Source organism: Podarcis vaucheri (genome assembly GCF_965113315.1).
Source record: "Podarcis vaucheri genome assembly, chromosome: 5".
NCBI classification, from domain to species: domain Eukaryota; kingdom Metazoa; phylum Chordata; class Lepidosauria; order Squamata; family Lacertidae; genus Podarcis; species Podarcis vaucheri.
Genome location: NC_138763.1, coordinates 66,507,651 through 66,579,739, shown reverse-complemented (window position 1 = coordinate 66,579,739; position 72,089 = coordinate 66,507,651). Strand labels below are relative to the sequence as shown.

The 72,089-nt window shown below is 44.8% G+C and overlaps 1 protein-coding gene across 3 annotated transcripts; it reads right to left on the bottom strand.

Moving 5' to 3' along the window:
- Window positions 1-25,591: 25,591 nt before the first annotated feature.
- On the bottom strand, window positions 25,592-67,944 carry HTR7 (5-hydroxytryptamine receptor 7). Of its 3 annotated transcripts, XM_082222052.1 has the most exons (4): window positions 65,960-67,944; window positions 36,451-37,200; window positions 31,125-31,149; window positions 25,592-28,048 (listed from the first exon to the last, which is right to left on the bottom strand). In XM_082222052.1, exons 1-3 carry the CDS (start codon window positions 67,396-67,398, stop codon window positions 31,134-31,136), a joined length of 2,205 nt encoding a protein of 734 aa, XP_082078178.1. In that variant the 5' UTR covers window positions 67,399-67,944; the 3' UTR covers window positions 25,592-28,048; window positions 31,125-31,133. The 3 variants fall into 3 exon arrangements, with proteins under 3 accessions (XP_082078178.1, XP_082078179.1, XP_082078177.1); XM_082222053.1 differs by lacking the exon at window positions 31,125-31,149 and having other exon boundaries at window positions 36,446-37,200; XM_082222051.1 differs by lacking the exon at window positions 31,125-31,149 and having other exon boundaries at window positions 65,960-67,413.
- Window positions 67,945-72,089: the final 4,145 nt, after the last annotated feature.

Sequence of the window (72,089 nt, the reverse complement as noted above, 5' to 3'; positions counted from 1 at the left end):
TCATGGGACTGTATATCCTGAGTGCTTTGTGCATTTCCACAAGGTTGAACTCTTTTGTTCTGTAAAGTAGATCTCTTTATTGTCTCGTTATAGGAGCATCATAAAACAGCTTTGCATGGTAGTAAAGAGAAGTCTGGCGGCATGCACCCTCACATCTTTTGTTATGTCAGTTGTGAACTGGTGTCAGAGGGAAATGGAAATATCTGGGTCTTGACGCTGACCCCAAATAACCTCCCGTGTAATCCTGGGGACACAGACTTGAGACTGAGCAGCCCAATCGCTTGCTTCAGGGGCACTTGTTCATCTGAAATACACACTTGTTCAGCAGTAATGTAATCTCTACAGTCCCTGTGAGATTCAAAGCTTCGAAATGTTACGCTGAAAATAAATTGGAGATTTAATAGCAGGGGTACTGCGTGACTGCATTTAAAACTTTCAAGGTGGATTTCAAATCTGAAGTATAACATCTAATTATGCTGAGGGGGCTCTGGAGTTGTAAAACTAAAATATTTGACAGATGAGGCATAGCTCAGGATTATGAGCAGGTGGTGTGACCTAATATGTCAGTATAGAGTGTACTTGGTTGGAAGGACCAACATCCACCTAGAACTGTCCAGGCCAAGGTTGAAGAACCTGTGGCTCTCCACTTGGTTTGGACTCTACATCCCATTAGCCCCAGCCAGCAGGTCCAAATGCCAGGCATGATGGGAGTTGAAGTCCAATAACATCTGGAGAGCCACAGGTTCCTCAGACCACAGAGTTGAGAGAGAAATTCATTCTCAGTGTGGTGTAGTGGTTAAGAGCGGTAGTCATGTAATCTGGGAAACCGGGTTCGCGTCTCCGCTCCTCCACATGCAGCTGCTGGGTGACCTTGGGCCAGTCACACTTCTCTGAAGTCTCTCAGCCCCACTCACCTCACAGAGTGTTTGTTGTGGGGGAGGAAGGGAAAGGAGAATGTTAGCCGCTTTGAGACTCCTTAAAGGGAGTGAAAGGCGGGATATCAAATCCAAACTCTTCTTCTTCTTCTTCTCATTTGAATGAGAATTGACAAAATTTGTACTTTCCAAGTCAATATGTGAGTCAAAATACAGCTCTCCTTTGAGGTTTACTCTTCTTTGCATTTTTACTATGTCGTTCTGCAGCCAATAAGTGCATGTACACATGTGTATATTAGTAAAAAGTCCATACAACAGTGGGTATATTCATTTTTTAAAAAGCATACAGAAGCTAATTCTAATACTAGGCACAATTGCATACAAAGATGTGTGTATTAGGAGACATGTGCACAAAACTGAATAAGATTTTCATGCAAATTTTCATAATTAACAAAAGACAAATGCATGAGGAAGTAGAATGAACCAAACTTAAGACTGTAAAAAAATGAGAAACTGAGAGAGACTGAAATTGGCAGCTCCATCCATCCCTAACATAGTATAAGGCAGCTTTATATGGTATATTAAATTTTATTTAAGAGCCAATGACATCATTGACAGAGGTACCCTTTATAGGATCTCCCTGCTACTTATTCAGGATCATATCCTACACAAAACACTGACATGACCAACCCAGTGGACTGCATGGGTCTGTTCCATGGAATCAGCAGTGGCCCAAATGTGGAACAGACCCATGTACTTAAGGTCCAAGCACATGACTGGATCATGTACAGATTCTCACAGCTGCACAGGAACTGGCCAGCAACCACTTGTGTGGTGTGAACACTGCAGAAAGACCTATTCAACCAAGCACCATCCAAGCGAGTGGGACATTTAGACAGAAGTGGCTCACACAGATGGAGAACGTTGAAAGGCTATCTGAAAGACTAGAGCAGCCTCTCCCTTTAACCACTCTGAGGTTGCTTCTGCACTAGCAGGTTAATCTACAACCGTCACCCTTTGTCTTTTTATAGAGAAGCCTGCACAAATCGTTGACATTTTTTCCACAGTATTTCCTGTCTTGCCCTCCTGTTTTTGTTGTTTTTGTTCTATGGAACTTGATTCCTAGCAAACTGTATTTTTTTAAAAAAAAAATCCTCTCGTCGTATCCCAGCAATGCAATGGGAAGGGAGAGGACTGCATCTTCTCTCCAGCGACTGGTCTCTGAAGAGTGGAGATGGTGTTTTCCTGTCACAGTGCTGGGCTGGGAGGAGAACTTCGTCCCAGCGCTGTGAGGAGCAAGAGAGCAGTTTTACATAAGGAAATAAGAAGAGCCTGTTGGTTCAGAGCAGCGGCATCCTGTTCTCTCAGTGGCCAGCCAGATGCCTATGGGAACCCACAAGCAGAGTCTGAGTGCAATACAGTAGAAGTAGTGTAACTATGGCACCACTGCTCTTCCAGCTTCCCAAACACAGTGGGTCATTGGCACTTACTGGAGCAGGAGGGGCAAAGCGCTGGGAGCTAGTTATGTGCAGGCGCATTTGGGCGTTCAATTGGCAGCAGTACCCAGGACCAAGTTCCCAGCTTGCCATTCCTGGTATGAAAGCCCACTATGCCCACATTTTGCCATTCCATTTGATGTGGGGCTTAAAGTTTAATTGGATGGATGTTGTCCAGGTATGGTCAAAGGTTCGTAACGTGACAACGTCAAGCAATTTCTACTATAGATAAATTACAAATGATGTGCTTGTTCTGAATAGATTCCCGATACTGAAATGCTGAAGAACAAGGCTTTTTATTAGAATCATCATCATCATGTCAAGGATAATGAATAAGTTGAGTGATTTATTGCTCGGAGATCTCTAATTTCATGTTGTAGGTCACAGTGAAGCATTTGAACCATTAACGCAGCTATGATTTACACAAGACAATTCAATGACAGCCATTTTGCAAGGACACTGAATGTGCCAGAAATAACCTTCTGTGTCTGAAATTTGGGTCCATTACTGGGGAAATTCAATCATATGCATGTATAAAATATGTGTGTATAATATCACAAACCAGGAATATTAATGTACCCCCTTGTTTCTTTTATTAGTCTGGTGTCTCAGGCATGGTCTATTGGTATGAGTAAACATTATCTAAATGAAACAAAGAAATGGTTATACTCACAAACAAACTGAGAGGACCACAGTCTCGATCCAACAGATGCACTACAACTCTAACAAACAGTTTATTGTGACAGCTTTAGGGGGTGGCTTCTTTTTCACTCTTGCAACACCACATTTGACAGGTGAAATGAATTCCCCCATGTACATTGCTCATCTCTGCTCCTAGCTTGTGTTACTACTGTCTGCATACCTTGGCCTATAGCTGTATTTTGATGAAGCAGAACAGAATGAGCAGGTATCTCTTGGGGATGCTAATCACACATCAAGCATCCCATTGTAAGGGTTGATTAGATGACCCAAAGGCTATTGTCCAGCTCTAAGGGCAGATTTGCTGGTATGTTAACTAGGGAAGCTTGAATATTTTGTTCAGCATTTTACGTGAACAGACGTGATTTGCAGTAACTAGAAGGTTTGAAATACAGTTATCCTACAGTTTCTGCACTTGTCTGAATTTTGTGGTGCATTTCTAAGCTCCTCCCCCCTGCATATTTTAGGATAAAATGCATACAAGAAAATTTGTATTTTAGGATGAAATGCAGTGAAAATAATGTGAATTTTTGTGTGTGTGTAAATTTGGGGAAAAAATTAAAAAGGGAAAGCATGAACATATGCAAAACTGCAGTGCTCTGGAAATAGACTGAGCTGGTGATCGCTAATGTTAACAGAGGCTGGATCCAGACACATAAAAATATATATATATTTCAGGAAAATGCATTGTAAACATCATAATGGGGAATTATATTGCCGAAAGATGGAACTCTACAGCACCACCTGGTGTCATAGTGTTGTAACGCATTTATAATGTGTGTGTGTGTGTGTGTGTGAGAGAGAGAGAGGGAGGGAGGGAGGGAGGGAGAGTTTTTCCCATGTATAAGACTAGGTCCCCCCCCCAAAAAAAAATGTCCAAAATTTGAGGGCGTCTCATACATGGATAGATCTTCCCCCATTTTCTTAAACTGGAGTCCACAAAAATAGGAGCTGTCTTATACATGGGGGCGTCTTATAGATGGAAAAATACTGTGTATGTGTACACACAATAATGTAGCTGAGTCCGGAGTATCATTATTTTCCTGGAGATTTGTATTGCTACATCTCTTCCTGTGGATATACATTTGAAACCACTAGGAGAACACTTCAATCTCCCAGGACATTCTATACAACAGCTACAAGTAACTGTCTTATTACAAAAGAATTTCAGAAATAGACTGGAATGAGAAGCTGCCGAATTGCAACTTATTACCAAACTTAAAACCATGGAGAGACCCGGTCTGAATAGAGACATTGGATTCTTATCTCATTATACATGATAAAGCTATTTTTAGCCATCTCACCCCTTGCTTTTTCTTGTAGGACCAATTGCAGTCGTCAACAGTCGTCAACAGGTTTACCACACCTATCAGCCAATCACCCATTCCCACCACCCTTCTGAGTAATATACCTCCCCACCCTTTCACTATATATAAGGGCCTGGTGACTTCTCTTTCAGTGTATCTGAAGAAGTATGTGTGCACACGAAAGCTCATACCAATAACAATACCAATAACAAACTTAATTGGTCTCTAAGGTGCTACTGGAAGGGGGGGGGGATTATTGTGAATATACAGTTCGACATTCCATCATATACATGGGGGATTCTAACATCTATCCATTTGTGTATTGTTTCTCCTCTTCTTGCGTAATTGCAGTTCTGCCTGCCATTCTGCATACATGTTTGTTCCTCTCCTCTCACCCCACAACGGAACATGATTGCCTGACTTCCTCACCTGCCTGTGAATGTTTTCAGGGAGATGTATTGTCCAGGGCATCTCCAGCACAGTGGGTGTTCCTGGTGCTTTCAGGTGTGCTGAAAAGTTGTCTTCCAGCAGGTATATGGAAAGACCCTGAACTGAAGGCAATGTTCCCCCAGTGTCAGGGTGTACCACAGCTCTGGTACTGTCAGGAATGAGCCAGCTCCTAGTGGAACTTTACAGCCGGCTACTGAACAGAGAGGTTTAGATCTGACGCAGACTGAACAGCAGGCAGAGGAGACTTCCCCGCCCCTTGGAATGCCAGTTACCAAGGGAACGACTGAGAGCGTGCTGGAACACAGCCAAAGCTCTCAAGAAGCTCCAATAGGCACAAACACACAAAGACACAGTCTGTTGGAAAAAGAAGAGGCTGGAGCTGATCCAATAAGTCTGAGGGATCCACGAATGGGAGGGCTGCTAGACAGGAAGCAAGAGACATAAAGGGCAATGGTTCAATATATTCTGTGGACACCGGAAGGAGTCTTCAGAAGGGTCATCTGGAGTGATAATGCCGGTGGCTGCGTTAGAGCTGCCTGGAGCTATCTGTTTGTTTTTGCAATGAATCCTCCTTGCAATGAAGCGTAGTAACCTACGCTTACTGTGTTATCAAGCCCGGAACCTGGACTCCTGACAGGTGCATTCTTCCAGTCTTGCCATCTCCTTCCGCACCTCACTCAAGGCTCAAAGGACACATCTCCTGGAGTTTTTTCTTCCAAGGTTACTCCCCCCTGGGCAATGTAAATCAGCTTTGGGCAGCTGCTTTTGAGTGGAGCTTGGGGAAGTGGAGAGAGGCCTCTTCATTCTTTCTTCTCCCACCATTCTTTAGCGTAGAACTGTCCGACACACTGGCTATATTCTCCTTCCACTGAATGTGCCTCTGAATGTCAGTTGCTGGGAATCTCAAGCGGGGAGAGTGTTGTTGCGCTTGGGTCCCGCTTTTGGGCTTTCCATAGGCATCCGGCTGGCCATTGTGAGAACAGGATGTTAGTTTCTGTTTGCCACTGAGCAGCTGCTTAGAGTCACAAGGCTCTGTTTACATTCCAGAGACAGTCCAGGCTATTGGAAGTCTCACGGGAGACTAGAGACAGGCGTGACAATACTGGTTTCCTGTTTCCTTTGTTCCTTTATTGTTCAGTTGCTCTCTGCTTTCATAGAGAGAGGATGCATATTTCTTTGCTGTCTGCGTAGTAAGAAATAAAGCATAGCGATGTAGCCATAAATCTCATCATTTCTGCTGCTTTGATACTCTGCTGAATGGGGGAACGTGCCTTGGAGTCTTATCAGAGGCTCAGGTCATTAATTATTCGTCGGAGGAGATTCCGAAGCCTCAGCCGGAAGATGAGCTTTATCCGCTTGACCGAGTGGAGATTCCGACACAGGATGCTAGACTAGATGGGCTCCTGGTCAGATCCAGCTGGGCCATTCTTATGTCCTTTCTCACTAACAGAGAGGAGAGGGAACTATGGGGACCCTCAGTTCTTGCTGTGCAGGTAGAAAAGCAGGATGATGTGAGGGTGGATTTTAAACTAAGAAAAGGACTGAGTAGGAAAGGATTAAGGATCACCTTTCTGCATGCGCTCCCTCTTCTCTGACTCATCGGCTGCCCCACAAAATAAACATGAAGAAAAGAGTAATGGAACTCCAAGTACTTTAAACTTTTAAGTTCTACTACAGCTGGAAATGCCACTCATATGTATGGGTAAGTATTCTGATTAAATGAGAACAATTTAGATCTAAGAGTCTTCCTGGGTATTGAACGATCCTTATTTGACTGTTCACTTTTGTGCACGTAGAAGGAAAGGTGGTTAAGAGGATGGGAAGCTCTATAATTCTGCTACAATCTTATTATGAGACCATTGACTTGTAGTACCCTGTTGATAACAAATTAGGAGGGGGAAAGCTCAATAAACTTTGCATCTTTAAAATGTAATTGAAACTGCAGAGGCTTAAAGTGATAAAACAGTTATCTGAAATCCCCAGAAGCAGAATAACAGGATAGAACTCAGCCCTGATCACTGACTTCAATATTCCTGTGTTTAGTTTCTCATCTCGTGGAGTTCGTTTCAGTTGCTTCACGATGGTCTACTTCACCAGGAAAGAAGGGATGCAGTCAATTCAAAGCAGCCCAGTTCTGTTCGCTTTGCATGTAGCACCAAAGGTACTTGCTGGTATCCATGGATACTTTGATATGTACCTGCAGCAGCCTGAGTTGAACTGACCTGGATGACAGCACAATATGGAAAGCACTGGAAAGATGATGATGATGACGATAATAATAATAATAATAATAATAATAATAATAATAATAATAATAATAATAATAATTTATTTATACCCCGCCCATCTGGCTGGGTTTCCCCAGCCACTCTGGGCGGCTTTCAACAGAATATTAAAATACAATAATCTATTAAACAGGGCTGCCTTCAGATGTCTTCTAAAAGTCTGGTAGTTGTTTTTCTCTTTGACATCTGGTGGAAGGGTGTTCCACAGGGCAGGTGCCACTACCAAGAAGGCCCTCTGCCTGGTTCCCTGTAACTTGGCTTCTTGTAGCGAGGGAACCGCCAGAAGGCCCTCGGCGCTGGATCTCAGTGTCTGGGCTGAACAATGGGGGTGGAGACGCTCCTTCAGGTATACTGGACCGAGGCCATTTAGGGCTTTAAAGGTCAGCACCAACACTTTGAATTGTGCTTGGAAACGTACTGGGAGTTACTTGAAGTTCTCCCAAGTAAATTGCAGCATTTGACAGTAGCTGACCCAGTCCATTGTATTAATATTATACGTTTAATGTGTGCTTGAATGCATTGTACTTAAAATGCTGTAAAGGTAAGTTTACCTTCGGCAAGAGGTTCCACTGTGGCAAAAGCGTCAGAAAAGGCTGGTATTTTCCCATTACAATGAGTTAAGCTACCTTATGACTCATCACTGGAAATATACCATAAGCTGCAAAAAGCTGCAGAGCTATCACAGCAGAAAGCTGAAACTTGAGAGGCCAGTGTGTGCTTCTTGGAGATGGCAGCGGTTGCTATCTTTTTCTCAGAACTAGGACTCAAGATGGCTCACCAAATTTAGAGCAAGCATGGATAAAACACAAAAAGTTCAAAACATATAAAACAGAATAGTTAAAAAGCAACTAAACTATAATTGAATTAAAACAATGTAGCAAGAAATTTAATGTGCAGATAGTAAAAACAGCAGTACTATTAAAAGCACTTTATTAAAATGCAGCCCTTCAGCTTTTTTTTTTTTTAAGATCCTCTTTGCTTTTAACGCTTTTTGCTGTAGGGCTATTTTGCTACTGATTTAAAAAACCTTAATTAACTTTTTAAAATTGACTGTTTTTAATATGTCTGCCTTTTACCAATTTGTTAAATGTCACCTTGGTGTGTGGGGGGGTTTTTTTTGGGGGGGAGAAGAATCTCATAAAATCTTGTAAATAAGACTTCACCTGGCTCAGAACTGAGACTGAACTAATCAGATTTGCCCACCGTGTCTTTTCCTTCCCATAAGTCAGAGCTACACTTTCCTTTAAAAAGTGCTAGAACAGGCAGGTGCAAGCTAGGAACAGGTGTGCGCGCGTGATCATTGACTTATAGGTGGGGTTGTTGCACAGAACAGCATTAGCAGCTGAATCGTTACTTTCTCTTTTCATAAGTTATTTGTTTTTAAAAAACCAAAAAACCAACCAACCAATATTTGGTGTTTTACAGATCATATGATCCATGCAAAGTGATCTTTGTTCCTAATGCTCAGTGGAGGAGATCTTTACAGAGTTTGCTGGGTCAGTAGCAGCACTCAGCATCCTCTGGCAGTTTCCAGGGCCCAGCAGTCTATCAGATCTCACCAGCACTGATGGAAGCCCTCGATTCAGGTTTACCGGGCAGCAGTTACATTGCCAATCAAGGGCTGCTGGGGCACAGCCCTTTACCTCTCATTGGCTAGAGAGGGAAGAATCCAAAACCTTGGCGTAGTTTATTTTGTATGGCCAAATGCAAGAATGGTAAAACTCTGGCCATCCAGAAATTGCTGGAGTGCAACTCTCTTCATCCCCGACTATTGGAAATGCTAGCTAAGGCTGATGAGAGTTGGGGTCCAGCACAGGTTCCCAATCCTTGCCCTACAGGCTAGTCTTAAGCATCATGCTGTTAATATATCTCTCTGTTTGACCGCATGTGTCCATATCATGCATGCAGCTACAAAGAAGTATGACTACAAGAAATGAGATGTAACATCCCTCAAAGAGCGGAAGCCCTCAGAATGATTTCCGTGTGTGTGTGTGTTAAATAAAGGCATGCAGCAGCCTGATATTATTGGCTGCCTATTTGCCAGTAAATCTCACGCTCATTCGTGTTATAATGAAAATGACAAGTTCATAATATAATGCCGAATGCACACGATTTAATAGACATTTATGAAAATGACACCATGGCTGTAAATTAATTGGTTGCTTTGAAGACCTCTTTAGTCAAATGCCATTTATTGTGCTGAGGGAAATAATTGCAACGGCTAGAAATTGCTTTGTTTTCTACAGCAAGGAGCCTGAACTTTCCTTGCCATAAAACACACTCCCCTGTCTCTAGGGCGGCTACTTTGTCCTACTTTGCAGATAACTACAGTCCTCTATTTATAGAGCTGTGAGGAGACAGCCCTCTCTTTGATGGACTGCCGGTCCAAATCTGTTTTAAATACTAAGAACCAAAGGAATGCAGAGCAGCAGTAGGTGGGGCTTGTCCATCAACAGAGCCAGGAGAGCAGACTAAGCAGGAACAAAATGCATCTGGCCCCACTGTGTGATTTATTTCTATTTAAATTACAGTACAGTAGCTATTTCCAAATTTGCATCTATCCCTATAAATTAGCATATGGTAATTTTATGCAAATCCAGGTCTCACCAAGTTTCTTTTTCAGGGAGGGGGTTGTGAATAAATCTTTGCCACCTCCACCCACGCAAGACACTTCCTTAATCGTTCCCACTAACTAGAATATAATGGTCTTAAAATACTTGCAACTGATTATTGGTCTATGCAATGCAGAGGGTTGGACTAGATGACCCTTAAGGGTCCTTTAACTCTACAGTTCTGTGATCTAGCTTATTATCACCTACAATGACTGGCAGTGGCTCTTTAGGATCTCAGGCAAGAGTCTTTTCTGGCCAAGGTTTGAATCTGGGACTTAATACGTACAAAACAGATGTGCTACAACTGAACTACGACCCATCCTGAAACCATTCCAGTAATGCAATGGCCAGGTAGAGACAAAATCTGAGGAAACGTACACCTCCCTATAAATGAAGTACATTTTTTTGCACACAGCTCCTGAAAGTGCAATGCAAACACGGTGACAATGTACGCAGTGCCAAATCCTCATGCGATTTTCTTTAGCGGGTCATTCAGAAGACAGGCCTGAAGTCTGGGCATGTTCTATATTGATTTAAACCAAGTGTTACCAGAGGTATAAAGCAGTCTTGAATCCAAAGTCTTAAATTCCAAGTTCCTCAATTTAACTGGTTTGTGCAATGGCTTATTTTTCCTGTTTAATGAACAAAAGTTCTAACCAGTGAAATATGAGAGTCAGGCTATCACACTGTCCTTTCGAGTTGTTGCAAAGATCCATTAGTTCATTAAGTCCCTGCCTCTCTTGCAGCAGGATATAGAGGAATTAAACTGAGGAATTAAACTGATTCTACTTCATTAGCTCTTAAGCATTCGTTGAAGGAAAGTAGGGAGAGAAGGGATTAACTGTTCTGCTACCCACAAGCACCCGTAAATTGTGAGGCAGGCACTCCAAAATTATAGGATTTTAAAAATTAATACCAGTTTATTAGGTTCTTAAGCTTTTAGGCTGATTTTGCCCCCTCTCCCCCAGACTTAGCTGCACCTCAAGGGTGCTAAGCTGAATTTCTAAAGGGATCGGAGGAGAATATTCTGCAGCAGTATCCTAATTTTAGGAGCTGGTGTTACAAGGGCTTTGTAATTCTGGGTTCATGAAAATTGGAGGAACATAATTTTAATGTACTTATTTAATATTTAATTTGAAACAGTATAATACCTACCTTTCCACTGCAAGGTGATCAAGGCAGCTTATGAGCTGAAATAAAATGGAGTCATAGACTAAAGCAAGTTTTAAAAACACAGGCACAAGCCAGGAACGAGATCCACCACTAGCAAAACAGGGAGGCAAGAAAAGGCATGAATATCAGGGGTCCTCTTAGTGGATAGACTTCTTCCTTTCCTCTCCCCATGTGGCCCTTGAAAACCTTCAATGTGTGTCAGAAACATAAGTAAAAACCCAGAACAGATTTATTGGGGGGGGGTGCAGGTAGGTGCCCACAGGCAGAGGGGAAGGAGAAGAAGTCCCATTGCATAAGCAGAAGTCCTTGCACTAACAATACAACTTCATTGGATATAACCCCATGTTATTATTGACCAAAAAAATGGTTTTGACTCAATGCCTAAAAGAGAGGGGCAACATCTCTCTGAGAACATTATGTAACTGGCGCACGCATTTGGTAGCTACCAACCTACAGTCGTCTCCAAATGTACCTGGCCTCAAAGAAGGGCCTCCATGAACTGGCAAGTTCACATGGAAGAAGGTAGCTCCTCAGATACCAGCCATGTCCAGACATTTGCCTGAATAGGCAAGTGTCAAAATGTGGGGGGACCACAAGCAATCCCAACCTCCAACACCTTTGTAAACGTTGTTGTCCTCCACTCTGTCCCCAACCTTCTCCATGTGATGTGAGGAGGGTCTATGTAGAACTACTTCTTGCATTTAGGGACCCTGCTCTATCACCCAGTTCTGGTCATCCAGTGAGATTAATAACTGAGTGGATCTCCTCAGTCCTAGCCTGGCACACAGTTGTTGTTGGCACCCATCTGTCTTGAGAGATAATACGCCTCTGGGGGTGAGGTCAAAGCACTGCGTTAGCAGTGCCAAAGTCGCTAGCCTGGGCAGTGTGTATGGAGGTCCTGTGCTGCCCAGTTGACAAGAACCCACCCCTCTCAGCCTTGTTGATGTGGTCCAAAGGAAAGCAGAGCAGCACATTTGGCACCAGCTTGAGTTGCCAGAAGGAGACCTTCGCCTTTTTTTCTCCTGAAGATATCCCACAAAGCAATGGAGGTTTAGGATCAGAGTTTTCCTTCTCCTAGGTGCACTAGGAGGTTGATGAGCCCCATCTACCTCTTCTAACTACTATGCAACTATTAGGCTACACACACACTCAGCATAACAATCTCCTCTGCATCACTGGCTAATGCATAGTAAGGTGGTCCAGAGGAACTGCTCTACATGTCTTAATTTCCCAATTACAATTTACAGTGCAGGTCACACCCTCGGTCCATCTCTCTCAATATTGTCTACACAGACTGGCAGCAGCTCTTTGGGGGTTTCAGGTAGTCATTTCCAGCCCTACCTGGATATATGCCGGGGATTGAACCTGGGACCTTTTGCATGCAAAGAAAAGGCTCTGCCATTCAGCCATAGCCCTTCCTGCTTCAATACAGAAGAAACTTGTGCCTGTTATAATGGAAGGAATCCCCCGCCCCTCGCAAGGTACCTGCTAGCAGACTGCTGTGTAAATATTAACTGGCTGATTAGCTGGGGTGAGTTGCTGAATCAAGGCTCGGTTCAGTCCTTCTATAACAGAGCCCCTTATACAGCTGTAATTTAAAAAGTTAAGTGGCATACCCGCATCCTGCCAAAAACCAGAGAGCTTTCAATGAGGACCTGTGGATAGGCCTCATCAATTTAAAAGGTCACCATGTTAATTTGTAACGACATAGCGGTTCAGAAGAAATATTGGGAGACCTGCTCTGGGATTTAATTTGAACAGACTCTTCACAAGAAGACAATTGGTTTCCACGGAGGAACATTTGAAGTCAAAAGCTCCACTGCTGATAAATGACTAGGAGGTTTTTAAGAAAATCTACTTTTGACAAATCGGTAGAAATGTATAAAATGTGAAGATGAGGGTGGGGGGAGGCTCTCATTCTAAGCATGGAATCACGCCAGTTGCTTTGGGAACACAGTTCTGCTTCGGTTTTCTGAGCACAATTCAACCAACGTAAGAAAAGAACTGTTGGATCAGGCCAAAGGTCCATCTCATTCCCACATCTTGTTCTCACAACAGCCAACCAGATGCCTATGGGAAGCCCACATATTGCCTCTGTCAGTGGAGGTGCAGCATAGACATCATGGCTAGCAGCCATTGGTAGTCTTATTCGCTGTGAATTTGCCTAATCCTCTTTTGAAGCTCCACAAGTTGGTAGGCAACACTACTTCTTATGGCGATCATTGCTTTAATGTCTTGGTACTTGCCTTTAAAGAGTTGCTTTATACTGAGCCAGACCGTTGGTCCACATAGCTGGCAGAGGCTCTGCAAGGTTTCAGGGAGGGGGTTTCTCCTAACCCTACTTGGAGATCTTGGTCCTTCTTTCATGTGAAGCAGATGCTCTACCACTGAGCAATGGGCCTTTTCCAGCCTTTGAAGGCCTATACATCTTGGGATCTGGGTACCTGAAGAAACACCTGTTCCCTCCTCTTCAGCACTAATTCAGAAAGAGAAGGAGGGAGGGAGGGAAGGAGGGAGGGAGGGAGAGAGAGAGAGAGAGAGAGAGAGAGAGAGAGCGCAGGGTGGAGGTTGTTCAGATTGTCATACATAATAAAAAATGGTGAAGGCAGATTATGTTAGCCAAAATGGAGCCACTGATTCAAGATACAAGTGTGTTATGTGGAAACGTTGGCATCTGTAGAAGTGCAAAAAGGAGGAGGGGGATAAGTACTACTCCAGCACAACTACCACAACCCAAAGTGCCTACAAAGAACTGAGCATGCACAGTAGCCACAGAACATTGCCTGGGGAAAAAATCTGGAAAACCAGGGAAGGCGAAGGGATGGAATGTCTTGCCTGAGCTCCTCAACAGTATCTGAGCAGAAGGCATTGCAGGCTTGCGGGGACCCTGATCAGATGCACTCCCGCAAGGATGTTTGGATACACTGCAACATTTCGTTGAAGGTCTAGCTTGTCTGTCACCAGAGGCAGGATGCCAGACATGACAGCAAACACAGACTTCCCTGCCAGCTGCCATAAATAGATATTAACTTTAGCATAACTATTGGATTAAAATCACAAGTGTCATCTCATTTCACAACCTTAATGAAGCAGTGTTGGAGAGCACTGCTTTGCTTGTCAGGCTTCCGTGTGACACAGCAACTTGATTTTATATGGTCATGGTCAAACTCTTGTGATTTGTTTATTCACATTTGGTCAGGGGACACTTTGGAGCAAAGCTCGGCCTGTGAAAGGCGCCCTTTACAAAACTGAACAGTCTAGTATTCAAGTGATGTCCTCGCCAGTCTCCCATGTCCCCATATGTTCAATGCAGCACCTTATTTTACTAGACCCATGACATCTTGCCTACTCTTACTATTAGATGGGGTGCCTGGTTTTTCTAAATTTTGCTTCTTTTTCAACCCAAAGGCAAGCTGGAGGCTCAGCTGCCACTGCCAGCCTTCTGCACTGTGCACACTGAAACCTCAAATGCCCTTGCAAAACAAAAGGGCATGATCATATACCCTTGTTTTCTTTGCCAGGGACACTGTGTCCTAAGAGCAACCACTTTCCCCCATACAAATGAGAACAGAAACAATGGTTCATCATACCATCATTTCTCAGAACAAGGATGAATGAAGAAGAAGTAGTAGACCATCTGGTCAGCCACCTCATCTCTTAGTAAGAGCCTCTCAGTGATGCACCTCCACCTGGGACCAAAATGTCAGAAACTGGCAGGGTGGGGTCACTAGAAGAAGATAGCCCAGGACTGAATGAGGCAGAGCTGCCTTGTTGTGAGCCATAATCCATTTGCTAGTAGCAGTTGTGTAGCAGCAGCTGAAAACACATGGGATTAGAGGAGTGATTCCATATCGTCCAACACGTTGAAGGGGAAAGCTGGGGCACCCCCTTCCAGGACACCTTCTTCCTATTTTTTTCTCACAAAGGCACAGAGGCCATTTTGGTTGCCATGATCCCATGTGATTTCATGCCACAATTTCCTCCTGAAAAAAGGGCTTTCTTCGGGCATGACATCCAAAAATGTGTGTTTTGGGGCGCCCCATGAGATCACAGCCCTGAAAAAAGTGCTTTTGTGGAGAAATCGTGGCATGAAATCATGTGTGATCGCAGCACCTAAAATGGTTGCTGTGCTCTCATGAGGAAAAAAAGGGATGTCCTGGTTTTTCCGGGACAGTTGAGGGGTATGAGATCCCACTCCCTTTTCTCATTTCCCATAAACTGTTATTCATATTTAGAAGAATGAGGCCAAGTGACCATTGAAATTAATTAGTTTTCTCCAAATGTTGTGCTGGAGGTCAAAACAGCCACTGGAATCCGTTCAAGCAAAGTTGCTGGTTTGCTTGGCACAGCAGTCTTTGGGAACAGGTTCAAATGGTCAACAAACTAAAGAGTGATTGCCTCTGCAAGCAGATTTGTTTGGAAAATAATATAAAAGGATGATGTGTTTCTAAGGGGTTGGGGTAACAAGCACTGAAGCAAACATGCTCCCTGCTTGTTCTCCAAGGCTGTTTGTGGCAGCTTAGTATTTCATACAGCGTTCAATCTTCCCAGATAACTCCATGCATCGTAAGGGGCATTCCTTTCTGCAGCTGACAAACTGGACTCCTACCCATGTAACCTGAAGCCATAATAAATTCCATCCAAATGCTTATCATCCTGTTTAAGAGGAATGTAATTTATTTAGGGGTGATTGTGGGGTGATGAGGCCTGAATGGGGTAATTAATTGAAGGGCAGTTGATTAGTTGATTTGAATCCACTTGGGGTAGGCTACGCAAAAAGAAACTGATCTGAGGTTCCAGGGTGAAGTGCAAATAGAATAATAGATCTGAAGATATTTGAGTGGGTAATGAATGGGAGGTATATTTATTGAAGGTGGGAGATTTGGATAGGAAGTGCATTAGCTTGCTTTCTGTGAAATTCAGCTTCAGATATATATATTTCTCACTTTGTGTCTATTATTGTGAATAAGCATATGCAAATTTGATGAGTTTGGAGAGAGATTAGACGGCGTAGGTTATCATATGCTCAGATTTGTGTGCAGGGAGACTAGTAGAAATGGATGGATGGAAAATTCAGTTCAGTTTGCATTTAAAGGTGAACCTGCTGAATTTGAACTTTCTGAAACAATATGGGATCTGAGACACAGCCATCCTTCAAAATTTGCACTTCTCCCATTTTTGCAGTGCAGTTCTCCAGCTTGTAATGTGTACCCAAAAAACCCCCCTATCAGTCTAAGTTCATAGTGCTGGTTTCAGTGTATAAAGCCATATGTACACAGCTTGGGACCAGAATACCTGAAAGATCATCTCATCCCTTATATACCTAATCAACCAGTGCACTCTGTAGGTCATAGGATCATAGGATCATAGGATCATAGGAATGTAAAGTTGGAAGGGACCCTGAGGATCATCTAATCCAACCCCCTGCAATGCAGAAACATGCAGCTGTCCCATCCAGGGATTGAACCTGCAGCCTTGGGATTATCGGCACCATACTCTAACCAACTGAGCCATTCAGCCAGTACAACTGGCTGTAGGTGAAGGCCTCCTGCAGAGACCATCTTATAAGGAGGTCCATTCTGCACAATGTAGGAATCAGGGCTTTAGGATTGTTCCACCTGCCCCTTGGAAGTGCCGTCCCCTTGAAGATGAGCAGGTGCTGTCTTTTCAGCACCCACTGAAGATTTTCCTCTTTCAATAAATCTTATAAGTTGAGATTTTTCACTGTGTGTATCTGTAATAGGGTTAATCTAAAGATGTCCTGAAGATATTTCTAAAATGCCATTTTATTGTTTTATCTCTCGTTGTTTGCTGCTCTGGGATCCTTTGGGAGGAAAAGTGGGATCTAAGTTTAATAAATGAATAAAAAGAACAACAACAAATGCATATACCGGAGTAAATTGTCCACAAAAATGCTTTTTCTTCCTGTGGTTCCAATTTCCATGCTTTTGAAAGGGACAAGATGGAAAGAGTAGACCCAGGCACCCTTCAAAGCTGATGAGGCCCATGTGTATCTTGTATTTACTGCAGGTCTACAGCCAAGGTTGAAATATCTGAACTCTGCTGAACTGAACTTCTTGGGAAGCTGTATCAGTGGGCGCAAAGTTGCTGGGAAAGAAACCTTTCTCAGTATTTTCAAATTCTCACTGGATCAAAACAATTTCCTGTATCTTGGATTCTGGCAAGTATGGGAGCTTTAAGCAAAGTGCACTCCATTCAGAACGCCTCGCCAATTAGAAGCCTTTCCCGTTCATCTAAATTAAAAATCACCCCAAGCCAGCATCCCCACACTTCCAAGTCACGTGCCAACCACAAGGAGAGAATTATCAAATGATAGGTTTGCATTGCCAAGTCTCCAAAGTAATTACCTTTTGTTCATTTTTCTAATTAATGCCGTGGCCTTTCCGTGAGTTCAAGCCCTGTAAGCATATGCCTGGTAGAGCTCAACATTAGCCATGCCTACATTGCCAACCTACTTACCACCTGCGATAGGAAGCTGGGACGTGCCAATTTAGTCCTTTGGTGTAGGTCCTGGAACGAAAGAATTTGACAGACAAGTCACTCCCAGCGAGGTCCTTCCCCTCACAGTGCCAGCCCTCCTGCCTCTCTCAGTGGGCTTACTGTCTCACCCCTAATTCCACCTGTTGCTCCTCTGTCTTCTCGCGGTTGTTGCCAGGGAGGCAGCCAGAGAGCAGGCAGGTGGCAGGAACAGCTGTTTCTTCTCCAACCCTTCACTGCACTGTTGCTCACTTGCTCGCTCCATCTGAGACCAAAGGGAAGTGCGGGTGAGAAATAATGATCAGTGGATCAATGTACATATTTTTCATGCCTGGAGAACTTTATTGCAAAATCCATAGAAATGTGTATTTCAGCGCATAGCTATATTTTGGTTTGCATATTGCCTGGGGAAGTGAAAACCAGTTAGATGCATGTTAAGAATGTCCTTGCCTCTAGTTGGAAATCATGTGCGATGCTGACAACTGAAAGGGAGGGTGTTTTCAACCGTGGGCGTGGGCCTCAGCAGGAGCCTAGCTACCCAATCTCTGGCAGTGGCCCTGGCTACTGTCTGCTGTGATTGGAGTGGCTTTCTCAACAAAGTCTTATGCCGAGGCCTTTCCCAGCCCAACTTCCTGTAACCTTTTTAACTGTAGCTGCTAAGAATGGAAGCAGTAACTTCTGGGTAGCTCAGTTGGTTAGAGCGTGGTGCTGGTAATGCCAAGGTTGCAGGTTCAATCCCCATCTGGGGTTGGACTAGATCAGGCACGTCCAACTTCCAAGAGACTGTGATCTGCTCCCAGTATAAAAAAAAAACCTGGCTGTGATCTACCCATTGTCATTGCCAGGAATTGTTGAGCTTTTTAAAAAAGTTGTTGAGCTGAGGACCACACAGGCGATCACTTTTCCTAATACTGCGATAGACCAGCAACACACCAGCAATCGACCTGTAGGACATGACTGGACCAGATGATTCTCAGGATCACTTCAAAGTGGATGCAGACCACCATGTGATCCACAAAAAATGGTTGCATCCCTCACCACAGGATCACTCCACTTTCCCAGTGGTAAGATAGACCCACAGTATATGGGAAACATGGACGGGACACAGAGTGCCAAGTTTGGTCCTTACAGAGGTGGTTGGAGTTTGCAGAACAGTTGTTCAGGGGGCACAACATCCCGAAAAGACAGCTGAGAGCTGTTGTTGCTTGTGGCCCTCAAGCTGCCTGGCACAATGGCAACAGAAAACAATGCACAGGCATGCGCCCTCAGCCAGACAGGGGAGGTCCCAGGGACCCCCAAAACTGCCATGGCTGCTCCACTAACACATTCTCTACCCACCCACCCCGGTCACTTATTCAGCCTCCTCCTTGCCCTTACCATTGCCAGGTAAATTCCATTTGTTTCACTGCCTGGCATAACCAAAGGCATTTTCTGCTGCTGGGAAATGAACAAAGGGCTCGTCCGTTCTGTGAGATGTGTTGCTGCAGCCTTTTCTCTTGAGCTGGGAGCGTCTCAGCTCCTTCAGAGGGACAGCTGGGGCAAGAAGTGACTGTCCCTTGAACTATCTCTGTGGTACAGGCAGAGACCATTTTAGGAGTGACCACACGCATTGCGCCGAACCTGGAAATGACCCAAAAACGGCACAGAAAGGGGCAGAATGGGGCAGGGACAGAGCAGAGGCAGAACAGGGTATTTGCAGGCCTTTTCAATAGTGTGTCAAATATACGTGATTTCACTTGAACATGTGGTGCCAGGGAATGTAACCGCTGCATAAATTAGGAGTTGCCTGTACTGGGAAACATGGGTGGTGGTCAAAGGCAGTGGCGTAGCGTGGGGGGTGCTGGGGGGGCCGGCCGCACCGGGAGTAACATCTGGGGGTTAGGGTTAGGGGGCACAAATCCGCGGGTTAGGGGGCGCAAATCCATGGGTTAGGGGGCGCAAATTACTTGCCTTGCCCCGGGTGCTGACAACCCACGCTACGCCACTGGTCAAGGTTGGGCCTTGCTTCCTCTATGAGGCATCTCCCTCTCTCTGCCTACCAACCTTAGGATGCCCCTGCCTTGCTGCATTGTTTTAAATGCCAGCTAGAAACTTTCCCATTTCGTCAATGCATATAATTTTGTTATCTGTATTAGTTTTTAAAAATGTATACTGATTTTTAACAATGTTTTAATTATTTGTGCATGTGTACTCACTCTCTCATACACATATCATGTAGTTTTTAAGTCATTCTAAATAAATAAATGTTGCTGAGGGTCTGCACTTGTATATGCTACTTCAAATGATGAGTTCGGTATTGTAGCCATGGGCATTTATTTAACACTTTTCACCACGTTTACTGAAGGATTTGGGAATTAATGCAATTCTTTTCTGTTGCAGGCTGATTATATTAAGCTGTTGCACTAATTAGGGATAAAACTAAATGTTTCATTTGAATTTCAGTCAGGAAAAAGGAATTTTTTATACAAACACACATACATATGCAAAGTCCCAAATCGGTTCTGTTTCTGCTCATTGCCTAATGCTCCAGCTCCCAAAGAAAATGGATCATGAATTCCATTATATCAATGTCTGCCCAGAGCTGAGTTCTTGTCAAATTATATCTAATTGAATCTCTTTTCTTTGATGAACCAGAACTTAACGTGTACAGATAATGCTGAAATAATCTCTTTTTAAAATATACTTTATTTTTCTTCAGCTCTGAACATAAGAAATATACAAATCACCCTGATGTTAAGGAAGAGTAGAAATAAATGTTTGTGTGATGACGAAGTGTACATTCTATGCAATAAAGCTCAGACAAGCCCCCCCCCATCTTCAATCTATAATATGATACTGAAATATTAGCTAGATACTCATACAAATTTAGAATCTAGACTGGATTGAATTGCAAGTGTGAGAGAGACTTTTATGTAGCTTTCTTCTTCGTTTTCATTACAAATTAAATGGGCCTGTTCAGAAAACTCAAGGGAGGCTTGAGATCAGAGGTGTGAAAGGAACAGAACACAGAATAAATAATCCACCGTTAGCAGAAATGTAAGCTCCACAGAGTGCACGGATGTTTTCTTCCCCCTCCAGGTAGGTTGATGTGAATTGGGTAACCATGTGTCAGGGAACTGACATCAGAGGAAAGGGAGGTGGTAGGGCTCCCAGAGGCTGGGAGAGAGTCAGCAGCTAAAGCAGGGACCAGCAGGGGGAGCGAGGGGTCTCTGGAGGAGGATCTCAGTAATGCTGAGAGAGACGCAGCAGCCAAGGCAGGAACTAGCAGGGGAGAGAAAGGGGTGAGAGACACGTCTAGCGAAAACAGCGGGGAGGTGTCAGAAGCAACCGTAGGGAGACCCATACTTCGCCGGAAGCTGCCACGTCGTGAGTCCAGGAGACGCGTTTCCGTTAAGGAGCTTCTTTGCTGGAAACGCTTCCGCAGGCAGCCACTGTCAGACTCTACTAGTGACTAGAGCAGACATGTCTGAGGAGCTCTGTCACACACAGAGGTTTGTGGAGCCGCACAAACTCTGAGGGGGCACAATTTTAAGCACAAGCAGCTAATCATCCCCTCACACCATGTATACAGCCGGCCACAATCCTGCAATCATAGCAACATGCTCCTGCCAGTGCCCACAATCATAGGAATTGCTGCTAGTTGTATTCAGGGTCAACTACGCAGGACAAAAAAATCCATAGCCAGGAATGGTGGGATTGGGGTTGAAAAAATCTTTCTCGTTTCCATTCCATGTCATTTCCCAATCTTCTGTGCTGTTCCTGCATTAATCTCAGAGTGCTTTGTTTTAGTGGTCTCAAGAAGGCATGTTCTAATTTACATCCAAGTGCATGTTTCAAAATAATATGTAAAATACAATACGATACTGAGAACTGTGTCACAACATTCGGAGTAGCACATCATCTGCCACCTTCTGATTTGAAAATTAGTCTGAGACGTGTGGATCAGTATTTTCATATATGGCATTCGCAAAGGTCGGATTCCTCAAGCGCTACTAGGTGGGTCTGCTCACATGGAAAAGAAAATGCCTTGTGTGAAGTAGCCCTAGGAGAAAGCAGAATTGCCTCCTTCAGCCACACCAGGGCAAAGGCCATCAGTTCCCAAGGCTACTCTGCTACATCAGGTGTGCATTGATAGGCGCCTATTGGCATCATTCATTGCAGTATGGCCAATTCATTGCAACAGTGAGAAAGACAGTGGTGAGAACTTTGACAGCTAGTGTGGCGCAGTGGTTAGAGTGCTGGACTAAGACCTGGAAGAGCAGAGTTCTGGTCCCCACTCAGCCAAGAAGTTCAGTAGGTGACCTGGGGCTTGCTGTGGTCTCTCAGCCTGACTTAACTCACAGGGTTGTTGTGAGGATAAAATGGGGAGATGGAAAACCTTGAGCTCCTTGGAGGAAAGGCAGGATAGAAATGTAATAAAGAAATAAAATATAAATCAATTGGTTTGTGAAACTGCCCAACTGAAGTAAAAGCGGAAGGATCACCACCAGTTATTGTTACTACTCAAGTTATGTGAACAGGCACACATCACTTTCCTGCCCAGAGTCCCTGGCATCCCAATCTCACTCTTCCCCTTTAAAACAGGAAACCAGATTTATTTAAAATTATTTACACTTAAATTTACAACCCCTCGTATGTCTAAACAGTGTTTTGTTTAAAAACTGGATATGTATTCATTCAATTTAAACGCTAATGGAATGTAGTGTTTCGTGGCTGCAAGTTGAAGCCCACGCTGGAATGCAAACTGCTTCCATTCAGTTGTTTATCCAATTTCATTTTCATCCAACTGGTAGCGAGCTCATTCTCCCCGTGCTGATCCTTATGCAGTCAGAATGGCACCACCCATGCACAAGAGGGCTGCCACGAGCGAGCTCAAGGGAATCCTATTCACCACCTTCGAGCATCTTCCTGACATGTTCCCCCATTCAGTGGAGGAGGCTCCTGTGGTGCTGTGGACCTTTCTGTTCAGCATCTGATCATCACTCTGCAAGGGCAGATCCACCAGACCAGTAGGCTGTCCTTGTCATGCAAGGCGGAATCACCAAGTTATGGTCAAGTCTAGATTGGGTTCTGACAATATGAACCACAATTTTCTCCTCCTTTCAACAAAGTATCATGATTTACTTCCTGCTCTGAAAACTTTCGTAGAATTTGGTGTACCTCTCTGGATGTAGATTTCAGAGTTTTAAAAAAACAACTTTGTGAAGGACTACTCTTTTGTGTGTGCTTTATTTATAATAAGATCCTAATCATTTCTTTAATAGAAGTGCTACATCAAGCTCAGGAATGGGGATTGTCCTCAAGGCAGTGTTGGACTCAAACTCCCATCATCCCTGACCATTGCCCATGCTGGCTGGGAGGCTGATGGGAGTTGGAGTCCAACAACATCTGGAGGGCTGCGCCTGAGCTGGATGTAGCACTTCTATTAAAGAAATTAATAAGACCCACCACAAGCGGTTGGCAAGGAGTAATCTTTCCGATTCCCTGTTTCCATGGCAATCTGTAAAAAAGCTAGAGTGGAGCCAAACCGGGCCACTGAGTTTTGAGAACGTTTTTTGTGCATCTTTCAAATGCTTGTTTTTGGCAAATTTTCAGAGGGTGCTTGAAAAGTTATGGAAGTGTTTAGGGAAGGGGAAGGGGAAAGTAGCCATGTTGCCTTGGCAACCGAGGCAATGAAATGAAGGTAATGCAGCAAAGCAAAGAGTATTAGCTTGGGGCACTCAAGTGCAGAGAAGTTGAGCTGATGTTTTAAGTGGGTAGCAGGAATGTGCCCACAAGTCACATCTCTCCCAAGCCATCCTGCACCCTGGCCACCCCCTGGCAGCCATGTATTTGGCAGAAGAAAGTGGCAAAAGGCTGTATATGCATCTGCCTCCTTTGCCCAGTCAGAACTGTTGGGCTGCATGCACAGCATATATTGATGGCACACTCCAGCTACAAAGAATCAGGGGAACTATCATTTCCACTCACAGAGGTACAATTCCTAGCAGTTCCCAGGATTCCTTGGGTGCTTTAAATGTAAGGTGTGTTGAGAGTTTGGTAAATATAGTGCAGCGGTGTACAGAAAGAGTCTGGTAAGAGCCAGTGTAGTGTAGTGGTTAAGAGCGGTAGTCTCGTAATCTGGTGAACCGGGTTCGCATCTCCGCTCCTCCACATGCAGCTGCTGGGTGACCTTGGGCTAGTCACACTTCTTTGAAGTCTCTTCAGGTAGTGATAAAGTGGGATATAAAATCCAAACTCCTCCTCCTCCTCCTCCTCCTCCTCCTCCTCCTCCTCCTCTTCTCCTTTTCCAGTTGGAAGGATAAAGAAACATGAGGTTTCTCGGCAAACAAAGCCATTCTGAGTACAGTGGTACCTTGGAAGTCGAACGGAATCCGTTCCGGAAGTCCGTTCGACTTCCAAAACATTTGGAAATCAAAAACATGGCTTTTGATTGGCTGCGGGAAACTCCTGCAGCCAATCAGAAGCCACACCAAATGTTCGGCTTCCGAAAATCGTTCGAAAACCGGAACACTTACTTCCAGTTTTCAGTCGTTTGGGAGCCGAAACGTAGGAGTTCCAAGGTGTTTGGCAACCAAGGTATAACTATATAGGCTTGTTCTGCTTGCAGCTGATATGGAGGCATGAGGACATACTATCACCTACTGTAACTGGCTGGAACTGACTGGGAGAAAAAGCAGGAAGGAAGTAAAAGCCAGAAAAGTAGTTACTATGAGAGAAGGGATCAGTGAGGAGGAAAAACAGGTTCTCTTTTTGTCTATTGCCCCGACTGGTTCAGGTAACTTACTGCAAGTGCTGTTGCTTTACTCCCAGCATGTTGTGTACAAAGTCTCGATCAGCTAGACCCCCCAGACTGGTAGAGGAGCTATGTGTGCATAAGACCCATTTCGCATTAACACTGAATGTGCGCAGCCACTGGTGGTATGGCCGGTAAGCACATTCCCCTTAGTCCCCCACATTAATTGACTGCAGGGGGCAATTTGGTGAACACCTCTATGGTCTCTCCATTGATCTCAGTGGGGTATATGCTTGAATGGACATTCTGATACACATCTAGTGTGCATTCTGGAACAACTAGAGCTACATCACAACTTAAGAACTAGGACAATATGTTGCCTTTTTTTGCCTTTACAGGTAAAATTCCATTGGCTATGAAACTTTGTGCATCGCCAGGTTCACTAAATGTGGCCCAATATTCTTAGGATCATGTAATAAAAGAGAAAGGAATGGCCCTGTTAAGTTTTTTAGTGTGTTTTTTTAAGCTTTCACCAAAGCTGCAGAATGAGGAATACAAGCTTTGAACAAGTAGTACAAGTTCATTTTGCACCCCTTGAAAGGACACTGTTTTGCCTTGGAAATGAGGCAGAAATCCAACACAGCCTGATGAAATTCTGCAATTACCTGCACTTCCTGAAAACAAACTGAATATTTTTGTTTGTTTGATCCAACAAGCTTTCTCAATTGAATGAATAGGTCTCTGCTGTGGGTGTCCATTTTGTATTGCTTTTAAAATTCCACTTCTGTTGTTTTTAACTATATTTGACCATTTTCACTATATTTTGTTCATCACCTTGTGATATAGGTGTAGAATGCAATTAACAACAACAACCAGATAGCTTTCCTTTTATTGGTTTTCTTTGAATGGTCAATGATAACCGTGACAGCTGTGCAAGGACCACTCTGTGCTGAATGGCCATGGCACAGATCATTCTAGCGGTGTAGCCTTTTGATTTCCTCTTTCATAATACAATAGGGTCCCCACATTTAATATTGAGTGTGGGAACCCATTGTAAGAAGACTATTCTGCTGTTGTTCTCAATCTGCCTGATCAGAGCTTTCCCATTCTCCTATATGGAAATATTAAGGCTGACAGACACTCATTCTATCACTCTCACATCATGGATTCCATTCAGATCTATCTGCAATGTAACCCATTCCTTTGAGGAAATCAGTTTGAATTAGCAAAAGGCATTCATTTATGTATGCAGGAACCAGTGCAATGAATGCTGATAATGAAGTATGGATTCATTCCTGGCAAACTTTGACAGAATGTTGTCTGGGTAATATTATTTATTGTTATCACTACAAAGGACAGATGTGACCCTCGGTCTCATGAAGTTCAAGGCAACAAACATGGTTCTCTGTGAAACATAAGAACAGGAAATACAGTACACAGAAAGCTGCTGAAATCATACCACCATTCATATAATTTATTAACACATTTTAGCACACCCTGAAATGACATTGAAATAGGATAACAGACACATAAATTAAGGGTTGCGTTGAATATATTGGGTTTTGCTTGTTGAATCATCTGAAACGAATTCACTGTAGCCCTATATTTTCCTAATATAGTCCAGTGATTCACTATCGCCATTTAAATTACCTTCTATGTCAAAGAGAAATGATTTCCTATTTTAGACCTGATGGCTGCTTTTGAGTAGATCTCATTTTTATCCTTTTGTCCCTTCTTCTTTAGCCAGACATTGGCCAAATACAGGGAACGAACCGATTCACACAGAACACAAACCTCCCTTGGTCCTCCTGTTGGCCACACAGCTTGCAGCTAAGCTATGGTGTGCCTTCCTAATTCAGGCTCATGGTACGTCTCCTCCAGACAAAGCATGAGCTGTAAACCCAAGAACAAACCTTGGTCACAGCTCATCCTTGTCTGGAACAAGACAAACCATGTGGAAAAATGCTAAGCCTAACCATGGCTTAGCTCACAGCAACACAGCAGCAAGAACTTCAGGAAGAGCGAAGTAGCCACAATATCCTTCCCAAGGAGTGTATGCGTTCAAGCTATGCCTTCGTTCTTTTAGCATTACATGTCAACCAGCTCAATATCAGTTGCACTAAAGCCCAAAGGAAATCAATGGGACATGTTAGCCAAGGGTCAAACTAGATACGATGTTAACTGCATCCAAGGAGTTAATGTGCATCTTTTAAACAATTTAAATAGCTGCCATGTCTTGGGTGGGTCATTGAGCTAGGTTCAGAACAGGATGCAAAGGGGGGGGGGTTGTTTCAATTCCACCCCAGGCCCACCACAGTTCTGACAAAAATCTTTAAATGGAAACTTCCATCCCAAGGAAGCACTGGGGATAATTTCTTCCAGGCCTGCGGTGTTGGTGAGTCCTAATTCTGTTCCCTCTGCAGCAGCTAATTAAATTTTTGAAGCATGCACTTTAATTTCTTTACACACAATTAAGATCTTTTTTCGCACTATGGTTGTAAGTCTAAGCATACTTACCTGGGAGTAAATCTGGACACCCTTTTGAGTAAACCATGGTTAGGGTTGTGCTGCATCTTCTCATCTGAGACAAGTTTGGCTAACCTTTTGTGCATTGGAGCCAGCCCAGAATATTTCGCACCTTGCAGTGGCAAGCATCTTCACAACCATAATCCTTTGCTTGGAAAACATTAACAACCCGGCAAAATACATTCTGTATCATAGTCCCTTCCTGAATATTCATAGCACTAGGAAACTGGTATATTTAAACCGCTGCAAGTTTATTTCCCATTTGTGCCTCCAAACCATGGACAGGTTGGCAAAGCATAGACTTCCAAGAAAGCTTATATAATATAAATCTAGTGGTGTCTACACTTCCCATGATTCTCAGCAACAGGAAGAGGAGCAAGTTGGAAAGGAAGTGAGCAAAAAAGGGGGCTGAGGTGGAATGTGCAAAAAATAAACTAAAGCTGTGTTGTTACCCTTCCTATTTTGGTCAGAAACAAGTTGTTAAAGAACTGTAACCAAGTGATCTTTATAATTTACATTGACTGATAAAGATGAAAGGTTGCACAGACTTATATCCAATGCAGCATTAAGAAACCGTCCCATCCCCACAAGGAGTTCTACTTGCATAATGGGACTTTCCCTGCTCTCCTCCCCCCTGTGCACCCCCTAAATCTGATCTGGGGTGTCCCTCAAATCTCCAGAGCAGATCTGAGGAAGGTGGGAGGGGAAGTCTAATTACACAAATGGAAATCCTCGTGCTGAGGGGGATGATGGCTACTTAGCATTGCATTGGATACAGGCCTCGGCCTCCAGTTCCCATCTACAGTTTCTTCTGTTGCCACAGCTTTTCAATTATTTCTCGTTGTGAGGGAAATATTGATACCCAGGGTGAAATTTTGCCTGCTCTTGTTGAAAGGTTTATAAAAGGGGGTGCAAGAACAACTAACAGGGACAGTTGGCAAAGTCATCGAGTTGGCAGGACAAGTAGAGCGAGCCCCTCACCATAAGGCACACCTGAGAGGGACCCCCTCGCCATTTCAGTCATGCATCAAACTGCTTATTGCCTATGCAATCTTGCCATCATCTCTTCCCCCCACCCCCAAACAAAGAAAATTGTTTATTTGTACACAATGGTCATCGGTTCAGCTGAATAAAAGAAAAGGCGATCAAAAGAGATGTCACTGTATTCCGCTGAAGTACATTTAATACAATATACCAAGCTCATTGACTTTCTTTACAGTATCCCCTTCCCAAGAAGACCCTGTGTGTTTCCTGAGCCCATCACATTCTCCTTGCAGGTTGGATCTTCAACGCTGTTCCTTGCGCAGCAGTGCCTTATTCATTATATGACTGTTTCATCTGCATCCAGTCATAAGTCATGGCTCTTTTTTCTTGAGTAATCAGAGCTCCTCCTGTTCAAAGAAATAAAAACCACAGAAATATATCAAGATGAATGTTCTTTAACTTATTATCATAGCGTACAGAAGAAGATTCCCTGTCCCTTCGGGGAGTCCTATGACATGTCAAGGGTGGGCATGACAGGTCATAGGAGACTTTTAGGAACCGGCCCTTTGAAAGATGGAGGTCAAGTAGGATACAGACAGAATTTGGTTGGTTCGGAAAGCAAGGTGGCATCAACAGGAAGCCTTCTCAGAATTGTTCAAGAACAAGTGAAGTGATCTAAAGGTTAAATGGATAGGTGAGAGACCAGTGCTTAGGAGACAGCTATCACTGCAGGTTCTGATCAGAAGTTCCCACTTGATGGATGCGTCCTTTCCTGATTGATTTCTGGGAGGCTGGGGACAATCACAACACAACACAAGTGGGGGTTATTTGTCTAAGGTGAAAATCAGTCAATAGGGGTTTTCTGAGTGATGACTGCAAGGGAAAAAGGGAGGAGGAAGGACAGAGGATAGAGCTGCGATGCTCCTAACTCACCCTGCCAAACATCAGCTCAGAAATGTTGCAGGCCTCTACTTATCAATGGTCTCAACCCCCATGCAAACGGGGAGTTCCCTGTATGTGTGTGTGTGTGTGTGTGTGTGTGTGTGTATTCTGGTCTCTTTGTCACATTTTTATGTGACCAAGACACAGAACTTAGTTGAGGGGCTAGGACGCTGATGAGGTAGGATTCTATAGGTGTCTTGGATAACAGTGGTTCCTAGGAAATTTTTGTAAAACGAAAACAAGAAAGCAGACTACAGACTGAGACAAAGTTATGGAGAAAGGAAGCAAAATTGCTTAGAAACAATCTCCCCAAATCAGGCTTAAATCCAAAATATGTTGACTTAATTGAATTTACAGATGTTTCCTAGTCCTCCTTCCCCCAGGACACACACACACAGAGAGAGAGAGAGAGAGAGAGAGAGAGAGAGAGAGAGAGAGAGAGAGTTATTATTCAGAAGGACTTTTCAGTGGCTGGGGGCAGGGCAAAATCAGATTCAGAGAGGAGAAGGAAATGGGAAAGTTTCTTTCTGTGAATTTCAAGTTAATTTGCCTTAAGATCCACACCTCTCATTGCTTCATAGCATGTCATTAATGATCAATAGATTAAGCCTTAACCTATTCAATGTGTCTTATTACGTGTCTTATTAGAAACACTCTCCTTCCATGAACTTCCTTAAATGTATCTTTGGATGCAACCCAGGAATTCCAATTGTGTGTTTGCCCTGTAACGGTAATGAAAGGATTACCTTTTTCAGAGTAAAATGAGTGGGATTCTCTACCTCTATATTCAACATTATAAGCAGAAATACAAAGAAATACATAAGTAAAACCAAAGAACACATGAATAAAACATTCTGTGAAATATCAATAAATAATAAAATAGAGCTATGTGATCAATCTTATGAGCCACAGAAACCTTCTGAAATAGATGGGTCTTCAGGAGATGTTTAATACTTTCCATTAAACCTGTTTTTCCTCCAACTGTACTCCAAGAATAGAAATACACTGATTTTTGGGTGGAATAAACATCCCAAGATGGGCATATATTTAGGGAAAACAGTGGTCCTGGAAGCACCTCCTCTTTGCTAATTGCCCTGCTCCTATGCTAAGCTCGACAGTCACACGTTTGGAAACATGGGTTTGCTTGTGGCAACATGGAGTTCAGCTTTCTGGAAGGTTCCTGTATGGAAAGATTTCTAGCTAGGTTGGCGAGAAGAAAGACTTCCTCCCACTGAAACTAAGTGCCAACACAGAGGTGTTGAAAATTATTCTTGTTCATCTAATAATAGCATGCAAATAGTGCCCAACAATTGTGGGTAGAGCTCAAAAGACATTTCAGGCTGTGGTCCAAAACATGTTTGCAAGGGATGGAGTAAGTCCCACCAGACACAGTGAAACTTTCTTCTGAGAAAATGAGCACTGAGGACTTATCCACACTTCTTGTCTCACTGCTTTTCCCCAGGGAAAACTGCTCTTTGCTGCTCAGTCAGAGCAAACAGCAATTCAGGTTTCCCCCAGATTGCCATTTGTTCTGCTCTATCACGAAAGAGCAGCTTTTCCTTTGGAAAGGTGTAGGGCAAGGGGGAAACCTCTTGGACAAGCCCTCAGTTGCACTGCAAGGCACTTAGGAACTGGAAGTACTTTTCTAGCTGTTTACTGACATACGTAAAGCAACACTGTCACAATAGTGAAAGAAGACAAAGGCCAAATCCTGCCACTTTCTCCAGCGCTGGTTAAAAAACAAACCCAAGATTGAACTGAGTCAATATGGAGGAGTATTCTCTCCCCCCCCCATATGCAACAGAGGGGTATTTGTCCTCAAGGCTACCAAGTATTCTGTCATTCAAGCCTACCAACGGTCCTTTGAAGGTGGAATTCATTTCCCTCTGCTTACTTTTCGAGGAAACAGAGGAGATGGCATGCATTGTCTGACAGAGGGCAAGTGTTTCGCTGCCCAACGCCCAGCCACTTGGATGTACAGAGATTCAGGATTTAGCCCTAAGGGTAGAACTACATGCTACACAGAAAATGGGGCTTCCTTTTCTCTCCATAAACATCTGGTTTAACATGTGCTGTGCCCATGAAGTCATTACAAAGTGCATTTTCCTTCCATCAGCAGGTACGTTTTGAGTGGGCTGGAGAAATGCACACTGCAATGATGTAGGGATATAGGTTGAGTGAAATGTTAAAGCCAGAGGATGGGGGATGGGGACAAGAGTCAACCCAGGGATGGTGCTCCATGTTCTTTGTAGTAGGGTGTAGTTTTGCCCTAAAGAACACAAACAAGCAGGCATATCAGCAGGGGGGAAACCCCATTACATACACACAATATGTTCTTTGGTACCCCATCAGTCTAAGCATCCTACTCTGGTGGGGAAGGGCAGGAGGTGATACACGACCAAGCACATTGAAGGGTGAAGATTTGCAACAGACGTCAGAATACGATGCACGCAGGGTTTGGCTTTCGTTTTATTAGAAAATAGACAAGCTTAAGTTTTGAAATCAAAACGAAAATAGGCATTAGAAATGAAATTAACTAACCATGTGGTTTTATCCAAGGTCAAAACTAGTTTCAGAAGGAAGGAATAATAAATAATAAAGGTCAATAAATGAAACAAGACAAAATGAACCAAAAAGTACTCTTTTTTTTTACTGTTTTATGTTAAGCATGACTGACCATCAGTAAGAACCATATGTTTGCCTGTTAGAAATTGAAATATGTTCTTATACAAAGCTTATCATTCCAGAAAGAACAAGCGGTGCAGTTAGGTAACTTTGCATTACTTTACTTACTACTGAAAGTGTGGTATAAGCCAGCCCTGCTGCCTTGGGAGCCTTGGAAATTTGCCCCAAAGTCTTCCCCTGCTGGCACCACTGGCTGGAACAGGTTTCCTGGCCTACTCTAGATCTCTTACAGCTCTACGCAAAGTCTCACGGAGGCTGCCAGCTTATGCAGGCTTACTTATTTTCCAAGTAAAACCTGCATAGGGTTGGGCTGCAAGTTCAATGGGGCTCACTCCCAAGTAATGCATGCAAATGACTGCAATCTTTTGCAAAGGACAGAAGCTGTCCCCTTGGGAAAGCCCTGGTCAGCGACTCAGGCCTGAGCCCGGCAGAATCAAACAGAGGAGGAGCCAAGGCTGTGACAGCCTCAGGAAGGCAACAGCTGTAGGTTACAAGCAGAACATTCTGGATGTAAGGCTGATAAATTTAAAAAGAGGCCACTGCAAATCTGGAAGAACGGGCCTTTCCCAAAACTACATGGGAAGCAGGGGAATCCCTCAGCTGCAGTTCTTCTGCACACCAGGATTGTCCACGTTTCCAAAAGAAATGATAGAAGGAGCTGCAATGTGGGCTGAAACAGATTCTTTTTCATACAACATAGGTTATTTAGTTTCCCTACTTTCCCCAAACTATCTTTGAAATAAACAGTTTGGCTTGTTTACCTAAAGAGCCAAAGCATGACTCTTTAGGTAAAAAACCTAAATAAAACCTCCACATAGAGGAGGGAGAAAGGTTGTTTTCTGCTGCTCCAGAGAAGCGGACACGGGGGAATGGATCCAAACTACAAGAAAGAAGATTCCACCTAAACATTAGGAAGAACTTCCTGACAGTAAGAGCTGTTTGACAGTGGAATTTGCTGCCAAGGAGTGTGGTGGAGTCTCCTTCTTTGGAGGTCTTTAAGCAGAGGCTTGACAACTATATGTCAGGAGTGCTCTGATGGTGTTTCCTGCTTGGCAGGGGGTTGGACTCGATGGCCCTTGTGGTCTCTTCCAACTCTTTGATTCTATGATTCTATGAACTCCGCAGGATAAATCCTGCCTTTAGGACCCACAATGAATTTTGAAGCTTGACAGGAGTCATTTAGCATTTTTAAAAAGAAAACAACCACCGCGGTCTTCCCCCTTTCCTGCCAACAAGTGCCTCTGATAAAGCAACGGCTTCATCCATTTAATAAGCAAATCCTCAGCTCAGCGACTGCCTGCAGCAGATTTATTTCAAATCATTTGGCACGTCTCTTACCCTGAACAAATATGGCACACCATCTGTGGAGTGGAAAATCAAAAGCTATGCTTGCATGTGGTCTAAACAGCAATGTAAACAAATAGGTGAAGATACTTTGAAAAATGAACCTTAAGAATTTCACCAGCATCCCCACTTGCGTCTACATACTTTCCAGGTGATCTTCCCCCATGATGCTAAGTTTTAGGGTGGTCTCAAATAACCCAGTGGCAGGGTGGAGGTTTTTTTTAAATCTTCAATTTTATGGCATGGGTAGGAAACCCTCAGCCTGTAGGGGCCTCTGTCTGGCACCCAGGACTCTCCCAAGGCCATTCCCTACTTCCTGGCCCTGCTCCACACCTTCCTCGATTGCTTTAGCCTGGTTGGAATGTTTTCCTGAACTGTGATAATGGTTCCTGCTTAACTGGAAGGAAATATGGAGGGGTGTGTGTGTAGAAACCTCTGGCTTTTGTACAGCTGGACTAGAGCCTACTGTGCGAGGGTAAGAGTCGCATCCATTGCTTCACTCCTCTCTGCCTCTGACCCTACCCGCCACTCACATACAGAGCCCGGATGGTTGCCCACAAGGAAATGTGGTCAATGCACTGGAAAAGGTCCCAGAACCCTAGTTTTATGGTGTACTTCTCCCTGGTATCACTACAGACGAAGGGTGGGCTAGAAACCCTTATTAATAATAAACGCACCAATAGATCACTGCTGAGGCGCACACCCAGGACTTTTGGTGACATCACAAAAGCACAAAGCAGGTGAGTGAATACAAAGGTGAGCCAAGTGAAAGGTCTGTTGATTTAAAGTCCTCTTCCTCACCAGGACACAGCAGGGACCCCGCTGTGGCATGCCTCATTGCCTGGTCTTCTTCCATGTGGAGGAAGCGAGTGGGCAAATGGAAGGTGGTGGTCATCTGGCTACAGAGTGCTATAATAAGGCAGATTTGCTAGCTGAGAGGGATTGCAAACAAGTGGGGGCATGGGAAGGTGGCTGATATCCATGGTAGGAAGCTGGCCGATGTCTGGTGAGGGACCCAGCAGAAGCTGGCATGTGTTGGTGGATGGAAGCCAATGGAGTTCACATTCAGAAGCTGCTAGGTGCCGTAAGGTGGAAGCAGGCTGATATTTGCTTGGTTGAAGCTCATCTTCAGAAGTCCGTTGACAGAAGCCAGTGGTTATTTGTGAGTCAAAGCCAGAGTACTAATGTGAATGAGTGGAGCATGAAAGATGAGTGCATGAGTCCGTTGGCATTCTTCATGAAGTCAGCTGGCATGTGTTTGTTTGTTTGTGTGTGTGTGTGTTGAGGCAAATCATGCGTGTATGTGCTCAAAGGTGATGTGTGGAAGGAAAGTGGTGGATATTCATGAACAGATGAAACCTGTGGACGTTGGCAGGCTGAGTTTAGTGGCTGAAATTGCCAGGCAGAAGGCAGCAGGAGTGCCTGGGGGATGCTGCTGGATGGTAGCCATGCCACTCATTGTCCCCGGGATCCCCCACCCGCACCCCGCTTTCTAGGGATGGCCAAAGCCAATGAGGTTTTCTGAAGACCACTCAAGAAAGCAATGCAGAGAAACTGCATGTCTTAAGGAAACCAACTTGTATTTCTAAATAGACATCCTTCTAAATACATATTAGTGTTTGAAATATTTATTAACCACCCTTCATCAAAATATTCCAGAGCAGTGCACAAAAGTATAAAATAAAATAAAACTAATGCAATAAAACGACAGTAAATAAATATATCAAAATACCACAATGCAAAAGCAAATCCCCCTGCCCCACACCCCCAAGAAACCCTATCTGGGCAAAACATAAAACAAAAATGATCTGAAAGCAACAACCCTGACATCACTCCTGCCATTGTTTATCATTGTTCTGGTGCCTAGTATTACTTTCACTTGATAGCTTTCATGCCCCCAATAAGGGAGAGAGGGAGAGCACAATAACTTCCTTTCTTCAGAATGATGGCTGAGCGAGAGAGCACACGGGGCCAATTTTCCTACAAAGAAGCAGATGCTCTCAGCAAAGTCCTGCCAATAGACCACCTGAGCAAACACCTGAACAGATCGCACAGGCCTCATTCCCACTAACAGCAGAGGAGGGAGACATCCTGTTCCTTATCTACGCAACGTGGACAGAGGGCTGCGCAGAGAAGTTGGTATGTGCAGTCAGGCTTTTGAGACCACTGTGCTACGGAACAGATTGTCCCCCAAATGCAGGGTAGCACCAGAAATAGCCCAGCAGAGTACCAAGTTCTGCTGCCAAAAGGAAAAGAAAGAGAGAGAAAATGATTTCCTGGTGCAGGGGTAAGCCAACGTCATAGCTTCAGATTTTTTGGACGACAACTCCCATCAGCCCTGAGTAGTATGGCCAGTAATCAAGGATGGTGGGAGTTGTAGTCAGCAGCACTGGCTATCTATGCACTACCGCAAGTGTGCATGTTTTTATACATGCCTAAAACGGCCCACTGGATCACATCATATACAATAGGACTGTGGAACCTGTGGCCCTCCTGCTGAACTCCAACTCCCACCATCGGTTACTATTGGCCAGTGGCGTAGCATGGGTTGTCAGCACCCGGGGCAAGGCAAGTAATTTGTGCCCCCTAACCGGTGGATTTGCGCCCCCTAACCCATGGATTTGCGCCCCCTAACCCCCAGATGTTGCGCCCGGTGCGGCCGGCCCCCCCTGCACCCCCCACGCTACGCCACTGCTATTGGCCATGCTGCCTGGGGCTGATGGGAGTTGGAGTCTATCGCCATCTGGCGGACCAAAAGTTCCTCACTCCAGTTATACAATTCACCCTGTTGTCTATGTTTGTCGTTCCAATGATTTCAAATAATAGTAACGTACCAAAGCTCTCAAGATAGCACTGCTTCTTTTTGTTAGTTTCTCAACTTCAATAGAGGATCAGCAAGGATTTTGGTCAAGGTCCCAGTGTTCAAAGATGCATTTTTTGCAACAGTTAGCCTCAGCGGACCCTGCAATCCCAAACCCACTTATTGTTCTATAAAAAGTCTTTGGGACTGACTCAAAGTAAATAATGTTGAGATTCTGCTCATAGGCTGTGATCAGCAAAACTATTGTTTATTTGGGGTCCATCTGTCCTACGAAACTCTTATGCTTTCTAAACGCATTGTCAAGCTAAACTTCAAGAAACAGTGAAAAAGAAGCCTAGAAGACATCAAGCAGGCATGCACCTAATCATTTGGACAAAATGCTCCATGGATCATTCACCAGATTTTGCTGGTAATCTGAGGAGTGCAGGAAATAACAATGGGAGCCAATCAATGGCAGCATCCAATCACAAAGCAGAGCTTTAAAAACTACAGCTATGTGCCCACAACTATTAGGCCTGATGGCTAGTTTGTGGTTATGCTCTCCTGCGGGAAAAAAGTATAAGCAGCTACCAAGTTTGGAGTAACACAGTTTTGTATAGGTACACACTAGATCTTTAGACAGAAATCCTAAATTAAGATGCTCACTATCTTTAAAAACAACAACAACAACCCACCCTCTTCACATACAACTGTTTTAATACAAAGAATTTTGGTACTTGGGTATCCAACTACTATGATAATGCTAAGCACTCACACATGAACTTATTTAGTTGTTATTCTGTCTTTCTGGGGCAACTGTAGTTGGTAGAAAAGGGAACTCTAATTCTTAGCATTCTCTCCAGATTCTTGAGGGGAAAGCCACAACAAACTGGGATAAGACTGACAGAAATCTTCAACTAAAAAAGAATAATCTACAATCAGACACAATCATTCTTATCTGTATTTGGTGTTACTTGGAAGAGAAAGCTTACACAAAGAACCAGCAAATAAGTGTAATAAAAGGCAAAATGACCTTACAGAACAAACTCTGGCTTTTCAGCAAGCTTCAGGGCCTCGTGCATGCCTGCGGCCGATAGCTTACGGTTGATATTCCTATATCTGCATTGCAGCAGATTGCGATAGGTTGTCCTCAGGTCCCGGTTGAAGAAGGCATATATAAAGGGGTTGATGAGAGAGTTTGCATAACCCAACCAGAGAAATGTCCTCTCAACCCACAGGGGGATACAACTGCAAGACGTCCCGCAGATAAAGGGTCTGGCGGTGGAAAGTATGAAAAACGGAAGCCAGCACACCGTAAATGCCCCGACAACAATCCCCAGGGTGGTGGCAGCTTTCTGCTCCCTCTTGAAGATGGAGATGTTCTTCCGCTCGTGCTTAAGCAGCCGCGAAAAATTTGTGCACTCTTCCGATTCCTTGTGCAGTTTCGCGATGCCGTTCGCCGAAACGATCCCTTCGTTTTCTTCAGGGCGGGGGAAACCGGCAAACTTATGTTTGGCCGCACTCTTCTTGGCGGCTTTGAAGATCTGGTAGTACATGAAAAGCATCACGGACATGGGAATGTAAAACGCCACCGCCGTGGAATAAATGGTGTAACCAAAGTCTTGGCTGATGAGGCAAACTTTGTTGTCGTTGATATTCTGAGCCCAGCCAAAGAGGGGTGGCAAAGTAATTGAAGCCGACAGCAGCCACACACTCAGGATCATTTTAGCCATACACTTCCCATTCTGCCTTACGGGATAGGTGAGAGGCCTTGTGATTCCAAGGTACCTAGAAAGCAGAGAGAAAGCAGAGTTAGTGTGCCTTTCGTTAGTTACAAAGTTTGCGGGCAAAACCGCTACTGTTGTAACTTGCAGCGGGGAGCCCCGCAGGCTAAACTGTAGCTAGTAATAAGAATTTGACCTGCAAACAAAAGATGAAACAAGGTGTTTGCATTTCATACAGGCATGGATCTTTAAAACACCCAATTTCTAAGGTAACTAGCAAGCAGGAGAGTAAAAGGTAATGCATGCACCAACCAGATTTTATTCTCTCTCACACACACAAACACACACATGAAAAAATTCCAGTTTTTGGTTTCTTTTGCGCAGCTTTTTAAGTGTGCTTTACAGCAACCCATCTTCAGGGGTTTGGCCTAATGGGAGTTGGGAGTTGCATGATGGGAAATGCCAAAATAGGACTGCAACTGTCCAGTTCTGTACACAGCTCCATACTGGTTGGCCTTTAGGTCAAAGGATCGAGAGAAAGGTTTCCACAATATAAAAACAGGCTGAACACTGTAGCAAGTGTGAGCATACATAAACACTCTTTTCTCATTTCTACTCAGAGGCTGATTGTCTTCATGGTCAGAGCCAAACTAGACATTCAATGGGCAGGTATTTTTTAAAAAAAAATGAAGATAGCATGCACTGGGAAGGATGATGATTACCAGATTCAAAGCAAACATGGACGAGAGGTGGGAAAATATAGACCTTTTCTTCCCTGCCTTTGTCCCGAGGATAATCCTCCTTTGAAATTGGCTTTGCCTTTGGGGGGAGGGGGAATCTGCATTGGCACCAATAACTTTTAGGCTCTACAGAGAGAGACTCTTGAGAGTCCCATGGACTGCAAGAAGATCAAACCTCTCCATTCTGAAGGAAATCAGCCCTGAGTGCTCACTGGAAGGACAGATCCTGAAGCTGAGGCTCCAATACTTTGGCCACCTCATGAGAAGAGAAGACTCCCTGGAAAAGACCCTGATGCTGGGAAAGATGGAGGGCACAAGGAGAAGGGGACGACAGAGGACGAGATGGTTGGACAGTGTTCTCAAAGCTACGAGCATGAGTTTGACCAAACTGCAGGAGGCAGTGGAAGACAGGAGTGCCTGGCGTGCTCTGGTCCATGGGGTCATGAAGAGTCGGACACGACTAAACGACTAAACAACAACACAGAGAGGGCTTCAGGATAGTGGTGGCCAGTAGTAGCCACTGGAACTGGTAAGATGATTGGGAGGGAGGCCAAGAGTAGGTGGAGCCAGAGTGACTGACAGGCAACATTTGTTCCCATCCTTCTTCCTGCTAAGATAGACAAGGACAAAGCTGAGATTAAGGACAGCCAAGTGCCACTCCTTAGAAAAGTTGAAAGTAAGAAGGAAGGCAGGCGGTTGGGGGCTGGCTGAGGCTGGTGGGGCAATGCCAGATTCTCCCTGATGGATCAGTCTCCACTGGTTTTGATTCGGGAACAAAGATTGGGTCCGGTTTTCATTCCAAGTTTGGTTTGAGTTCATTCTCCCTAATACTTCTGTGGGCTCCCCCCCCCCAAACATTTCAAACCTTGCCTTTAAAAATTTGCATGTGGGTGGAGTGGGGGTTGGGGTGTGATTCTTCAAAGCAGAATAAAGCAACAGCTTCAATGAAAATGCTAGTCTTTGGTATTTATAAATGTTCTAAATGCGGCAAAATCAATTTCAAAGAGAGTTAAATGTTTTCGTTCTGCTTAAATGAATAAAGGCATTTCGCAACATTATTGAGTCACGCTTCTTACAGGGACTATTTTGGAACGCGCAGATTTCTTCCACGGTTTGATTAGCTTACAATGACTTGAAACAAAGGAGCATTCCGTGGTCATTTCACTGCATGAAAGGGGCGCTTGCTTTAATTCTCATATCAATGGTTTCAATGTTAAATAAAATGCGTCCAAGTGTTTTTAGATTCCATCCCACCCACAGGATTAAAAAGAAGCTTTACAAGATGGAAGAATTCATGAAGCTAACACCATTTATAATGCTACTCAGCATCAGGTGGGTAACCTGGCATCTTCCATCTACAACTACAAATCCCATAATCTCTGGCTGTTGTTCATGTTGGCTGGCGCTGATGGGAGTTGGAGTCCAACAGTATCTGAAAAGCCACAGGTAAGCCCTTCCCTGCTGTTAAGGAACAGGCAGCTTTTGGAATAGGGTAAGAATAAAACAAATGCTTATGTTTCACCTGCAGTTCCACATGCTTCTCGACAGTTTTGCCAAGACAGACTGATGGGACAGTTCAACAGTTTGGAATTATGTTCAGAGGGAAAGCAGCACCCATCTGTCCCTGCAAAAACAACCAGGAATCTTGTGGCACTTTATAAGCTAAGCCAATGTGATGCCATCTAGATGTTTTTTGGGTTCCCATCCCAGCCAGTGGTCAGGAATGATGGAAATTGGGAGTCCAACAGCATTAGAAAATCACCAGGCGCCAGGCACATTTTGCACCTGGCTGAGCCTAGAGCTTGCCGATTGGAAGGTCGGCGGTTCAAATGCCCGTGACGGGGAGAGCTCCTGTTGTTCGGTCCTAGCTCTTGCCAACCTAGCAGTTCGAAAGCATGTCAAGTGCAAGTAGATAAATAGGTACCACTCTGGCAGGAAGGTAAACAGCATTTCCATGCGCTGCTCTGGTTTTGCCAGAAGCGGCTTAGTCATGCTGGCCATGTGACCTGAAAGCTGTATGCCGGCTCCCTCAGCCAGTATAGCGAGATGAGCGCCACAACCCCAGAGTCGTTTGCGACTGGACTTAACTGTCAGGGGTCCTTTACCTTTATCAACCACTTGACGCCAAGCGAAGATGCCCAGGGACTAGAATGGCACCCAATGTCTCCACCATGTGGAGGTGCATGCCTGGGAATCTTGGGATCGTGACTGTTTTCACACACTAGCAGCACATTAGATACATTACAATTTGGCTTGGGGTAGTAAAATGTCCACCAATCCTTTATTTTTTAAGTTTCTGTTTAGGAAGGTTAATGGACATCTAGCCATTTCCTAACAGAGTTTTATTTTTTTAATATAAGTGGCCAAGGGTTAAAAACGGTCCTATTTAGGGTCAATCATATGTATATTATATATTTCTGAAAGTTAATGCATTCAGGTATTTTTGAGAAACCGCACAAGCAACAGAGCGACGTGATTAAAATGTATTAGATTGAGAAAGACATGTCAGTGCAAAACTATATTGGTTCTACAAAATATGCTATTTGAAATTAAAATACATTAATCTACATAAAAATACATCAAACTAGTCCCACTAATAATTCTATTTCAGCTGCAAGATAAAAACAGCATCAATCTTGTATGTCTCAAACCATTCGCCTCAATATATACATTCGATTAACCTTGAAAATTAAGATTCTTCTTTAACACAAAGTAAATAATTCAGTTGCCTACTCTGCAGGAAGTGTGCAGAATGGCTGAACAGAAACGTATACATGTATCAGTAGGCATAAGGAAGAATTTTGATTTTTGTTTGCTTTTTAATAAGAATCTACCTCATTTGCAGTTATTGAACCAATATGTGAACTGAAACACCTCTATCCTTTGAAATTCACGCTTCTCCAAATTTTGCAATGCAGTTTTCCTACCATACAGAAAGCACAGAAAATGCATATATTAGGGGGAAATGTGTGGGGGGGGTCATATATTGGTGGAAATAATATAGAAAATGCATTATATATATTGGAGAAAATTGCTTGCAAAAATTCATTATGTTAATCAAAATTGCATACAAAGATATGTGTACTGGGGGAAATTTGCACTGAAACACTGTTGAATTTTCATTAGGGGTAGGGGCTTGGGGGGTAGACCACAGATTGTTGCAGAAATGTAGAACACTGTGTTTAAGACTGGAAAATGACAAGTTAAGAGAACTAAAATTGGCAGATTTGTACACCCCTATATACCAGCCCCTGTGCAGAAAATCACTGAGAGAGGATCTGCAACTTGACACATTTTCTCCCCTCCTAAAGAATCATGGGAACTGTAGTTTACCCCTCACAGAGTTGCAATACAGTCGTACCTTGGAAGTCAAAAAGAATCCGTTCCGGAAGTCTGTTCAACTTCCAAAACATTCGGAAACCAAGTGCACCTTCTGATTGGCTGCAGGAAGCTCCTGCAGCCAATCAGAAGCCGCAGAAGCCCCATCGGACATTTGACTTCCAAAAATATTTTGCAGATTGGAACAGTCACTTCCAGGTCTGCGGTGTTCGGGAGACAAAACACTCAAGAACTAAGCTGTTCAAAAACCAAGGTACAACTGTATATATTGATTTACAGTATTTACTTCATGAGCTTGAGAGGCACCTTTTTTCTTCTTTTCTTTACCAAAACCAGACTACTGCCCATACCATCACAAACATTACAGTGGTGCCTTGGGTTAAGAACTTAATTCGTTCCGGAGGTCCGTTCTTAACCTGAAACTGTTCTTAACCTGAAGCACCACTTTAGCTAATGGGGCCTCCTGCTGACGCCGCACCACTGCTCCACGATTTCTGTTCTCATCCTGAAGCAAAGTTCTTAACCCAAGGTACTATTTCTGGGTTAGCGGAGTCTGTAACCTGAAGCGTCTGTAACCTGAAGCGTCTGTAACCTGAGGTACCACTGTATGTTCTATGGGATGGTGTGCTTCCTGGACTCAAGACGGTGCAGAGTCAGTGCAAGCATGACTACCTAGAAGTGTTTAACATGGAAATGTAGAGTGAAGCATACCAGAATTTGTCATCACTGCCTAGTTCTGAAGTCCAACCAGTGGAGAGAGACTCTTTGTTTAGGCAGCTGATAAAACCTGGACTGGAATACCTCCAGATTGTGACGCAATAAAACCCAAACGCTGTATCAAAGCAGGCCTTGCAAACATTACACATAGGGGAGCTTTTCTTCTCCAAATCTCAGTTTTAGCATCAACTCCATCATCAGTTTTTTTCCCTTTCCTAATTTTAATATGATCCGCGTTGATGTCTTTTTGTACTTCCTGTGTTCTTTTCTTTGTCCCTGTGATTGTCTTGAATTCTTTTTTAATGAGTCCCCTATCTTGCAAATGGCTTTTTAAAAGCCTTGTGTGTGTGTACATATATTTACTCCATTTATCTGTCATCCACACGCTTCTCATTTGGCTCCCCTACTGCTCATGGCTTTCTATTTTCCTTTTACCTCTCTGTATGTTTCCTTGGCTATTCATTTTCCTCATTTCCGTCTTCAGAAATAAGCGTTTCATCCCTTTCGAGATCCTTCTTCATTCCGCTTTCATTCAAAAGTCGTTTATAATCTGGCAGTGGAGGTGCTTTCACAGCAGGGTTCCTCCTTTGCCCTTTCTTTCCTCAGATGCCGAGTTTTGAAACCATTTACTTCTAACTCCCAATACGTCCGCTGCAAAAAATTGCTGTGCCTCCTTTCCTTATCCTTTTTCTGTTTTCTGCACTAGTGAGCTTTTCCAACCCCTCTCTTATTCATGCAGGTGCTTATTGGTTTTTCACCATTTTTCTTGGAATATATATTTGTATCTATGTTTATCATGAAATGGAATAAAAAAAAAAAATTAAACCCTCTCATAATACACACGTCTTCATCTTTGCCCATAGATTCCCTTGCTCTGGTCTACTTATTTCTCTGTTATTCTTACATACTGTATTTTTTGCTCTATAAGACTCACTTTTTCCCTCCTAAAAAGTAAGGGGAAATGTGTGTGCGTCTTATGGAGCGAATGCAGGCTGCGCCAGAAGCCAGAACAGCAAGAGGGATCGCTGCTTTCGCTGCGCAGCTATCCCTCTTGCTGTTCTGGCTTCTGGGATTCAAAATATTTTTTTTCTTGTTTTCCTCCTCCCAAAACTAGGTGCGTCTTATAGAGTGAAAAATACGGTAGGAGCATGAGAAGCTGAAAACGCTTCTGTATGCAAACCAGGAAGTGACTTCTCCAGGTGACTCTTCTTATCTCTGCAGCTACAATCTTCTGGGTGATACAGACACCATTAGGCAGTTGAAGGTGCATGTGTCCTCCATCCCACCCTTCCTCCACGCAGCCCTGGGCACAGGCAACCCATGTTACGCCACTGGCATTGTCCATACTGACTAACCGGGTTTCTGACAGGGTTCTTTCTCTGTGTGTCCTGCCTGGAGATGCCAGGGATTGAATCTGGAGCCTTCACCATCCAAAGCTGAGCTAGGGCCCTTCCCTTTCAAAGCACAAAATTCTCCACATGCTTTCCAGGCATTTCTTGCTCACCCTTCACCACAGGTAATACAGAATGGCTTCCCTTAAGTGACAAGAGAGAGGCGATCCAACTGTGGGTTCTGCCTTCTGACATTCAGCAGGAGAAAGCGAGTGGATTGTAGCCCAAGTCAAACAAGATGCAGTTGCCAAGAGTAACATCCAACACTACAAGCACACACTCCTCGAGTCCTGAGCTGTTTGAACAGCTGCCTTTGTTTAGTAGATTGTTTCAGTGCAGTATGGTTCATTGTGAAATATATGCACACAAACAATGGCATAGACAGCACACACACATACACAGAGGATTATGACTGCAGTGGTGACATGACAGACATGTGTTTCGCCAGGAAAATAATGAAGAGGCTCCTGGCCAGCTTGGCTCAAGTTCCCCCAGCAGCACCGCAGTCAGCATGCCTTGTGTTCAATGAATATTCCTGGCCCCAAAAGCAATAAGTGAAGTATATAAACAGTGTGATGCACCAACTTAGATCTCTGGGACCTGCCGTCATTTTGTTGCTCTGTCTCCCTACTATCTTAAGCACTAGCCGCACCATCTGTTAAATGTACCTGGCCAGGACGAACTCTGCTCCACCAGATAAAGCAGACGGTGGGGAAAACTAGGGCCCAGTTGAGGCAGAACCATTTCCCGACCCCTTTGTGAAGGGGAAAGGCTATGGCAGAACATGTCAATGCTGACACAGAGGCCATTTGCCTTCACACTCATGGAGCAAAGGAGGCAGGTGGAAACCATAGAAAGGAAGGACAAACCCTTTTCTCCCAGAAATGAAAGCTGGGTTTTGAAATCTCTCTCGTGTGCGCGCGCACACGCACATGCACACACTGTCTCTTAGTCCAAGGGTGGGGAACCTCTGGCACCCCAGCCCACTGGGAAAGGCTTTCAAAGCACTGCTCAAGACAGTGCTTTGAAAGGGGCTTCTGTTGACCCCTGCCGGCAGAAATAAAGGCCACCGGACATGATGTCAGGTGATTGACAGGTGGGGTGGGGAAGATAATGATATTGGGCCTACGGACCAGTTCCAGGTTCCCCCACCCCCCGACCCTCGCTTTGTTGGTAGTAACGGATTTAATATCCAACAATACTTCCTCCTTTCCTCAATATATTTAAGTTTCTGAAAGGTTAGGGGGTTGAAATATGCTAAGACTTTTAAAAAGAAAACTCCTTAGAATGCAAATGATGTAGGAGATGATGAATGCAGCCTCCTCAGCCCACTTCATAGCTCGGATGATAAAGCTGTAACAATATTTATCTTTGGAGAAGTGGAGTCATTTTCAGAGCGCTGTTTTATCCATTACTTGCCTTTGTTCTTCCCTGAGCAAACAAAGAAAATATAAAGTCTTGAACTATGCCTGTAATTCGAGAGCCATCCATAGAAGCACAATCAACACTGCGGAAGGCCGCAAATCACTCAGGACACGAAATGAGTGAATAAAGCAGGGAGGAGAAACTTTCCCCAATGGACAGTCTTCAAGGGGGGAGGGGGGCATGTTATGGCTATGAGCTGAACTTTGTACAGCAGGCTACATTCCAGAGGCACCTACAACACCCACACCTCAAACCCCACCATTGTCTAACCAGACCAGAAGCAAGAGGCCTTGTCACACTTCGAGGAGACATCCAAGCTGGGCCAAAAGCACTCAAGGAGGTTGTGGAGCAGGGCTAGTGAGGGCTATTTATCGGCTTTCTTCATTCGGACGGTGATCATGCTGAGATAGACTAGGTAGAGTTGCCATATTTCAAAAGGTAAAAATCCAGACGCAGAAGTTGCTGCAAAATTTGCCAAAATCTACACTTTCAACATGGGTTGCCATATGTCCGGATTATCACAGGCATTGAACGATTTCTACCCAGACACTGTTTCTGACGGCCGAATCCCGGCTATGTCCGGGAAATTCCAGACACATGGCAACCCTAAGGTAGGGGCTTTGTTTGGAATTAGCACATGGTCATTCTTGGTTCTCAGCAGTTTGCCTCTATGACAGTTATGTCGTATTTGTTTAAAAATAACCTTTATTAATTAATCCTATTTACTTCTTTCTTGCATTCATACCCACCTCTTTCTCCAAGAAGCTCAAGGTGTAATACATGGCTCTCTCTCTCCTAATTTATTTCCACAACAGCCCTGTGAGGTAAGTTAGGCTGAGAGGCAGTGACTGGCCCAAGGTCACCCTGTGAGCTTCCTGGCTGAGTGAGGATTTGAACCTGTTAGGGAACTGCCATCAGCTCAGAGGCGAGAGATAGAGGGGGAGCTGTGTTACAGGGAGCCTCCGGAAATCTTGCGAAGCAAGAAAGCCCCACCTCCAGTGGAGAAGAGGTGCAGGGACCAGAGGATGCTAGAAAGAGCCTGAGCAAGCCGGAGAGGAGGGAAGCACTGCCAGAACCTTTTCTACTGTTTGCTGTAAGTCACATTGATGCCTTCTGGCATAAGGAAATGATATAAACAAACAAAAAGGGCTTTTTTATAGAAAAAGGGGTGTCGGGACTTTGCAGGGAGCGTCCACCCAAAGTTGTTGAGCTTTCTTTAGGGGAGCAAGACTTTTCTTCTTCCCCGGCTCACCCTTCCCGCATTGCACAGCCCTGAGTGGGGACAGCACCACAACACTACGGGGCTGCCACAACACACAAAATAAGTGCTGGAACACAGTTCTGGTGAGTTCCGGCTTTTCCCTGACTATAGAAGCCTGGAGATCTGTCTTGCTCCCACCCTTGGTATAAAGGGTGTGGGAATAATTGCGTGGCCCATCTTTACAATAAAACGGTGCACCTTCTTTCTATTATGTCACAGAATAGAAGCTCAATTCTTGTATCACTCAACGAAGCTGGCATGAAACTAACAGGATCGGTCATTCTGCCCCTGTATTGCTTCCCTCCAAATATCACCAAAATGGCACAGGAAGCAGACATACTAATTAGGCCTTAGTGGAGAGTTGTACCTGCTCACATACAAGGAAACTGCCTTACACTGAGTCAGACCATTGATTCATCAAGCTCAGTACTGTCTACACTGACTGACAGCAGCTCTCCACAGTTTCAGGCATGGACTCTCAGCCCTACCTGGAGATGCCAGAGACTTTCTGAGTCCTGCGAAAATGAAGGGTGCTTCAGAGTCCATAACTTAAGGGCCAATGATACCATAGAGTGTTGGTATTTAGATGTGAGAAACCCAGCTGCAAATCCACTTTGATCCCCATAACTCACGATGAAAGTCACACAGCCAGCATAATATACAAATTATATGTTGGCATCAATCATCCTCCAAGTGGAAAAGCCCAGCTGTTAAGAGTTGAATGGAAATTTTTCTGCTTTTACTAGAGATGTCAGCCAGAGGCATTCCACTGTCAGATGTCAGACCAGAGGGCATTTTAAGAGGTTCACAGATATATGCCATAGCTCGGGGGTCACCAACGCGGTGCCTGCAGATGCCCCCAAGCACACCTTAGCCACCCACAAAACTACTCCGTGACTACAGCTGAAAGTAACCAATAGCCACATTTGAAAACCTAGCTAGAAACCAGGCCAAAACATATTAATTGTGCTAAAACATATCAAAAGCTAAAATTAAGTCAAAGACTCATTTGGAATGCAGTCAGAGTCACCATTTGAAATTTGGAAAGAGCTTTTACGTTCATTAGCAAAAGAGGAATAGAGAAAGACGGTAATATTTTGGGATGGAATGTTTTCCCATTGTTATACATGCTGCTTAAAAGCATAATATTTTTCTAAGTGCCAATTATTGCTGTATGTTCCCATTAAAAGGCAATAAAAACACAAGAAAGCACTAAGTTAATGATACAGGAGTGCTTCGTTCCACCATGGGGAGGAAGGGAAAGGAACCCAGAAATATAACCCCAGCATCGAACAATGGTGCCATTTTCCAAATATACATAGCACAGAAAACAATACGAATGAGTGAACTTGAGACAAAACTATGCAGAAACTCCCCTACTGGAGTTAAGACTGTGCTGAAGCAACAAAATACAGGATCACAGTAGCACCTTAGTGTACATGCAGGAATTCAAAAATCTCCCTCTAGAACAGGTGTGGAGAATCTTTGAACCTCTAGGTGTTACCAAACTACAACTTCCATCGGTCCCAACAAGCATGGCCAATGGCAGGGGAATTATGGGAGATGAAGTCCAGCAACATCTGGAGGGCCAAAGATCCTCCACATCTACTCTAGAGGCCCACTTTGTCTAACAGAGTGCCGTCCCAGAGCCGAACTACAGGGGCCACTTTTGGAGGGATGTAGGGAGATACTACTGTAAGCAAGGAGCAAAGAAGTGGACAGTGTTAGAAACTCAGGTATATAATTTAATCGCTAAATGGCACCTTAAACCTGGGTTACAGGTGGCGCTGTGGCCTAAACTACTGAGCCGCTTAGACTTGCCGATCAGAAGGTTGGCAGTTTGAATCCGCACAACAGGGTGAGCTCCTGTTGCTCTTTTCCAGCTCCTGCCAACCTAGTAGTTCAAAAGCACAACAGTGCAAGTAGATAAATAGGTACCGTTGTGGCGGGAAGGTAAAGGGCATTTGTGTGCGCTCTGGTTTCCGTCCCTGTGTTCCGTTGCACCAGAAGCAGTTTAGTCATGCTGGCCACATGACCTGGAAAGCTGTCTGTGGATAAACGCCAGCTCCCTCAGCCTGAAAGCAAGATGAGCACTGCAACCCCATAGTCGCCTTTGACTGGACTTAACTGTCCAGGGGTCCTTTACCTTTACCTTTGGTCGTCTTTACCTTTACCTTTCCCAGCCGCCTATCTAGCATCTAGAGATCTCCACATGGTTGCAACTGGACCCGCACTAGTTGCAAAACACACCTGGCGCCTGGCTAATTTCTAACACTGGGCCTTTGCCTGGGAACCTTATGTCTTAACTGCCATAATTGAATGAACTGGGGTGGGTAGAGAAAAAGAAGGAATAAAAATTAAGCTACCAACTTTAGATCAAAGACATCAGTACTACCAAAAAAAAAAAGCTATTAAAGTCACAGGTAGTTTCTTTGGGTTGGGCCTGGCAACCCAGTAAATTGTTGAACCTTTAACTCTTGACCATTTTTCTCTTTTAAACAACAATACTTCAACACACATCCCTTTGTTTTTGTTTCCTGATGAATAATATCCCCCAGACCGGTGGAATGATACATCTCCATAATCTTACAGGATGTTTCTCCCATGCTAGAAATAATTTATTACTTTTAAAACAACCCACTGACATGTTTAATTTAAAAATATTTAATTGCTGACTGGAAATAGAGGCACAACTAGTCTCTCATCTGTACTATAACTTGGCTTTCTGTACTCCTACACAAATGTTAAAACTGTTTTGTTACCCTTCTTCTCAGTGTAAAGAACAGTGAAAGAAAATGGGGCTGGGGAAAATCATTCCCTGTTAAATCACCTAAAGATTTTCTAGAATCGATCTTCACAGTTACAGCCTAGAGTTGATAAACTGAGTTTTTGGATACTTTCATAAAGAAGCCGGCTAAGGGGTATGTATCTCAGGAGAGGGACTTGTTGTTGTTTTTCCTTTCATCATAGCACTAAGGAATATAGCAGCCAAGTCTTTTAAAACAAAATAAAATCAGAGTAAGAGAAATGCTAATGGCCATGGGGTCAAATTAGACAGGGCATGAAATGCATCATGCGGGCTTTTAAAAATGCAGACTGCAAAACTGGGAGAAGGCTGGTAGTTACTGAAATATCATTAATTATGTTTCTACATCAGTCATTGCAATTCACTTTTTTTAAATACAGTGGTACATTGGTTTGCAACCGCTTTGGATTACAACCATTTTGGATTACAACCACGTCAAACCCGGAAGTGCATGTCCCCTTTTTTTGGATTAAGCCCCATTTTTCTGGATTATAACCAATTTTTTGGGGGGAGGCCCCACTGGTGAAAGCACACCTTGGGTTACAACCTGTTTTGGTTTACAACCAGATCTCTGGAATGGATTATGGTTGTAAACCAAGGTACCACTGTATATATTAAAAAATATGCACATCAAATGCAAATGTGAATGTAGTCTCTGGTCTAGTTAGGTGCCAGATTGCCTGTGCAATTTATGAGGGATTTTGGAAAGGGGAAAAAAATCCTTTATTTTGAATGGGCAGCAGAGCTAAGACTGCCCGGGGGGGGGGGGAGACACATCCAAGGCTGCTGGGCTTTTATTGCGGCCAATGTTTCCTATCCTGACAACAAAGTAGAACAACAAATGTGGCAGGAATTAGGCAGACTCCCAAGGGAAGTGTGGGGCCATTCCAAGAAACATCCTTAGTTAAGCTTGGCTTTGTGAAATGGCATGTTCTGAGGAACGTTTAGGCTCCTTTAAAATACCCATGGACCACCGCGACCGTGGGTGACATGAGCTGTGCCTTTCAACTGGTGCAAGTATCCCAAGTCCCATACTGGTGGTGAAAGGGTGGGGTGTAGTCAGGGACAAAGCTCTTGCAAAAGGTTTACAAAGAGCCATTATAAGTCTTGCTGAAAATGCCACTCTAAAAACTGTAACAGCATTCCCATTGTGGAAGCTGTAGTGTGTTATAAGGCCATTGCTGAGAGAAGTTAGGAGACCCCTTTTCCCTTTTCCAGAGCTACAATTCCCAGAGTTCCCTGTGGTGATTAAACCACTGTAGCTCTGGGAGGGGAACAGGAGCCTCTAAGCACCCTTAACCAACTACAGCTCCCAGGATTCTTTGGGGGAAGCCATGACTGTTTAAAATGGCATTGTGGTACTTTTAATGTCCTCTGTGAATGTGGCCAAAACGTGTGTAAAGGAGAGAAAGCTGTCAAGTCTCAGGCCTTTTGAGTGAGCCCAGCCTTTGGATTGGAAGGAAGCCTGTATTATGAACGCTGTGAAGAAAGGCTGCAGCAGTATCTAGCAGTGAGGTGTTTTTAATGTTGGTTGACCCTTGTGCTACAGAGGCCTGACTGGGCTCAACCAGAAGTCAAGCACTGATAGCTGTGCTCTCATTATCCAGCCACTATTCTGTACTTGGCTCTGGTTGGTGGACCTCGGGATTCTAGTAAACATCAAAACAGATCTCACAAGCCTGAAGACTCCCTTCACTGTACCCGATACACAGAAATGAAGCAGCATCCTAAAATTGCTGAAAAGAAAGAAAATTCCTGTACGTTGTAGTTTAACCAGACCCTCCAAGGATCATTCCACACAAACTATGCATGGTGTGCCATTTAAGCAAAGAATGTACTGGAACAAAGTATGCAGGACTAAAATGGCACAGACAGTCCCAGGAAATGAGCTCTGGATAAAAGCTTCCCTTGGCCTCCTAAAAAACAACAACAACAACATCCACCATATTCCACTTCATGGTTACTAGCCAATCCGATCTGAGAAAAAAGCCTTTTCCCAACTGCATCTACATTTATGGATTAAATTACATTTCAATGCACTTAATATTGATGATACAGTGTCTATTATGCGCAGCCTTGATGGAGATTTTGGCCAAGGACAGCTAGAAAAGATCTAGATTCTCAGAATGATTAACTTTGCCAATTTAAGTGCATGAACCCTCAGTCCTTTTTCAGAAGCTTACATCCACATGCAGCATCCTAAAATAATTAGTTTTATTTTCAAGAGGTTTATGGCTCCAGTCGAACACAGAGAAGACCACTGAAGAAAACTAGGCTAAAGTGCTCTTCATTGTGCTGGACTGTGGTCTTGTTCCAGAACATTCTGCCACAAGCTCAACCAAGTAATCAGAGCAACTGAAACTTGACAATAAAATAATATAATATTCTCTGTGCTGAGCCTTCTCTGAGCACAGTGACCTGTGAGATGTTTTAAACTTACTCTTTTCTTGGGAGTATCTTGCAAGAACATAAACCTCAATCTAAGGGGTGTGGGGAGTTTTGTCAATGGTGTGAATTCTGCAGCCCTTTCCTATCGGTCCCGTAACTTTCAAACAAGTTGGGACATCTTCATATCAATGCGTACACAAAGGGCAGAGACTTGTTATAAAGTAATCATTGCTGGGAAATATCATGACCTTTCGGAGAGATAAGTGAAACCATGGGTTGCAGCATTTCCTGCCGAGCGAAATGCCTTGGCCTCAGTTTATGAAGTGTTTGCGACTATTTTTAAGCACTGCAGAAACTTAGCAATTTGTTATAGTGAGTGCTCTCGCTGCGTGGCTTGCAAGAAGGATTAAGCAAGGTGATAGTCTCATGAGCCAACTGCTGGATAGGAATCTGCAGTGCTTTCAAGTTTCATAGCAATCTTTCAGAATGAAGAATCCAGGCATTGCAGAAGATGATCACTGAAGTGTATGCTCATGCTTATGCTTCTTCTTCCTCTTCCTCTTCTTCTTCTTCTTGAAGAGCTAACTGCAGTTTTTATGCTTCAGCTCCCTCCCTCCCTCCTAATGAAATCGAGTTCGAAATGCTAGTTCTTAGCATGCTTGCGAGTAAGTGCATTTAAGCATCTGTACATTTAAGCACTGTTGTCTCTCTTTTGGCTTCATTTATTTAAAAAGCGGGGAGAGGAAGAGATACAGATTTGTACAGGTATAATTTAATACCAGAAGACATGTGCAGAAGAAACTAATGTGACACACCGGATCTGGAAAGAGTGGTTTTCTTTTCTCACTTTCAAGCTACCAAGGGAAAGGGAACAGCCCCTACACAGTTATTTAAAGGAGGATGCTGACAAATTATTGTTGCTACTGCAACCCCTCAGAGATCAAGCAGAATGGCACGCCCCCCTTCTATCTACAACAACAAGGTATCACATAAGTGTATCCCAAGGTTACCTTGACCCAGTCGTTGTGGCCTGTTTATTATCTAGGACTCTCTCTGCTGAGGCCAGCAGCGAAAAGTAGCTGAAATGTGGCCTGATTTAAGAGAAGCATGACTAAGAGATACAGCTTGCGTAAAGTTACCTCAGGCAGCTGCATAACACAGAGCTCTGTTTGGAACAACATGAAACAGAAAACAGCAATATATGCTGTGGCTGTCTCCCTTTCTCGATAAGGATACGCTCCTGTCTCCATCCTCCAAATGGCTTTCTTTCTGGCCATAAATGGCCCATTTTGGAATAACCAGTAAACTGCTCCTTCAGGTTACAGACTCTGCTAACCCAGAAATATTGCCTCAGGTTAAGAACTTTGCTTCAGGATGAGAACAGAAATTGTGCTCCAGCGGCACGGCAGCAGCAGGAGGCCCCATTAGCTAAAGTGGTGCTTCAGGCTAAGAACAGTTTCAGGTTAAGAACGGACCTCTGGAACGAAATAAGTACTGTACTTAACCCGAGGTACCACTGTCGTATCATATCACTATGAGCAGTCTTTGGCTTCCTCCAAAGAATCCTGGGGACTGTAGTTTGTTAAGGGCGCTGAGAGCTGTTATGTGATTCCCCTATTCCCCTCACAGAGCTACAATTCCCAGAGAGGTTTAAAAATCAACCCCTCTTCACAGGAAACTCTGGGAATTGTGGCTCTGGCAGGGGAATAGGGGTCTCATAGCTATCCATCTCCTGCCATCCTAATATTGACTCTGGTTTGGGGAAGGTTTGCTTTCTAACTGCTGAGAAGACAGCGTGTCTGAACAAAAATACGTGCACTGTCTCACTCAGACACAATGTCCAGTTCACAGGAATTGCAAAACTACTGTGCGTACCCGTTTTCATAGAATCATAGAATCATAGAATCATAGAGTTGGAAGAGACCACAAGGGCCATCGAGTCCAACCCCCTGCCAAGCAGGAAACACCATCAGAGCACTCCTGACATATGGTTGTCAAGCCTCTGCTTAAAGACCTCCAAAGTAGGAGACTCCACCACACTCCTTGGCAGCAAATTCCACTGTCGAACAGCTCTTACTGTCAGGAAGTTCTTCCTAATGTTTAGGTGGAATCTTCTTTCTTGTAGTTTGGATCCATTGCTCCGTGTCCGCTTCTCTGGAGCAGTAGAAAACAACCTTTCTCCCTCCTCTATGTGACATCCTTTTATATATTTGAACATGGCTATCATATCACCCCTTAACCTCCTCTTCTCCAGGCTAAACATGCCCAGCTCCCTTAGCCGTTCCTCATAAGGCATCGTTTCCAGGCCTTTGACCATTTTGGTTGCCCTCTTCTGGACACGTTCCAGTTTGTCAGTGTCCTTCTTGAATTGTGGTGCCCAGAACTGGACACAGTACTCCAGGTGTGGTCTGACCAGAGCAGAATACAGTGGCACTATTACTTCCCTTGATCTAGATGCTATACTCCTATTGATGCAGCCCAGAATTGCATTGGCTTTTTTAGCTGCCGCGTCACACTGTTGGCTCATGTCAAGTTTGTGGTCAACCAAGACTCCTAGATCCTTTTGACATGTACTGCTCTCAAGCCAGGTGTCCCCCATCTTGTATTTGTGCCTCTCATTTTTTTTGCCCAAGTGCAATACTTTACATTTCTCCCTGTTAAAATTCATCTTGTTTGTTTTTGCCCAGTTCTCTAATCTGTCAAGGTCGTTTTGAAGTGTGATCCTGTCCTCTGGGGTGTTAGCCACCCCTCCCAGTTTGGTGTCATCTGCAAATTTGATCAGGATGCCCTTGAGTCCATCATCCAAGTCGTTGATAAAGATGTTGAATAAGACCGGGCCCAAGACAGAACCCTGTGGCACTGGTACTTTGCTTACTGTGGCAAACCCTCACCATGATCAACTCCCGCCCGGAAACCTATGTCCCCACTGTAGAAGGACGTGTGGATCCAGAATTGGCCTCCACGGTCACTTACGGACTCATTGTTAAAACCGTGTTTATGGAAGACAATCTTACTCGGCTACGAGTGAACACCAAAGAGAGAGACGCTGGGGCAGCAATTTTCATTCTCTCGTGCACACGCCCTTTGTGGTATTAGAAAAAAAATCAAGTAAGCTTTTGATAATCTGTTTGTATAGCAGCTAATACATAAAGATAGATACTGCACATGGTTTCAAAAAAATAGAGAGATTATGCAAACTCATAAGACATTTCTGTGGCAATCACTAATTAGTCAAGCTGATTATGGACGCAACCTCGTGCAGAGGCCATTTCTACATTTCCTTTGTAGGCAGTTCATTCCCAAAAGGCCAACAGGGCTCTGGGTTGTGTGTCATCTTTCTTTGAGTTGTCTCTGATTCAATTCTTTGCTAGTTACTGTTCTAACATCAACAACTGCCCTTCACTAGGCATGAAATATGCCTCTTCTGGGCACTGCCTGTTCCTCAGGACAGAAATACAAAAATGGAGTCACCAACAAGCACCAAGCAACCAGAAACTGTTCAAACTGGGAAGGGCTAAAATAGCTCAAGAGGTGACCCAAAACAGGTCGACTCACAGGAAGGGATGGAGGGAGGAATTTGATTCCTAAAAAATGACCAAGGCCTACATTTCCCTGGAGTTAATGCCTTGTGAAAGCAGGATGTATTGTACGGCCTGTATTCATGTGCCCTTAGAGAATACCATGTTTGTTTTGTAAATGTGCATGGTTTGTCATTCTGAAGAGTTCCCATAAAGTGGCCTATGACTTGTCAGGGCTCGTTTACCAGATTTGGCTCCCCACAATGCTCAGCATTTGCTGCCTTTTCTGTCAACACTCAGAAATTCCGGACCTGAATTACAGTGATACCTCAGGTTAAGTACTTAATTCATTCTGGAGGTCCGTACTTAACCTGAAACTGTTCTTAACCTGAAGCACCACTTTGGCTAATGGGGCCTCCTGCTGCCACTGCGCCACTGGAGCACGATTTCTGTTCTTATCCTGAAGCAAAGTTCTTAACCTGAAGCAATATTTCTGGGCTTGCAGGGTCCATAACCTGAAGCGTATGTAACCCGAGGTACCACTGTACTCCCAAGAGAAGGGACACAGAAGAAGGGGAAACATTATTCAGACACAGCACTTTCATGCTGCCGCAAGGGCACGATGGAAGAGGGTGGACAAACACCCTGTCCCTTCAACAAACAAATAAATCAGGTTATGGCTCTGGTACGCATGCAACGGGCATTGCTCCAAGGGCCAATTCACACACTGCCCCAGTCTGCATTTTCTAACAAAAGAGTGTGAAAGCAATTCTCAGGATGCTGCCTCCATGCACAGATTTCACATGTCAAGGTCTACATTTGATTAGAGTGGTGGTTCTCAAGCTTTTTTCCCCTCTGGGCCACACTTTCAGAATAAAAATTTGCTCCCACTTCGCCGATTTTTTAATTGATACACCCGAAAACAAAAAGGAAACAACTTCTAGCAGTCTTTGATTTGTAACACAGAACACAGCTATTTTATACTAAGATCAAGGGACAGTTAGAAAGCATAAAACAATGCAGCTACATAATGACATGAATCATTCCCCAAATACAAATGAATCTCTTACATATGTACCTCAAGTAGGTATGCAAAATCAGTGAGAGGTGTGAGCTTGTAATATCATATGATGCTCTTGCTCTCGTTTTGAAAATTTATCTATCCATATTCTGCACACACAAAAACTTTGATACTATACTACCCTGAAATGTTTAAACATTTCTTTGATTGTCCTTGAATCTTCCTGCCACGCTTGTCATCCTCTCCTGCCACATCAGTGTGGTGCACAACACCCTTTGAGAACCACTGGATTAAAGCAACAGCTGTAGGGAAAGTTTTTCTTCTCCCCCCCCCCCGCACACCACCATCCTTCATCCCTGCACGCACCCCCCCCAAAAAAAAAAACCTGGCTGATATTTGTAATTTTCCCCATAGGGAAAACTAGCAGCTTCAGAGACTGGAAAGTTATTTTGGACTGAGGAAATGGCACAGTGATAAAGAGTGAAACATAATACGCCTTCTCCCAAAACACCCTGGCCTCAGCCAAATGCAAACACTTCTTACTTAGGGTGGCCATTTATGAATTGCAAAAAAAAAAAAGAGGATGATATTTGCATCTGCTAACATACGCATATACACAACATTTTAGAAACAACTACTATAATGCAAATGGAAACATAATCCACCTCATCATAATAAGAAAGACTGCTACCTGTTGTACAGGTGCAAACTAGTGATGGTCAGCATCAAGGACCCTCCTCTTGCCTCTTATGGTGCTTTATCTCTAAACTGGATTTGGACCAAGTTACCCTTCAGACAAATTCAGAGGACAATTCTCTGGGTGAAGGACACAGAAGCACCCTAAGCTTGTCCTAGAACAATAGGCAGGTAGGATCCTAGAATGCAACAAATGATTGGCTTGCAGGAGAAGACCAAGCAGGCTCCAGGAGGAAGTTAATCAGCCTATTAGGCTGGTAGGATCGTAGAACACAGCAACTGATTGGCCTGCAGGAGAAGACCAATCAGGCTACTGGAGGGAAGCAGAATCAGCCAATCAGATGGGACTCGCTGTGTAAATAATGTAAAGTCGTACCTCGGGTTGAATGTGCTTCGGGTTGAGGGCGTTCGAGTTGTGCTCCACAGCAACCCGGAAGTAACAGAGTGCATTACTTCCGGGTTTCGCCGCTTGTGCATGCGCAGACGCTCAAAATGACATCACGCGCATGTGAAGAAGCAGCGAAAAGTGACGCGTGTGTGCGCATACATGCCATCACTAGTTATGTTTGCTTCTAGATGTGAACGGGGCTCCAGAACGGATCCCGTTCGTATCTAGAGGTACCACTGTATATAAAAGCCTGCGGTTTGGGGGGAAATTCAATCACTGTTTTACAAACTGCAATAAAGAGCATGAAACCACTGCAGGACTCTGAGTAAATTTCATCTTATCTGCTAAAAGCCTTGGAAAAGGTCAAAAGAACCAACCACTGGTCTCACCTGTGGTTCTGCCTTTAGGATGAACGGGGTCCAGAAACGCACTAACACATTTTTGTACCTGAAATTTTAGAAAATAAAATCTAGATGCCATTCTTCCATGTCAGTAAAGATCATAAACTAATTAGGTCAAGCTTGCCAAAGCAATAGAACAGCCTTTCTCAACCTCAGGTCCCCAGATGTTGTTGGACTACAATTCCCATCATCCCTAGCGAGCAGGACCAGTGGTCAGGGGTGATGGGAGCTGTAGTCCAACAACATCTAGATGGGAACAACATTGGCAACCCCTGCACTAAAATAAGGCAGTGAAATCAGTGTGGTAGGTTTTTGTTCCCTTGCTTGTTTGCTGGTTGTTGTTTTTTTTCCAGGCATTGTAAGTTTTGTGGGCTTACTTACAAGGCTGCAATAGTCTGTTGTTGCTTTTCTTTTTTCTGGACTCACAAATATATTAGATTTTATTTACTGCAGGAGTTGGCAGTCCTAGAGGCTTTGCGTTTGTTCACTGTATATACAAATTGACCGTGCTCACATGGTGTGCCCACCTATCACGTGAAACCTTTCAATCACATGTGGAAAGCTTCTTGGGGAACTAGCATCTAAATATAAGGGGATATGAGTTCAAGGGTCTTCTCCACACCCCGAAGCAAAAAGAACACTCTGGGCTCTGAGGTTACTACCAGATAAGGAATAAGAAGAATATCCCTGCCAACCTATAAGCAAGCAATCTGTGCAGCCTTAGAATGATTGATGCATCCATTTCAGATACCTAGAGGGCAATCTCTAACAGGCCTTTTAAAACTATTCACTGAACGCTGGAATGGTGCTACAATATGCAAAGCATGGACTTCCTTTTAGCGTCTCGGCCACCCCAGGGAAGATAATTCTAATAACGGGGATCTTAAATCCCACATCTGAATGATAAAACAGGCACATAAATGTTGACATGCTGATCCAAAGAGCCAGGAGTGGGTATATATTCAGGGACCTGTATTGTGAAAAATCGGAGCCCAGGGGTGGAAAAGACAAATTGTAGGCTGTCTTGCATCTGATATATGCCTTGTATGCCTCTAGCAAGACAGCCAAATTACCTAGCGATGCTTTAATAAAATATACGGCCACATTAGACTATTGCCCCTTCCCCCCACCCAGCCCTTCAGTATTCTTACAGTTGCTATGCACTGAAGTTCTTCCTCAATAAGCTACATATTAAGCAAATATATTCGGCGCCATTCTTCCCTCTTTAGTAAATAAGGCCCCTTTGCTTTTTACGTATCAGCAAATGGCTTCACTTGGGAACATAGGTGCTAACTATGAAGGGCCCTGGGTGCCCAGGCACCTACAAATTTTGAACGAAGGGGCTGTCCTCCCAAAGGTTCTATGCCACAGGACCTGCTGACATCACAAGTGCATGTCGTGATGGCATCAGCACACACCGGGCACCCACAGTTGCGGGGGGCAAGGCAGCACACCTGCTTGGGAAGCATTATGATCCTTCAAAAAGAAAAGCTTTGCAAAACCCAAAGTCAAGATCCAAATCTGCAAAACCTAACCATGTGCATGTTTACTCAGAAGTAAGCCCTCAGCCCCTATCAAGATCAATGGCATCTACAGCATGGTTAGGGAACCTAGATTCACAACATTCGGCTGAACTTCTAAGTCAGGGTTTGCCAACCTAGTGCCCTCCGGATGTTTTGGACTATACTTCCCATCAGCCCCAGCCGGCATGGTGGCCGTGCCAACTGGGGTTAATGGGAGTTGTAGCTAGGGATGGGAGGGTATCAATTATGTTTGCATTTTAATCAGAAAATACAAGCCGTCACATTTCTCAAACCAATGCACAAAACAACCGCACCACTGTCCTCCAAAATTTGCACTTCTCCATATTTTATGTTGCAGTTCTCCAATCAAACATTGTGTACAAAAAAGATTGCCTCTGTTGGAAGAAAGAGTACATAAAAATATTTTCCTGGAAAATAAAATACACGTATTTTTCGCTCTATAAGACGCAGCAGACCACAAGACGCACCTAGTTTTTGGAGGAGGAAAACAAGGAAAAAAATATTCTGAATCTCAGAAGCCAGAACAGCAAGAGGGATCACTGTGCAGTGAAAACAGCAATCCCTCTTGCTATTCTGGCTACTGGGATAGGTGTGCAGCCTGCATTCGCTCCATAAGACACACACACGTTTCCCCTTACTTTTTAGGAGGGGAAAAGTGAGTCATACAGAGCAAAAAATGTGGTAATTGAGGAGAACTGATGGAGCAAAAAAGGTACATATTGGTCCAAACTGCATACAAAAAAAATGTGTACGTATTAGGAGAAAATCACACCAAAACTCTTGATGAATCTTCTTTTGTTAAAAGAAAAACAACTTGATGTGAAAATGTGGAGAACTGAATTTCAGACTGGGAAATGGGATCCTGAGAAAGAAACGAAAACTGACAGATTCATTTATACCCATCCACAAATTTCAATACCTCAAAGACCATCTCCCCACATACGAACTGACTCAAACACTGCGATCATCATTTGAGGCCCTTTTTCATGTTCCCCTTTATAAGAGGCCTGGAGGGTAGCAACGCGAGAATGGGCCTTTTCTGCTGTGGTTCCCCATTTGCAGTATGCTCTCCCCAGAGAAGCTTACCTGGCGCCTTTATTATGTATCCTTAGGAGGCAGGCAAAAACATTTCTCTATAGCCAGACCTTTTGCTGATTAAACCTTTTATGGCCTTTTAAATATGCTTGTGGGAAGAGGGTTATTGGTTTGCTTTATGTTTTATTTCGCCTTCACATTTTGTATTATGTTGTGAACCACCCTGTGAAGGGCAGCATACAAACTTAATACTGAATAAATAATTTGTAAAAGCATCTGGGTTGGCAAAGGCTGATCTGCACATTAGCACAAAGTTGTCACTTATGTGAGACACAAGCTTTGTAAGCAATCAAACTATGGTTATTTATACCGCACCATCCATCTGCTATGTACATAAATTGCTCTGTACTATTGAATTTCACATACACCCCCCCCCCCAAAAAAATGTCCCTTTTGTTTCGGGGGCAGTAGGAGAGGTAAGAGGGATAAATGTTGAGTTTATTCTCTCCTGTTCCCAGTTGCCCTTTTTGTTATGACTTCCAAGCGCAATTAATCAGAAGTGTGATCTTTTCGGGTGGATGCACATGCGATCTCTTTGCTGGGGTGTGGGGGTAGGTCAAGTGGAAGTGCAAGGAAATGGGCGGCAGCCAGACATAGCAGAAAACGTTCCAAAGTGATGTTGTGAATGGAGCCGGCAAAGTACGTCTGTGTGTCACGACAGGCGAGGGAAGAGAAGCCCCAGATTAAACATGTCCTTTGTTTGTATTTTCTTCTTCCTGCCTCGCTAACAGCTGCCTCTTGCTCTCCAGCAGATGTATAAGCCACAAGAGGCCATGGGTGCCTTTGGTCCAAGTATATGCTGTTGTTGCTGCTTTTATAAAGAAAAACAGAAAACAGGATACCCATGAACAGGAGTTATATTTCAGAATAGCTATGGTTTGAAATTAACAGCTTCACGTTCCATTTCCCCCCCCACCAGTCAGTATGTAAATTCAGATTTGCTTTGAAGACTGAAAAATGTGGGGTGCCAAAGGGGAAGCATGGTTTGGCTCTGCCCTATGAAAACCCCCAGTGCATAGGCAGTGCTATGGGGCCACATCAACCCTTCACCGGTTATGTGAAATGTTTCCAACTTTTGCATTCACTGGATTCAAATCATGCATCTATAACGTTCACTTTAATCAATCTTTTAAATCCATCAATGTAATTAAAATAGTTAATTAATAGGCAAGCAACATTTAGTCCATCAATCAATTTTTGATAATTACTAAGGTGTCTCGGTCAGCAGAGGCATACCTAAGGGTTGGTGAAACAGGCCCAGGAGGTCACAAAAATCACCTGTCAGACTATGGAGTATAATAATAATAATAATAATAATAATAATAATAATAATAATAATAATTTATACCCCACCCATCTGGCTGGGTTTCCCCAGCCACTCTGGGTGGCTTCCAACAAAACATTTAAAACACAATAAAACATTAAACATTAAAAACTTCCCTAAACATGGCTACCTTCAGATGTCTTCTAAAAGTCAGATAGTTGTTTACTTCCTTGACATCTGATGGGAGGGCATTCCACAGGACAGGCGCCACTACCAAGAAGGCCCTCTGCGTGGTTCCTTATAACTTCACTTCTTGTAGTGATGGAACCACCAGAAGGACCTCAGTGTCCTGGCTGAACAATAGGGGTGGAGACACTCCTTCAGATATACTGGGCTGAGGCCGTTTGTGGCAAGATCCAATGGGGGAGAAGCTTCCCGTCCTTCTTGCACTGTGCCGCAAAAGCATGCATTTTTTTTGCCCTTCCTCCAAAGGAAAGCAGAGCAATACATTTGGCATCAGATTGGATGCAGGAGTTGCCTGAAGGAGGCGTACAAGACACAATCCAACTGTCTTAGGGACTCCACTCCAGATTTGTGTATGGTTCACTCCGTAGCCTTTTCTTCTAGCAAGGCAGCAGAGGTTTATGATCAGAGTTTTCCTTCTCCTTGGAGGGCTTGATTACAAGAGTTTGAACTATCATGAAGGGAATAGGTTGTACAGCATATGCATGACACACGCAGAACCCATGCAACAAGACCCCACACAAATGCACCCAAAGCAACTCACAGTGCAAGACCTTGCTAGACTGGGATTGGGGTGGCCAGTCTGTGGCTTGTGGACCACAACTGGCCTACTTCATCCCATCCCCATCCAAGGAAGCTGCAGAAGCACACATGTTGGGAGGGCGGCTCCAAGGCTCTGCCCTACTACAGCAGCCGCTATTGGTACAACCTGCTGTTTGTCAAGCAGCTGCAGTTTGATTGGCCATGGAGACTATTGCTGTGTAGCAAACTCAAGCTCCTTTGGCAGCAGAATATATTTTCTGTCTGTCTCATACTCCATTCTCACCGGATCCTGCCACTCCCTGCCACTCCCCAGCCCCCTATTCCCAAAACTCTGACTGACCTGCTTTCTAGTTCATTCTCATTTTCCAGAGAACTGCATGCAGCAACATGCTGTCTGGAATTCTGGCGGTTGTTTGCTTTGTCTGCGATTCTTCGGACATCATCTTCCAAAACCTGAAACGGGCTGGGGGCCTCGAGGTCATGTGGAATTTCCTTTAGGCTTTTCTTAATCCTGAGATTGGCTCTAGCCCAGGACTCTGTGGCCTGAGCCCCACTGAAAGTAGCGGAGGAAAATTTGACCACCTGTGCACTGGAGTAAACAAACCACAGGGGATTCGTTTCTCCAGAATTACTCTTCTTTCGTGGAAGCAATTTTTATTTACGCAAGACAAAAAGTAATTGCACTGTCAGCAATATGACATGTTCATTCCTTCCTACTTAATTAGGAGATGTTCTGTAGGTTTGCAGCTGAAGCCCAAGCTCTAGTTCAGCACAATAAAATTAAAAAGCCACTTTCCCCACTACCGCTGTCCATGGCTTCGGCACAACAATATTTTGTTAGATTAAAAGATAAACAAAAAAGCTGTTCTGACAATTGATAGGGGCTGCAGGATTGCACCCGTAAGCAGCGCCTTCCAGTCTGTCCACTGGCCAGTGGCTGTACCCTCAGCAGCTTGGCTTCAGCATGAAAGAGGGAACGTTCATGTAGAGATTTATGTGCTCAAAGCTTCTCCGTGGGACTGAGAAGGATCTGCGTACAGCTAACCTAATACTGAATGAGTTTAAAGTTTATCTCATTCATATTGATGTCAATTCCACTGAATTCAGTCCAGATGAGCATTCACATACCGGAGAGAACAAGCATATAGAATTCTTCCAGGGTTCCACCTGTCCTGATTTTTCTAAAGCAGCAAATACCAGCCTTCTATCCAAATCTATTGTTCTCCCTGACTTTGCCTTCTTCCTCATAGCCAACATTTAGACTAAGCTCCTTTCCATCTCTTTCACTTAGGAAATAAAAACATACACATTGATTCAAATAAATAAATAAATAAATAAATAAATAAATATGACTAATACACAAGCACAATATGGCTACCCACCCTCCAATCCATGTGTGTGTGTGCGTGCACAGAATAGTACTAGATTAGGCCTAAGAGTAAGTACAGTGGTACCTCGGGTTACATACGCTTCAGGTTACATACGCTTCAGGTTACAGACTCCGCTAACCCAGAAATATTACCTCGGGTTAAGAACTTTGCTTCAGGATGAGAACAGAAATCGTGCTCCGGCAGCGCAGCAGCAGCAGGAGCCCCCATTAGCTAAAGTGGTACCTCAGGTTAAGAACAGTTTGAGGTTAAGAACGGACCTCCAGAACGAATTAAGTATTTAACCCGAGGTACCACTGAATAAGGCTAAATAATAAATCTGGATTATTATTTTTAATAGTACAAAATAGCTTTGGATCCAGAACCAGATATTTCAAGGACCGCTTCTTCCTCCATGAACTGGCTCATCAATTGCATTCCACCATCAAGGCAAGTGTGATTGGCAGGGGCCTTTTTAATGCAGAGCCTTTTTGGTTGTGGCACCCTAACTATGAAGCTCTTTCTCAAGGGAGGTTTAACTGGCCCCTTCTCTGTTGTCCTTCAGGCAGTGGATCAAGGCTTTTATTTTTCTTCCACCAGACTTGCAATGATTATTTGCTTATGGTTTCCTTTATCTCATTTAAAATGGGCTGTAAATGCTCTTTTTAATTGAGCTGATATTTTATTTTTGTAAGCTATTGTGAGGGATTTTTCTATCGCCAAAATGTTGCAAGAGTAAAACCAAGCAAATCCTTACACTGGAAAGGAAGCAGTTCATGAGTCAACTGCAACAATTAGCCATTTACTATCAGCGAAGGGGAATAACCTAGAGACTTTTGCTTTGAAACATTCCTACACAGCATCCTAGTACTGTACTAAAAGGTAACCCAATGCACCCAGGATGATTTGTAAACAAGCGCAGGTGTCAAAGATTTAGTAGCTCTTTAGGGAGTGCCACATGTTGCCTTTGTATAAATGGAGAAATAGTTCTAACAGACGGCAGCCCCATGCAGAATTAGGCAGGCTTAAACCCACTGATTTATCGGGCTTGGGAACACCTAATTGCATGATGGGGCTGACAGAAAGACCCTGTTTACTATAGCATTATGCAAAGTTGGGGGGGGTCAATAGGAGGCAGAGACAAGTAGAATCAGCTAAAGGCTCACCCATACTGCGGTCTAAGGTGACTACTAAGCTTCCAGGACCTCCCTTAATTCTCCCTTGTCTGCATGAGGTCCTCCTGCAAAGCACTGCCTTTGCCCACAATTCCCCCTTTCCTCATTCTGGATTTTCTCATACCAGGGATACTCCAGAAAGAAGTGGAAATCCAGACTGAGGGAGGGGAAAGTGTGAGAGGGCAGAGATTTGCAGGAGAACATCATATGGGCGACAGCAAATTAATGGAGGTATGGGAAGCTTGCTAGTCACATTAAACAGCAGTTTATTTGTTTTAGCCTGACTTTTTACACAGTGTATCTGTTCTTTTACTTCTCAGGTATGAGGATAAACAAAGCAAAAGTGACCCCTGCTGGAATGGTTGTAGAACCTGCTCCAGTCAGACAATTTACTACTTCATTCAGTTTTTAGAGCCTTGCCGTAATGCACCGGTTAACTTCACTCAAGGTCCCTCCATCAGTCTTGGCAACGCAGTATCACAAAGCTGTGATTAGTCCTCATGCCTCAATAGGGGCAACTTTTTAAGAAATGGGAAACGTAAAATGCACACAAGCTGAATCTCTAGCCATAATGTGAAGGGTGGGCTTTATTTAAAAGGTAGAAAAGCGACAAGGCACACAGATGCCTTGGACCGAAGGTTTCCTGCTTCTGGAAACAGAACAAGTACAGTACTGTACCACAGCAGCCTGTTTTCTTCTAGATTAAATTCCTCCAGAATGATTACTCTCAATTCAGTTTCTCCCTAACAAAGCTTGGAATCACCTCTCCACGTAAGACACACGGATAAATGCAAATGTGTTACGGGTTTGGTTGCTCACCTCAAATGTTTCTGAGCAATTTCCTTCACAACTTACGCAGAAAACAAAGGTCAAGTGATCTTTAGAACAGCTATTGCTAAAACAGACCAGCCACCAGTCAACATAAAAGAATGGGGAGATGGGTGAGAAATCCACTCTCTCTCATCATTCTTAAAAAACCACATTGGTGAAATGTATATCAGAATGAAGGTCAGCAAGCAGAGTAAAGAATCTACTTCAAATCCCAAAATCCTCAGTATGGCAACACGTGTTTTTTTAATTAGGCCAACCAACATACCACAAAATAGTGATCAATTTTCTGAGTTCTTCAGAAAGAACTCTCATCCTAAAGATGAAGCCTGCCATTATCCGAACTTAATCCACATTCCCGAGTGGATTAAGGAACAAACTCCTCTCTAACCCTCTCATGAAATTCCTCCTCTACTCCGAATCGGAATTTCAGGGCATCTTCCCATCTGCACGCCGATCCACGCGAAAAAAAACGCGGCGTCTGAAGCGGTGACCTGATCTGCTGCTTCCCACACTGCAGCAGCCTCCTGAGGCGCTCGCACGTGTGAACGCACCCGCGGCCGTCCCGCGAGCAAGTTTTACAAACACACCCACCCAGCCAGCGTCCCGAGCCTGAGCTGCTTCGACGCGAAGCCCCCTCCCCGGTTCCCTCGACGGCGCGCCGCCCGCTCACCTGTCGATGCTGATCACGCAGAGGGTCATGATGGAGGCGGTGCAGCACATCACGTCCATGGCGATGAAGACGTTGCAGAAGACGCTGCCGAAGATCCACTCGCCGCCGATGAGGTCGGTGACGCTGACGAAGGGCATGACGGCCACGGCCACCGACAGGTCGGCCAGCGCCAGCGACACGATGAGATAGTTGGAGGGCTGCCGGAGCTTCTTGACGAAGCAGACGGAGATGACCACCAGGCAGTTGCCGGCGATGGTCAGCAGGGTGATGAGCGACAGCGCGGCCCCGATGACCACTTTCTCCACGTTGCCGTAGCTCAGGATCTGCTCCCCGCACTGCGTGTCGTTGCCCACGTCCCCGAAGCCCGGGCTGGGGCTGCTGCTGCCGCTGCCGGCGCCGCTACCGACGCCGCTGCCGCTGCCCGCATGGCCGCTTCCCCCGGGGCTGGCCGTGACCCCTTGCAAGAGCTTGCCGCCTATCCCTAAGCGGGGCGGATGCAGCGAGCCCGAAATCATCGCCGCCGCCGCCGCCGCGCCGCCGGAGCCCAGCTGGCGGGGAGCGTGGGGCGCGAAGCAGCGCCGCGGGCTGGAGACGAGCGGGCAGCTGGCGGCGCCGTGGACGTCGAGGACCATATTGAGGAGGGCTGCCCACCAAGCCAGCAGCAGCCAGCCCCCCGCATGGCCGCCTCTCCGCGCCGCCGCGGCGACTCCCAGCGCTCTGGCGGCGGCGGCGAGGGGCTCCGCCTGCCCGGGCAGGGAGCTCTCCCTCTGCCTCGGCGCCAGCCACCCCCGCCGCGCGCCCCCTCCCGGGCTGGGATCCCCCCGCCGCCGCCACCAGCACGATCCCCGCGCAGGTCCCACCGCTGCCCCGGCGCCGAGGGCTCTAGCATAGTCCGCTCGGCTCCCGCTCGACGCCGAGGTCCGCCTCCGCAGGGGGCAGTGTGAGCCCCGACACAGCCCAGCCCATTGGCTCAGCCGCAGGCGGGACGCGACAGCCCCACACGATCCGCTCGAGGTCCGGCCGGGAAGTTTCGAGGCAGCGACGGCGCTACTACAGCCCTCTGCGCAAGCAGCCGCGTCCCTCGACGGAGAGCACCGTCGGAGGCGTGGTCGTGGCGCGCGCTCTGGCCCCAGGGGCAGGGCTCCGTCGAAGGCAGGGCTGCCTGCCTGCCCCCCACCCCTGAATAGATCTCGCGTGTCACCGACGTTGCACTCTGGGGCACGCGCACCGACGGCACTGCGCTCCTGGCAACTCAGAGCGCCGTTCCGTCCCCGCGCCTGGTTCACGCGTTCGCGTTTCTGGATTCCACGAGGTGTATTTGCAGGCGCTGCGGGGTCTATTCGCATGCGGCTAGGTGGGGCCGACTGCTGAGAAGATGTCACGCGATGCAGATGTGAAGTGATCCTGTCTTGGTGCCCACCCACCCCCCTTCCCCGCATGATTCCAGGGCTTTGGACAGCAGGGCAGGCAGAAAACCAACAGGGTGTGCTTATTCACACCACTGAATCTCCTCCCCAGATATTAGGCAAGGGTAACAGAAGGTGTGAGTTCCAGTGAGTACTGAATTCTCCAGTCTTTTCCTTTAAAATTGCCCTCTGTGTGTGCCTAAATGGGCCAGCACCATCCCATTTTACTTTCTTCCAGCCTTCCGTACTTCCATTAATTCTCCGTTGTCCGTATGAGGTTCTTCTCCAAATTACTTCCTCCCCTCACCTTCCCTTCCTTCAGTCCAGGTTTTCCCATCTCCTTTTCCGCGTGTCCATGGAACACACAGAAATCCAGAATAAGGGAGAGAGAGAAAAATACAGATTGTTTGCAGGGAGACTGGACAGTGTTTGCTATTTAATGAGCACTCACCCTGAACTTGCGGGTATGTGACTGAATCTCACCTGAAAATAGAAACTCTCTTAATTACCTTTGTGGTGATTCCGCTGCCTCAGCCCAGCACCCCAGTGGCGTAGCATGGGTTGTCAGCACGCGGGGCAAGGCAAGTAATTTGGGCCCCCTAACCCGTGGATTTTGCACCCCCTAACCCATGGAGCGCGCCCCCCAGATGTTGCGCCCGGTGCGGCCGGGCCCCCCCTGCACCCCCACGCTACGCCACTGCAGCACCCCCACCTTCTCACACCCCTGCCAGCTGCTGAAGACCAGGGTGCGAAGGAACTGGAAGTAAAGAACAATGAAGGCAGAGCAGTGCTGATTCACTGCAATAAGAAAAGGGAGAAATGGTGAGGCTATATTTGACAAGAGGCCTGCCGCTGGATGGACACAGCATTTTCAGAGGCGAAGCTGCTCACATTGTTTGGAGGGTGGGAGCAAGATGGCTCCATTTCAATTTAGGCCAGGTTCAGTGACCTCAAATAAAGAGTGTGGGGATCTTTCTTTTTTTATTTTAAGCCCAGCTGAAAAGGGGTTGGGGTGGCATCCGAGACTCAGAGCCGCTTTGGGGCCCCCTCCTGCAGTTTTTTATATGAGTGTACGGACTTCAGTAATGCAGAATAGGAGGAAGTGGAAGGGTGGCATTCAGAATTCAAATGCGCTTTCTGGCTAATGGCAGTTTTAGATTCTCTTGTGTAAAGCTGCACAGATCATCTACGTGAGCCAGGAGTGCAGACCTGGAGCGAGTAGGAAGAGAATGAAACGCCATTGAGAAGGTTCAGAGAACCTTTTCTCACATCACAACCAGCCAGCCTGGCTGGATCAGGCCAGATCTAGTCCAGTGTTTCCCAAACTCATGTCACCAGCTGTTTTTGGACTACAACTCCCATCATCCCTAGCTAGCAGGACCAGTGGTCAGGGATGATGGGAATTGTAGTCCAAAAACAGCTGGAGACCCAGGTTTGGGAAAGACTGACCTAGTCCAATTGCCCTCTTCTTACCCATGGGAAGCCCCCCAAGCAGGACCTGAACGCAAATACCCATCTCCCTACTTGTGATTCCCAGCAACTGGTATAGGGAGGCAGCAGACACTGACTATGCAGGCAGTGTGGGGATAGATCTGGGCTCAGACACTTCAGAAATCATTTAATCGTACAGATTTCATTAGTTATCTGTGCCACCAGATGACTATGTTCACAGGGCTGCTTGCATCAAATGCATCAAGATAAAATTGCTCCAAGCACCTCTGCCAGGAGGGCCAAGAGGGAGGGAGGGGTGGGAGTTGGAGTCCAACTGGCCACAGGTTTCCTGCCTGTTTGACATCCCAAATTAGGTGCTGCTGCCGTAGCAGAAAAGGGTTGCTTTTTCTGTTGAAAAGTGTGGCTTTCCTAAAGGAGCAGCGAGTGAGCTTCCTGCTCTGTGTTAAGCTGTAATAGACATGTAATGTTGCATCTATCTTCGCCTGAATATCGCCTTTGTGCCTTTGCCTTGGGCTACTTCTGTGCTCTGTGTAGCAGCAGGGCATGTGGAGAGAGAGAGAACAAGAGAGAGAGAGACCCGCAGTTCCCTCTCTGTGGTCTGGAAGGGAACACCAAAACAGGCTGGCACAAGGAAGGGCCATAACTCAGTGGCAAAGCATCTATTTTGCTTGCAGAAGGTCCAAACTTCAGCTCCCAGCATCTCCAGATAGGGCCAGGAATGCCTCCCTCCCTGAAACCCCACAGAGCTGTCACTGTAGACAATACTGAACTAGATGGACCAATGTTTCTGGCTTGGTATAAGGTAGTTTGCTGTCTTCCTTTTTAAGCTGTGCGCAGACAGTAAGCCCTCTAATTTCTGGAGTGCTTCTTTCTGAAAATTGGATAGGATTTTGAAGGGTGCAAGAGAGAGAGATGGGAACTGTTTCTGAAAGGAAAAAAGAGACAGAAGTACATGGGTGTACGGGGAGCCAGCCTGTGCCTCCTACATTGTTGCACAGAGGGAAGACGCGTAAATGAAATATTCCTCATCGCCATAAAGCGCATGGCATACTCCGGTTAGAATGAGGTGTGGGATTTCACAGCCTCGGGAGCCTTGCACTACATTTGGCAATTTGCACTGAGCCATGTGTTTCGGCAACATTTCTAGCACTTCATATAAATGGATCTGTTCAGGGCTTTCTTCTCCAATTCCCCATTTTTAGCTGCTCTCGCTTTTATCTGCGCTATGAGAGTTCAAGGAAGCTTACCACCTACCACTTTGAAGTTTGATGGGCTGCCGATTCAGGTTTCCCTTCCTGCCTTGCCCTGGACAGCAGTGGCTCTTATGATGGCGGAGTGAGTGGGAAGAGATATGTATAAGGCGGGTTGTGGAAGCAGACGCTGACCACAACTCACGTTCTCCCTCTACGCTGCCTGGCCAAAAGGAAAACAGTATATTTCACTCCAAACCTAGAGAGGTAAAACGACTGTTCTTTGTGTCAGCAGCACTGCATCCATGTGAGCTTGTGTGTGGAAACCTTTATATTCGATATATATATATAAATATATTTTTTTAAAAAAAAATCAGCTCCATCCTACAGAAGCAAGTCCTATCAGTTTCAATAGGCCTCGCCTCTTGAGGCCACCTTTTTTTCTTGAATAAAGAGTTAGCTGCACGACATTGTGTGATTTATTGCTGAGCTGCTCTTGGCACTGCTCCTGACACTAACTAAAATTATTATTATTATTAAGTCCACTTGACAAGCAGGTTAGGATTTTATGCTCCCCACGTGGACAATACAGTAATATGTTTCAGGGAATCCCAGCATGACATGACCAGCCAGCAGACTCTACTGCCAGAAGTGGAACAGCAAATGTTGTCCTCCTGCCCACCCAGTGAAGGTGCATGATACCCAAGACAGGTCAAATTATCTTAGTACCTGAGGCACAAAACCCTACAAGTGCAGTAAAAATACAATAATAAATAACCAGCTAGTAGCTAATACGTGGTTAGGATTGCCCTACAGAATGGCTCATTTCCTGGGAGGACAGACTGATTCTCTTTCTTTATCCATGTACAGGTTGAATCGATGGGTAGCAAGGATGCTCACAGGCAGAGACAGTGCCAGCCTCAGAACAGCATCACTTCAGTCCCCCAAGAGCCTAAAAAGCCAGCAGGAGGAGCCTCTTTGCAAGGCAGACAGGGTCTCTCTCTGGCAAAGCTGAAAATGCATCTTTCTCTGCTTGCATCGTAATCCCAAGACAGACGTCCAGCGGCCACCTGTACAGACGTTCCTAGTTGAGCTGTTTTCACACAGGAGCACTCGGTGACCCAGCACAGACCAAGATGTCTATGGCTGCTGGATGAGGAAGGAAAACGGATTGACTGTTACTGTATGTGTGTATTTTGCTCTGCTTTCAGGCCAGTTGAAGGAAGGAAAGTGAGAAGAAAGGCTGTCTTTCTCACCCACTCCCCAGATACCCCCCTTTTTTTTATTTCAGCGGTTTGGACTCCTAAGAATAGGACTAATCAAAGATGCACACGTCACACCTGCTCATGATGCAAAATGTGTGATTCCTTATAACTAGAAAGATAAGGGTATACTCTACCATCTCAGCTACTGCATAGTTTAAGCCTCACATGAAGTATGAGGCACTGACATCCACATTTAGGACCTTGTAGCTGTTATGGCCTCTCCCCGTTTTCCCTGGTAAAATAACTTCTCTCCAGGAGCACATGTACATTATTACAATTTGGTGCAGAATCTTTCTGCCGATCTCGGCTGCAACCCCCCAAGCTACTCTGAATCCATCTGCCTTAACTCCTTTGAGACATTTGCTTTGCGTGAGCCCCGTCAAATGAAGGGGAGCTGTCCTCACGCTGCCCTTCTCTCTACAGCTGCATTTTGTTTAAAAGAAAATCCTTGAATGCTGAAGATATTTAAAATCCACTTTGCTCCTTCCCAGGAGGCAACTCTCTGCTGCCTCCGCCTCCGAAAATGTAATCGGACCATTGCAGACCTCAAGTTTCACAAAGCTTCTGAAGCAGAATAATCTGTTAATGTTCCAGCAAGTTTACCAAATGCTTCTCCTGGCTCACAGTGAATAAGCCCAGCTGCATCTTACCATGCTGGGGAAGGGGACTGAAGACTCTTAACAGTGTGGAATACTGCCAAGTTCTCCCCCAAGAGCTGTTCTCCATCCTGTGCCAAGCAACACTCCCCATAGAGAAGGCATTGGCATCTCCAGTTTTCTCCAGCATCAAATCGAGCTATGTCAACCATAATAACTAA

Bases quoted from the DNA above. Each gene is read 5' to 3' on its own strand.
- HTR7 (XM_082222051.1), bottom strand. From the start codon at position 67,398: ATGCGGGGAAGGGGGGTGGGTGGGCACCAAGACAGGATCACTTCACAT. The intron at 37,201-65,959 runs GTGAGCGGGCGG...TCTGCTTTCTAG, and splicing joins TGCGTGATCAGCATCGACAG to GTACCTTGGAATCACAAGGC. The intron at 28,049-36,450 runs GTAAGGTCATTT...TTCTTTGAACAG, and splicing joins GAAAAGCCAGAGTTTGTTCT to GAGGAGCTCTGATTACTCAA.